Source organism: Squalius cephalus (assembly GCF_949319135.1).
Source record: "Squalius cephalus genome assembly, chromosome: 4".
Classification (NCBI taxonomy): Eukaryota; Metazoa; Chordata; class Actinopteri; order Cypriniformes; family Leuciscidae; genus Squalius; species Squalius cephalus.
In genome coordinates, this window is record NC_137125.1 from 13,472,086 (window position 1) to 13,544,174 (window position 72,089).

Genomic DNA, 72,089 nt, shown 5'->3' on the forward strand with positions numbered 1-72,089 from the left:
GTCATGGCATGCTGTCACAGGATAAATTGCCATTGTCAGCTCCAAATCATCAATATTCACAATCGACAATCAAGCAGAGAGAAAAACCGAACAAGACTCAAAAGCTAAAGGCTTAATATAAAAAAGGTGCAAAGAAATGGTTCAGAGGCAAGGTGTTTATGACAAAAAAACAGGCTGTACGTAAAGTCTTTGATTATAAAAGAAGTAGAGAATACAGGAAAAGACATAACCAAGCCATGAAGAACAAGTATTGGAATAGTATGATTTACAGAGAAGAACACGAAAAACAATTATAAAAATAAGAATGAATACAAAGAGCAAAAAGAGGCTTATGTAATTAGCAAGTACAGAAATATTGAACAATTCAGAAAGAAACAACAGAATTATATAATTCAAAATTACAGGAATGATGCACAATTCAGGGAGAAACAGAAGAATTATATATTGAGAAATTTTAGGAACAATGTTAAATATAAGGAGCAGCATATGCAATATCTCATTGATAGATATTTAAAGGATCCAATTTTTAGGCAAAGGCAAATAGACCATATACAAACCGATGCAAAAATGATCCTAACTTCTATGAAAAAAGGAAGAACATTTTTAAACAACGCTATCACTGTGATGCACATTTTAGGGCTTGTTATAAAAAATATTTTTTTAGAATTTATTCAAATCTAAAAACAAAATATCTGCACCCAAGGTACTTCACACAGTACACTGTGCACAAGACATACAGCGCAAATACAAAAAAAGGGGTGCGAGGGATTAAAGTAATGTCAAAAATGGAAACACTAAAAACCTCATATATTCTAAAAATGTAATTATACACCATTTATTTCTATATAAAATTATACAAATATCAGAACTAAACCCATTTTCTTCTTCTTCTTTTTTCAATTTAATAATTGTTTAAGTTTAAAAACAGCCAGAATGTTTTTTTTAGTCCAAAAAATGCATAAATCATGTCATTCATAGGGCTATACTGCCCTCTTGTGTTCAAAATCAGGTAGGCCTATTGTATCTATATAAAAATATACTAGGTATGTGACGGTGAGAATATTTTAACACCGGTTAATCAACGTGTGACACCGCTGGGGGCTTTTGAATCGCTAGCTTAAAAAACAAAAGTAAAATTTGTCCGTCCGCATTGACACTGATAATGGTGCGGAGCAGAGCGAGCGTTTTCAATGAATTCCTATGGAAGTAGGAATGAACAAAAAAAACGTTGACTCTGTTCTGCTCGTTCCTCGCCGTGGACGCGCACCATTATGAATGCCCGTTCAGCCGTGAGCATTTTAGTTTAATTTTAAAATTAGCGCCTTTCGGGGGGTGGATTGCTTGAAATGATTTAACAAAAGCACAATGTTGTGTTTTATTGTGACTGTTGTAACACCTGCTTTGCAGAACTTGTGATAAACTAGATCAATGGGCCAATCAGAAGACACAGGAGTCGAAGGAGGCAGAGGTACACACACATGGACTTTTTTCCTTTTATATCAAAAATGAAAGTATCAACAACTATAAAAAAATGAATTTGAATCAACAATGTTTTAAAAGAAAATAAATTGTACACAATTCAAAAGTGAATTTACCTTAGTTGCAGATGAAAACAATTACCCAAATTAAATACAAGAAAATATCAACCAAAAGAAATGTAACAAACGTTTAGTTCCTTTCTTTTCCCTTTTTAGCTAGTTGATTTCTATTTTGAGTTTCCTTATAATCTAGAATTTATTTTATTGCCTTTTTACCTAATTTAGTTACACCTAATTGGCAGATTTATTAGTTATTTACTAGTTTAGATGTATCTCTTTCATTTCCTAATTTCAGTGTAATTTTTGTGAAACAATCTTTTCACAATCAAAATGAAATGACAATTTCTCAACAAAATGTTCACCAACAAAATCAATTTACAATTCTGTTTTGTTACCCACAATAATAATGAAAGAAAATATGTAGGGGATATAGATTTCTTATCAGATCAAACGATTATTTTCAGTTCAAAGATTCTCAGTCCAAACAACACAAAAAATTAGAAATTTCCCCTTTAGTTCTCAGAAAATGTCAGTTCCAAAAGGACATAAAAGATACCTCAATCCTTAAAGTCAAAAAAGAGAAGAACTCCTACAGATGGTCGAACTGCAGGAATGACGCATATCCAAGGAAAGATGAGAAAAGTAGATCCAAGTTCGGGTTTCACGGGTGGCTCGCCATCTATTTCCTTCACTCGTCACGCGTCTCGATGCATCCACACCAAAGAACGCAGTCCACAATACGAAAATCCAACTTCAAAACACATACATGCAAAATCTGGCCTGCACACAACAGGACAATGTCCTTAGTGATTTCTCTTTACATTAGCATCATTTAGCACATTTCTGAACAACAATTGACATTGTAATCACTCATTACACATAGTGAATCATCATAGTTTTTACTGTTTAGTCTCATATTAATACTGTACATAAACACTGTTAACAATATTTATCAAAATAAACATCCAACTCACCGATTCCTCTGTAAATTAACTGTTTTTTGTTTGTTTGTCTCTCTTTCCAGGTTTCACCAGATGAACCACGTTAGTTTCGTTAGTGTTAGCTTGGCCTAACATCTACAGAATCAACAGGAACTCTACTCAGGTAAGTATCTAAACAAACGCTTCTCAATCAGTGTAGTTGTAACAATAAACTGATTCTCAATGAAATTCTAGGTTTTCTTTCAGGTATTTCACCATTAATTCTCCTAATCACTGTTTCTCCTCTCTGTATTGTTTCCAGTGGCAGGTTCTAGACCATTTCAACTGGGGGGGCCAAGCTGGGGCCAGTTGTAGTATTAGAGGGGCCAGTTACATTTAGACCTTATTGTTGTCATATCATTTTCTGCACTGCACTGCCAGGCATTAACAGGCAAAAGACCATGTTTACAATCATTCAACAATGTATTTGCATTTCCATTATATTTTTACATTTGCATTACATATTCAGTATTAGCAGTGGTTAAAGTGGGATTTGGCAGGTGGGGGAACCCTCAAATTTTGTGTAGGTGCAACAGGGAAAAATGACTCACGTGGGACAACATATTGAGTATTGTGGTATATTAATACTCTTTGGGACAAGAGTGTCACTGTGGCACAATACTTATTTAATACTTATTTTAATGTTTTTATTTTGGTCCACCTACATCTACACTGATATGATGAAGATATGGAACACAACCTTTTTTTTCACAATGTAAATGTAAAGATAAAAATGGGAAGTCAAAACTGACTCAAATGTGAGTTAGGGCGGTTCGGTGGCATACTCCCCCGAGAAAATTTGGATTTCTCTGACCTACAAATGTGCAATTTGGGGATTTTGAAGGCCAAAAAAAAAAAACCTTGATAAGAAATAGCTTTAAAATTTTGTCAGATATTTGTCAACAACTGCTCTCTCCTCATCTTCATCTTTCTTTTTCTCTCAGTCTTCTTATCCTGCCCTATTTCTTCCCCTCCTAAAGCTGAACTTTGACTGATAGTCTTTTCATTTTCGTCTGTGTCAGTGAAGAAAGTAAACATAGGCTCAACTGATATTTATATGTTTTATGAATCATTTTCTGTTAAGTTAATCAGGAGTTAACCAGGAAAGCTGTAGCCTAAGTCAGTATTGCCAATAGGAACCTTCTACAAGCTGTGGAATTTGAAATCGTCTGTTTTTATGTTAAAAGTAATTTTAAATAATACAAATTATAGTCTACGTTTAACGCAGTTGGTGTAATTGGCAGACGTTCCATTAGGCCGTGTGTCCACCAAAGCGTTTTTTGCCAGCTGAAAACGCTAGGCGGTCTGCTAAAAACGCTCAGCTGTGGGCGCTTGAGAGCGTTTTGGCAGCGCAGCGTTTTTTCAGTTGAGACGGTTGAGACCGAGACACTTTGCTTGTTATGATACGGAATATCCGCGAAAGTCTTACTAGTATCTCATTTCACACATATTTTGTTTCTGTGTTGATTCTATATTAAAATGTCAATACAATGTAGCCTAATGTATTTTCTCTGGCTCTTGATTTTGTTCCGTTATTATGCTTGTTGTCATATCTGTTGACGTTGTACAAGCAGAATCATGTGGCGGACGCGGTTGGTCGGTGTGGTATTAGTCCCGCCCCTCCTCCACTGTGATTGTGACTCCTCCAAGTGACAGTGATGAGCGCTGCGTTTTACCAAAAGTTGAACATTCTTCAACTCTCAGCGACCAGTAAAAAACGCCGAACGCTCAGCGCTTCAGCGTGAAAAAGACGCTCAGCGCCTCGTGCTCATGGCGTTTTAAAAACGCGGCGCTCCCATTGAAAACAATTGAAAAAACACGCCAGCCGCGAGTAAAAACGCTTTGGTGGACACACGGCCTTAGGCATCAAGCGCTGTGGAAACGCGTCAAAGCATTCTCATATAATAAATATATATAATAAAATAATAAATAATAAAATATATTACAAGGGGAAATCTGTTATCTGACACTGTGGACCTGTGATATAGGTTTTCACCAGCTTTAGTGCATATACAACATACAATTAAATTATGCTTATTTTAAATGTATTGTGCAGACTAGGTATAAAAAATATAGGAAAAACCATGATAATACGAAACGCTTCAAAACAGAGCGCACAAAGCGCGTATGCGCATCGCGGGTGCAGAATGATGTGCTCAAAGCAACATGGAGTCACAGTGTGCAGCGCTGCGCTGCACAAGTGCGCATTTAAAAGTTCACGGCACAGAGTGAAAAAATGTCGAGCGCACAAATCCTAGTGTATATCTGTCCAACAGTTTATTGATAATTTGTTTCTTCACAGTTTTAAATTCCAGTTATTGTGCGTTTGATGCCGATTCATCATCAGTCTTTGTGATCTAACAGGCACACAGCGAGTCATTTAAAAACAACAACAAACATAAAATACAAATAGCCTACATAAAATAAAGTCATTGTATGCAAATCCACAGCCTTGTATCTACAGATCAAGCATTATAATGTGAATATATCATATTGGAGAGAGTTTTACCGTGCATCCTGCTGTAACCGGATGAGGCGCGCGCGCTGTTTGAATAGGCTACCGAATGGAGATGATCGAATGATTGACAGCCGCAGAGGAGGGAAAAGGAGTTTAACGTTAAACTTCTGTAATGCGTTTAATAAAAATACAACATATTTTACTCACCATATTTCCTTCTTTGCTTGAACTATAATAATCGCGCAAAATGTCCACCAACTTCTGAATAGAAAACAAGTAATAAAAACTCAGTGAGTGTTTTAGCGCAATTTTCTCACCTCATGGGATCACAACACTAAGAGATAGTAAATCATTTCCTGGATTTTTTTTGTGCGTTCCCAAGATTAGACCTTCCTTAACATAATGCCGAAAACCCGAAGTCTCTAGGTGGTCTGGTTGAGGAGTAGATAGAAGTGCAAGATTGGTGCGCACAGACGCACAGAACAGAAATCATGAGTTAACAATCGCAATTTGTCCGGTGGAAAATTGCGCTAAAAAGATCTAGGAAAAATGAATAACATCTATTTTTTGGCCCAAGTTATAAGAGAAAAAAGAAATAAATACAAGAGAAAAAAATGCATGATAAACGTAGTACTAAATGTGCCTATATTTTAGAAAACCACATAAAGATGTGTATATAAAATAAATGTGTGAGTTACTGTTGCTAATAGCACATACCCTATCCAGGCTGTCGACAGCTCCTTTGCACCGGTTGTAGTCCATTATCATCACAGGCTTCTGGTGCTCCTCTCCACTCACAGCGCACAGAAACATCATTTTAGATCATTAAGCCATTAAAATGCTTCATAACACAGTCAATAGTGCCCCTAGTGGAAACCAGAAAAATAATGTGCATTTCCCCCCATAGGGGAATACCTTTGTAGTGATGTCATCTGGTGGAATACACTATATAATGCAAATATAATGCTTTTGCTTCAAAATGAAAGGATGTTTCAAAATAAGTCATGATTCATGTATTAATGACGGCCCCGGTTTTAAACAACGTTTTAATGGGTTTCAATGGGCCATTTTTGGTCATTATGTTCCTATTTGATCTACACAGTGTGTGTTATACATATGCAACATGGGATCAAAATTTTAAAATTTATCCAAAAAGTCACAATTTTGCCAAATTACATACCATTTGCATTAAAACAGCCAAAATGGTCAAAGAAATTGTAGCGTTTATATGCCCACGTATAAATATAATTAATTATTATGCATAACGGATTATGATCAATAATTAATATTTTAATTATTTTCAGAATTTACTGTAGCAGAATCAATAGTATGATCATTTTATCGGTTCATCCAATGAACAGAAAGCATAAACAATTATTAACTCTAGGAAATATAATATCTTCCTGGCCAAGAAAGAATAATCCCCAGCTAACAATAAATTACGAAGTAAATTAAGGGTAAAAGCATAGGTAACTTAAATCGAAGTTCAAGACAATAAATTCGTAAGCAGATAACACAAGTAATCTCTTTTCAAATACAAACAATACTTTATTGATTATATACTAACACATAAAGCTAATATCTAACACAAACACACACATTCATACGAGTTGCAGAAGGAAAAAGAGTAAGGAAAGATTAAGTTTTAAGAGTGAGTTTAAGAGTGAGATGATGAAATCCCAAGTTTCTATATGCACTTATAAGACATGACCTGGAACGAACCATCAATCATTAATTTAACCCTTCTATCGTTTCTTAGACAGGTTATTAAATTTATTTCAATACACCAGTTCAGCTTTTAGTCTGGAGGTACTTGCTTGTCTTTGCGTTCCTTTTTGGGAATTCCCTTCGTTGCATACAAGGGGGTTTCCCCGGGTTCCTTGGCTGGTCTCCTTGTGCCTGATGTCTGGGGCGGTCAGTCACGTTGTATGCTGGCGGAATGAAAGTCTTTGTTTGAAGCTGGCTTTGCAGAAGAAACGTGGACCGAAAATTTGCCGCAAAACTTAACTTAGAACTGAGACTCACAACGGAAAATAAAGGAAACTTAGAAAAGAAAAGAAAATTTAGACGAGAGTAGTAAGATGGCTTGAATAAAGCTGTTGAACCCGTTCTTCTGATCTTAATTTGGGTTCCTTCGTCTGCGCGTTTGTTACATGGTTACTGGTCTGATTTAGATCTTCATCTTTTTCTGCCCATCTCTCTTGAGAGTGATAGCAGAGCGTTTCTTGAGGGTGAACACAGAGAGCGAGAGCACAGAGAGAGAAGAGCACAGAGAGTAGAGAGAGAGCTTTGTTTCGGGTCTAAGTTCGGGTCAAACTCAAAGTTTGTCCTCTCTCCTGAAGAGATCGGACCAATTAGACACTGGCTTTGTTTGTCTCATCGTAAATCATGCATTATCGGGGACCTCCTTACTCTAAGCTCTAATAGAGAGTACAGAGGCCACAGTTTAGACATCATTACTATTATAAGAATACGAAACATTTCACACAGATTTCAATCAAGCCATCTTTTGAATCACGAGCATACGATCATACTGATATGAAACACGACACTTTCATTCAAGCATCTAATAGTTATTACATGAATTATATGGGATCAAAGCATATTATCTTATTCAAATATGCATATAAGTGGTAGAGACAACACAGGATTATGTAGTTGCATGATTGTTTGATCATGAGTTCATTGAAAATTGTTCTTGAATGGTTTTATGTATTTTGATACGTAAAGTCTTTTTGGTGTGGAAAGTTTAGACATTCCAATCTGAGGTCATGGATAGTTCCTGCTGAAAAGAGGTTTTGTTCATCTCTCATGGGACCCTGGGTCCTTAAGAGAGATGGGGTCTGGTAGTCGCAGGGGTCAGCAGTACCATCTCTGAACCGATCCGTCTTGCAAAACTATCAAATGTTGACCAGTTCTTCCGTTAGTTTTGGCCATTAGAAGGGTCTTTTGCAGACTCTCTGGCGCCGGGATGGGTGATTTATTGGTTGGTTTGTGATTTGAGTCTGGGATGTGAAGACTCTTTGTGGGATTATGTATGAACAAAATCACCTAAAAGCTTTGTCATATATTCACGAGGCAAAACCAAATGCTATCAAAACATATTTTACTGGTGTTCAGGTCACACGCAGATTACATCACATCATCGCACGTGCACATCACATCACGTGACTTAAATACCCTCTCCCAAGCATAGGAACCAATGAATACACATCATGCAAATATACACATTATCCCAATACACCACATTACCTCCCCCATAAAAACCAATACATCACATTATATCAATTCAAAAACACCACATTAGTTCAATTCTCAATTTCTAAAACGCTGTGGTAATTTAATAGTCCGTTTAGAGCGACGCAGACCCACTGGACTTGGAACCAGAGGTTCCGTTGATTCGAGAGTTTCCGTTGATTCGAAAGGTACCTCAGAGTCAAATGTACCTGCTGACGTTCCAGTAAATCCAGCACCTTGATCATTGAATTCAGCATATTGAGCAGTCTCCTTTTCATTCTGTGGCATTGGATTCTCTGAGGACAAAGTGTGTGGTCTCAGTTGATCACCATGCCGTCTATACACAGTATCCGATATCGGATCACGTACCTTGTACGAAACAGGTCCTGTCTGTTGTGTAATCACTCCAGATAGCCACTTCGGATCTCCTCCCACTGTACTTCGCAGGAAAACAGAATCATCCACAGCAAAGGATCTCTCTCTTGCCCGATAGTCATGTTGATTTTTCTGCAAATACTGTTTTCTGCGAACAGTTTCATGAATGTTTGGTTTCAGGAAGTCCAACCTGGTGCGAATGTGTCTCTTTAGAAATAAATCAGATGGTGACTGACCTGTGGTACAATTAGGAGTTGTGCGATATCGCAACAAAAATAAAGATAGTCTATCATCAATGCACATTTGTTCATTAGTCAATTTCTTCATACCCATCTTAAACGTCTGGACATATCTTTCTGCCAATCCATTGGTTGCTGGGTGTTTTGGTGCACTCCTGGTATGCATAATACCATTCTGCTTCACAAATCTTTGGAATTCATCAGAAGTAAAAGTAGTTGCATTGTCAGTCACTATTTGTTCAGGTAATCCATATGCAGAAAACAATCTCTTCAATCTGGTAATTGTAGCTTGAGAAGTAATCTGTGGCATACGAAAAACTTCTAACCACTTAGAATGAGCATCAACAACGATCATAAACATGTTGTTCAGGAAAGGACCAGCAAAATCAACATGCAACCTTTTCCAACACTCACCCGGGAATTCCCATGGATGAAGAGGGACGTGACTTGGCATTCTTTGTTCTTGTTGACAGATTTGACACTCCTTGCAAACTCTTTCTATATCTGCATCAATTTTTGGCCACCACACATATTTACGCGTCAGAGTTTTCATTTTAACAATGCCAGGGTGTCCTGAGTGAATTTCATGTAACACGGATTTTCGAAATTTAAATGGTACTATCACTCGTGTGCCCCATAACAAACATCCCTGTTCCACTGACAGTTCATCTCTTTTTGCATAGAATACTTTCAAATCATCTGACACTTCAATTGGCCAACCTTCCATGACATAACGAAAAACTTTAGAAAGTTCTTGATCTGTCCTTGTCATTCTAGCAATCTGTGCTGCATTTAGAGGAGCTTCTTGAAGATGGTTTATCAAAAGAGTGTTGATATTTGCTGAAATGGCTTCTGTTCCTACATCCGTAATTTCGGGTAATGGAATTCGTGACAAGCCATCTGCATTTCCATGACTTTCTGCCTTGCGATACATGATGTGATAATCATATGCCGACAAAATGATAGCCCAGCGCTGAATACGAGCGGCAGCCATCATTGGGAAGTGCTTATGTTCCCCAAACAGAGTCACTAATGGTCTATGATCAGTTATCAAATTGAAGGATCTTCCCCAAAGATACTGATGGAATTTTTTAACTCCATAAATCACACTCAAAGCTTCCTTCTCAATCTGTGAATATTTCTTTTCAGCAGGAGACAAAGTACGTGAAGCATATGCAATGGGATGTTCTTCACCATTTGGCATGATGTGCTGAAGCACTGCACCAATTCCATAAGCTGAGGCATCACATGCTAAAGTCAAAGGCAATTGTGGATCATAATGTACTAACACTTTGTCACTGGTGAGCAGTTCTTTACACCTGTTGAAAGCACCCTGTTCCTTTTTCTCCCAGCACCAAGCAACTTGTTCTTTTAACAGTCTATACAGTGGTGCCAACACTGTGCTCTGATTTGGTACAAAACGTCCATAATAATTTACCAGGCCTAAAAAGGCAGTTCCTTCACATTTGAGGGTGCTGGTGCATCCCGAATAGCTCTTACTTTGTCTTTTGTTGGATAGACCCCTTTTTCATCGATCACATGGCCCAGGTATTCAATTCGTGTTTGTCCCCACTCACACTTACATTTCTTTACTCTTAAGCCTGAGTCTTGAAGACGCTGTAAGACTTTGCAAAGGTTTGTTAGATGTTCTTGCTCATCTTGACCTGTGATCAACAAATCGTCCAAATACACAATCACTTTCAGATCTTTCATCAAATTTTCCATTATACGTTGAAAAATGGAAGGGGCTGAACTAATGCCAAAAGCAAGACGATTATACACATATAATCCCTTGTGGGTGTTGATTGTCGTATACTTCTTAGAATCATTATCCAGTAAGACCTGTTGATATGCCTGTGCCAAGTCAATCTTGACTTCCCTCCACTCAAAGTGGCTAACACTTCCTCAATCCGTGGCAAGGGATACACTTCAGTATTGGCAGCTTGATTAACAGTGACTTTGTAGTCTCCGCATAAGCGAATTGTGGAATCTTTTTTTATCACAGGAACAACTGGAGCAGCCCACTCACTGTACTTTACTGGAGATATAACATTGGCTTTTTCTAGTCTATCAATTTCCTTCTCCACACGTTCTTTCATAGCAAAAGGAAGAGGACGATTTTTAAAAAACTTGGGCGGAACATCTGGTTTCACTGAAATAGTAGCTTTAATGTCCTTTAGAGTGCCCAGCTCATCCTTAAAGACTTCACTATACTTGTCCAGCACTTCTTGAATAGACCCAGGCTGCTTAGCTTGACTCACATATCGAATCATTTTCCAATTCAATTTTACTTTCTGGAGCCAGTTCCTACCACACAGATTTGGACCATTCCCTTTTACTACAATTAGTGGTAACTCATTCACTTGATCCTCATATTGTACAGTAGTTGTGAATTGACCCAATACTGGAATGCATTCACCGGTGTAGGTTTTTAACTTTACTCTAGCTCCCTCCAGTGGCAAATGGGCAAACAATTGTGTATACACTTGTTGTGAAATGATGCTTACAGCCGCTCCTGTATCAATTTCCATCAATAAATCCTGCTGATTCACAGTAAAATTCACTCGGAAAGGCTGTTTCTCAGTATCACTTAACATGGAAAACATTTCCAGCTCTGGCTCTTCAGCATACAAATAAGCTGTTACTTTATGCTTGTTCTGTTGTTCAGCAGATTTACTGTTGAGATGTGACTTCACTTTACAAGCTCTCTTTATATGCCCAATCTGTCCACAATCGTGACACTTAGAATTTTTAAAATAACATTCCTGAGCATTATGGTTTTTGCCTTTACAACGATAGCACAATTGTCTCTGGTTATAAACAGTCTTTTCATTCACCTTATGCACTGTTGCCGCTGAATCCTCTGTCCTCCTCAGTTGTTGCGTATCTCGATCTGCAGTTTCCATGCTGAGAGAAATTTCAAGTGCCCGTGCAAAAGTGAGTGTGTCTTCCGAAAGCAATCTTCGTTGACATGCTTCACTTCGGATTCCGCTAACAAAACGATCACGTAGAGACTCATCCAAACTTGCACCAAAGTCACATTTAGATGCACATTGTTTCAGTTCAGCAACATACTGGGACACAGTTTCATGGGGTTTTTGAACACAGCGCTGAAATCGGAAGCGTTCAGCTATTATTAACGGCTTTGGTTCAAAATGGGCCTTAAGAATATTCACCACTTCTTCAAACGTTTTATCCTTTGGCTTTGCAGGCTGAACCAGATTCCGTAGTAATCCATATGTGGACGCTCCCACAGCACTAAGCAAAGTCGCCACCTGCTTCGTATCATCCACGTCATTCGCAATCATGAACAATTCCGCTCGTTCAATGTACGCAGACCAGGACTCATCTTCTGGTTTATACTCATCTAATCTTCCGATTTGCGCCATGTCCTCTCACATTCTTTATCCTCGTCGCCAATTTATGTCATATATTCACGAGGCAAAACCAAATGCTATCAAAACATATTTTACTGGTGTTCAGGTCACACGCAGATTACATCACATCATCGCACGTGCACATCACATCACGTGACTTAAATACCCTCTCCCAAGCATAGGAACCAATGAATACACATCATGCAAATATACACATTATCCCAATACACCACAAGCTTCAATTGTGTTTGGTTCATTCTCGTAGTCGTTACAAAATTAAACTGAAAACGACTAAAAATGCAGCAAGAAGGTTAAACACCTTTTTAATTTTAGAATTAAAATGTTTTAATTATTCTCAGGTTAGTAAGCAAGTCAAATCTGTCCTATAATAAGCATTTGAATTTCCATACTTATAATATTTAGATCACAGAAGACTTCTGCGTGGTCAGTTCAGCTCAATCTTTTGTTAAACCGAGACTTATGGCAGGCGAGTTTCTTAATTTCAATTATATATATTTTTTTTCAATTAAATACAGGTTAACTAGCTTACATAAAAGGTACTACTATATAAAACAAAAATAAAAGTAAATCAAAACTAAATTGTTTACAAGCTTTAACTGCAGGAGACTCAATGGCAAGGCATATAACACCGGAGACGTCCTTTACGAATCAGCGTCTGCCTTCATCTTCTCCTTTCAGCCTTATATAGACCATCTGTCATAAGTTCTGGAGATTCCTTTCGGACCTGTTTATATAAAGCCTTTCGCCTCTTTGTCCTCCTTCTTCTGACCTTTTCTTTGTTGCATTCTGTGCCTCGTCTGCAACACATACGACAGTAATGCTTGCATTTTTCTTCTTTCTTTAGCAAAGCTCTTTCATGTTTTGTTCCTCACTATTCTTTTTGATAAATGCTTAAAACATTAAAGGAGAACTCCCGTCAATTTTAACATTGAGCTCATTTATTTGTAAATTTGGAGTGCTGTCAGTACAGAGAACAACGACAGAAATCGGTGTTGCCTACACCTACTTTTCGGTCGAAGTCCACAGTAGTCGATTGTCGAACTCATACGATCCAATATTCACGCGCGTGAACTCGACAATCGACTACTGTGGACTTCGACCGAAAACAGGATGTAAATACAGGTATGTGCGCTGGCTGAATTAACATCACTTTTATTCATATCTTTCACATCTACTGCAGTCAGATTCACCGTGTTCACTCTGAAGGAATCACTCACATGGCTGTGCACTTGTAATGACACATCAAGGATGTTAAGAGGCTAAAAGCAGGTTTAAAACTTGCCCCATTGAAGTCAACAGGGTGCAAATTTTAAAAAGAGGATAACACGGTGTAGGCAACACCGATTTTTGTCGTTGTTCTCTGTACTGACAGCACTCCAAATTTACAAAAAAAATGAGTTAATTAAAATTAAAATTAAGTGTGGTATGTTTTTCCTTATAAACCACTTTCTCAATAAACCATTTTCTTAATAAATCGCTTTACAACAACAATTTACAGTGTTTTTCTTCACAACTCCCTTTATTCATATATGGTTACAATGATTATTACAATTGATCGTTTAACAACAACTTCTGGTGTCTTGCTTTATAAAAACACTTTCTTTATATAAGGTTACAATTATGGTTGACTACAATACATAAGTGCTTCATACACAAAAAGGCATAATTATAATAGAATAATTACATATTCTATAACACTTTAAAGAGAAAAAGAGATGATTAGGCAGCATTGTTGATGTAAAGACAATTGCGAAGCAGTATCTTGAATAGTAGTTTTTTACTCACAAGTGTCTGTACTCACAAATCTGTTTTTACTGTTTGATCCAGTGATTCCTTTCACTAAAAAAAGGACACGAATGTAAAGCAGAGATAAAGGACAGTAAGGGTACATCTAAATTAATCCGGATAGGTTTAAAAATGCTCTCCATCCACACTAGCGGTTTCTTTTGAAAAACTCCTGAAAACGCTGAATACACCTTACAGCGCATGCGTAAAAAAAGCTCACTGAGATGATACAGATGGAAAAGTAAATAAAAAAGTTATTGCGCAATTCTTCTGACAGGATTATTTTATTTAGCAAAGTATCTCAGCATTCACTGATGCGTCAGGTCGCACTATAATCACTATTATATGTCTAAAGCGAGACTGCTCTCATGTTTTACTGAAGGACAGCAAATGCGAGTGAATTTTCTGTCATCTTTGCTGGACTGTGATATGAAGAGTGTGCAAAGTTACATATTTTAGCAACAGTGTGAAAGTGAATTGTATAACAGGCACAATAATGGTATAAACATGAATATCTATTGGTACAATTTGCACCACATGACTAAACTTTTTTAAACGTTTTTAAAAACCTCAGTTTTGACAGTCCACACCACAACGCGAAAACGGCGTTTTCAAATTTATCCACTTTGGAGAACGCTTTCAAAATGCTTTGTTTTCATTAATAAAAATGCGTCTCAGTGTGGACAGAAGGACAAAACGGAGAGAAAGATACTTTTAAAAAAATAATAATTTTTTAACAACAATTTTATTTATCAAAAATAATAGGTCAGGGCCACAGCTCTGTCCACTTTTTAAGATTCATATTTAGTATCAGCACATTCACTGTATTGTGGGGGAACATCTGCAGGATCATGATTCACGGAAGAGTTGCTCACCAGAGGTACCTGCAAGAAAAACAGGTATGCAATCAGCTTTAATGCTAATTTATTGATAATTCTAATAAATTCTTGAACACACACACACACACACACATAATATATATATATATATATATCAAAGTCCCATTAGACTGGTGCTACTAGCTTCTCTTACCTCTGATGGATTGGGTCTAAAGGCATAGGACTGTGGAATAACAGCTTGGTGAACATTCAGCACCTTCGGAAAAATACATGTTGCGTTTTATACCTTCTTACTGCAATGTAATTTTAATAACATGGGATGACGGTTCTAGTATTACAGGTTATTTCAAATGGAAAAAGGAAAAGACAAAAAATCCTGCTGAAATATTTTGGTATCGAAATTACAGATTATTTTAAAACAATAGAAATTGAAAAACTACCCGTCTTTCTGTCAATCTGAAAAATGTCCTAGCAACCACCCAGGAAACCCTAGCAACTGCTTAGCAACCATAGCGGCCACTCAGCTTCTAGCCCTGAACGCATCACTCACCTGTGGAGAACAGCAGCAGGCGTTGGCTTTACAGGCAAATGCTGACAGAACGATGGAGATGATAAACTCAAGGATAGTGAATACCAAGGACACACCACGGATCCCCCGGAAGAGGGTCTGAGAAAACACTCATCATTAGCACAAATATTAATAAAATAAATGATAGTTACTCACTCATACGTAAGTTGTAAGTTACAAGTCACTCAGAATTTTCACAGGCTACAAATTTTTACCAATACCATTAGGAAAAACTGCCATATAGATATTTGTAATACTATCTCATAATTTGGCAGCAGGCAGCTACAGTCAAACCAAATATTTATTCAGACACCAGAAATAATTGTTGGTTATTTTTTTTTATTTTTTTTACTAGTGGGTGCAACTACACTATAGTTAATGTATGTAAGTGAGGATAGCAAAATAAAGTAAACTGTGACATTCTTCATCCAAAAATTCTTCATACAGTGACTACCAAATTATTCAGACACTTTGACCTGACCATGTTTTGCTTTAGTGTTTTTTCTTAATTTGCTAATGCGACCTTTTTACACCACAGACTTAAGCATTGCTTAGTAATTGCTTGATCTAAATTGGTATTATGTAATTAAATTTATCAGCTGACAGCTATTCAACCTAATTCATTTGTTAAAAATGTGTTAAAAAATTCATTTGTTAAAAAAATTTCTGGAGCAAATGAAATGAGTGAGGAGAGTCGGGTTTGTGTGTAACGCTATTTTTGACCAATACATTGCACTTAGTTTATTATTTCAGATGCCCTTTTAAAAAGACTACAATTGAAAATTGTATATGAAATTCAGTCTGCCGAAGCGGCTAGTAGGAGTGACTGTAACACGCCACTGCTGAAATACACACGCATTTGGCGGGTGTTAATGTCAAGCTGTGATTCATGTAAATGATCAGTGACATTAAGAGGTCTATTAAATTATTCTATTAAATGCAAAAAAAATGTGACTAGAAAAGTTGTTAACATACCTGGTAATTATAACATTCATATCCATAGCAGTAAGGGATATATCCTATAGACAAATCTAATGAAAGGATAATAATGGAAATGCCTGCAGTTATAGCACTTGAGATGTTCATTCCAAGTGAACCTTTCACCTATAGGCAGAAAACACAGAAAAAAACAAGTTAATAAGTTAGAAAGCACTTTACCCAGAGTGTTAAAGCGGATCATGAAACAATATATGGAGCACTATAAAAATAAATAATAAAGTTGCAATTATTGGGTCCAAGAACAAATGACTCATGAAGACAATACAATTATATAATGGCAATATCTCTCTTCAAATATAATAAAAGTCTTATAATTTCAAATATAATATGGGTGTCTGTGTGTGAAACTATTCTTCTATGTACTATTTTACAATAGACAAATAATATTGTCTCTTAATTTTAATAGAATAGCAATACATTAATTTATGTCTGGCAACTTGACATGTTTTCTGTATCATGTAAAACTAAAGGTAATTTGGAGATCACTGATTTCTTTGCAAACTGATTAGATTTTGATTAGACTTCATTGATCATTCTAAACTGCCACCTTACCGTGGTGGAGGGGTTTGAGTACCCGAATGACCCTAGGTAGGAGCTATGTTGTCTGGGGCAGAGGTCGGCAACCCAAAATGTTGAAAGAGCCATATTGGACCAAAAAAAAAAATCTGTCTGGAGCCGCAAAAAATTAAAAGCCTTATAATGAAGGCAACACATGCTGTAAGTGTCTATATTAGCTATATTAGCCCCTAGTATCAAAATGATAAGTAGGCTACAATGAGCATTCATGATTAAATGTTCGTTGACAGAAATGTTGAAATTAAATATTTATTATACACATTTTTACAACGTTGAAAAACTTCACACGTAAGTTTAAAATATTCTGGCTGACCCCCCAGCGTGAGTTTTTCAAGGCCACCGTTATTTAGAATGTGTCACTTTATGGTTTCCATGGTGACGCGTCATTGCGTGTCACGTGACAAACCGCAGCAACAACAGAGCTGAATGAATGATGATCTGCTTTTATGTCATTTTTCCTTTTTTATTCAAAATATTCACAAATTTGTTAGATATGGCATGAAATATCTGATATTCCGATTGTCAAATATATGCAAGTGGAAGTGTTTTGTTGTTTAAACACCTTTATAACGACCGAGTTATTTGCCGCAGATGCAGTTCAGAGAATTGGATCTGTTGGATTTACAACACGTGAATTTATCCACTTCTCCCGAAATACATAAAAGTAAGTGGCTGGTGAACTGGGAGAAGAATAGAGTAAACTTTAAAGTTACTTACACAATGTGTATCTGATATGAATAAAACGTGTCTAATTATAATGGAAAGGATTATTATTGCCTCTTCCTTTAACATCAGTGTGTATTTTACAAACTCTAAATGTATTGTTTTTTTAGTACTTATATGTCTGAAACCTAAAATAAACATTATGTGGTTGAAAACACTGAAAAGTTGTGATATATGACAGCTCTGAGTGCGCCTTTCTCTGGCTCAGCGCCAGCCAACGCGCAAGAGCACATTTGAATTTAGCAGTTGATCACGTCATGCACTGACCGTTCTAATCACACCGATGTGATCGTACGTGCGAAAGGGTTTTAAGAATGTTTGTCATGTTTTTCCTCCTACAGAAATTATATTAAAACAAAAAATATTTTTTCCATTTTCATATTTTTGAAAAGCTCAAGGGAGCCACTAGGGCGGAGCTTAAGAGCCGAATGTGGCTCTAGAGCCGCGGGTTGCCGACCCCCGGTCTGGGGCTATATGCCCCTGGTAGGGTCTCCCAAGGCAAACAGGTCCTAGGTGACGGGTCAAACTAAGAGCGGTTCTAAAACCCTTTATGATGCCAATAAATTCGAGGACCGTGACGTCGCCCGGCATGGCGCAGCCGGGGCCCCACCCTGGAGCCAGGCCCGGGGTTGGGGCTCGTATGCGAGCGTCTGGTGGTCGGGCCTCCCCCCATGGGGTCCGGCTGGACTCAGCCCGAAGGAGCGACGTGGGGCCGCCCTCCCGTGTACCCACCACCTGCAGGAGGGACCGTAAGGGGCCGGTGCTTAGTGGATCAGGCAGCAGTCGAAGGCGGGGGCCGCGACAACCCGATCCCTGGACACGGAATCTAGCTCTAGGGACATGGAACGTCACCTCTCTGGCGGGGAAGGAGCCTGAGATTGTGCGTGAGGTTCAGAGATTCCGACTAGAGATAGTTGGGATCACCTCCACGCACGACTTGGGCTCTGGAACCACACTCCTTGAGAGAGGATGGACTCTTCACCACTCTGGAGTTGCCCATGGTGAGAGGCGGCGGGCTGGTGTGGCAAGAGAGTCGCTTCCCTGCGCCTTCAGGTCGGGGATAGGTCTCTCACTGTCGTGATCTGAACCTGTGTGGTGTTCTGTTATTGGACTTCTGTGCTAGTTACAACTTGCCCATAACGAACACCATGTTCAAGCATAAGGGTGTCCATCAGTGCACATGGCACCAGGACACCCTAGGCCGGAGGTCAATGATCGACTTTGTGGTCGTTTCATCTGACCTCCGGCCGTATGTCTTGGACACTCGGGTGAAGAGAGGGGTGGAGCTGTCAACTGATCACCACCTGGTGGTGAGTTGGATCCGATGGCGGGGGAGGAAGCTGGACAGACTCGGCAGACCGAAACGTATTGTGAGGGTCTGTTGGGAACGTTTGGCCGAATCCTCTGTCAGAGAAACCTTCAACTTCCACCTCCGGCAGAGCTTCGACCGGATCCCGAGGGAGTCTGGAGATATTGAGTCCGAGTCCGAGTCGAGGCGGCAATCCCCGAACCCGGTGGTGGACACCGGAAGTAAGGGATGTCGTAAAGCTGAAGAAGGAGTCCTATCGGGCCTGGTTGGCTTGTGGGACTCCTGAGGCAGCTGACGGTACTGACAGGCCAAGCAGACTGCAGGCCGGGTGGTTGTGGAGGCAAAAAATTGGGCTTGGGAGGAGTTCGGTGAGGCCAAGGAGAAGGACTACCGGTCAGCCTCGAAGAGATTCTGGCAAACTGTCCGGCGCCTCAGGAGGGGGAAGCAGTGCCCTACCAACGCTGTTTACAGTGGAGTTGGGCAGCTGTTGACCTTGACTGGGGATGTCATTGGACGGTGGAAAGAATACTTTGAGGATCTCCTCAATCCTACCGTCACGTCTTCCATTGAGGAAGCAGAGGCTGAGGTCTCGGAGGTGGACTCGTCCATCACTCGCACGGTAGTCAAGAAACTCCTCGGTGGCAAGGAACCAGGGGTGGATGAGATCCGTCCCGAGTACCTCAAGTCTCTGGATGTTGTGGGGCTGTCTTGGCTGACACGCCTCTGCAGCATCGCGGGACAGTACCTTTGGACTGGCAGACCGAGGTGGTAGTCCCTCTTTTTAAGAAGGGGGACCGGAGGGTGTGCTCCAACTATAGGGGGATCACACTTCTCAGCCTCCCCGGGAAAGTCTATGCCAGGGTACTGGAGAGAAGAATACGGCCGATAGTAGAACCTCGGATTCAGGAGGAACAGTGCAGTTTTCGTCCCGGTCGTGGAACACTGGACTAGCTCTATACCCTCTCCAGGGTACTGGAGGGTTCATGGGAGTTTGCCCAACCAATCCACGTGCTTTGTGGATTTGGAGAAGGTATGTGTCCCTCGCGGCATCTCGTGGAGAGTGCTCTGGTTGTATGGGGTTCGGGGCCCTTTGCTATGGGCTATCCGGTCCCTGTACGACCGGAGCAGGAGCTTGGTTCGCATTGCCGGATGTAAGTCAGACTTGTTCCCGGACCTTCAGCATGCACTGGGACGGTTTGCAGCCGAGTGTGAAGCGGCTGGGATGAGAATCAGCACCTCCAAATCCGAGGCCATGGTTCTCAGTCGGAAAAGGGTGGTTTGCCCGCTTCAGGTTGGTGGAGAGCTCCTGCCTCAAGTGGAGGAGTTTAAGTATCTTGGGGTCTTGTTCACGAGTGAGGGAAGGATGGAACGGGAGATTGACAGATGGATCAGTGCAGCTTCTGCAGTAATGCGGTCGATGTACCGGTCTCTCGTGGTGAAGAAGGAGCTGAGCCGCAAGGCGAAGCTCTCGATTTACCGGTCAATCTACGTTCCTACTCTCACCTATGGTCATGAGCTGTGGGTCATGACCGAAACGACAAGATCCCGGATACAGGCGGCCGAAATTAGCTTTCTCCGCAGGGTGGCTGGGCGATCCCTTAGAGATAGGGTGAGAAGCTCGGTCACTCGGGAGGAGCTCAGAGTAGAGCCGCTGCTCCTCCATATCGAGAGGGGCCAGCTGAGGTGGCTCGGGCATCTTTTCTGGATGCCTCCTGGACGCCTTCCCGGGAAGGTGTTCCGGGCATGTCCCACCGGGAGGAGACCCCGGGGAAGACCTAGGACACGCTGGAGGGACTATGTCTCCCGGCTGGCCAGGGAACGCCTCGGTGTCCCCCCGGAAGAGCTGGAGGAAGTGTCTAGGGAGAGGGAAGTCTGGGCATCTCTGCTTAGACTGCTGCCCCCGCGACCCGGCCCCGGATAAGCGGAAGAAGATGGATGGATGGATGGATGATCATTCTGAAAATATAATGAATTTTATGCATAGTCAATCAAATTAACCATTTACAGAGCATCCGGTAAGTATCCATAGCGCTTCACTTTCCACATTTTGTTGTTATAGGCTTAATCCAAAATGGATCTGAGCCTCGACACAATCCTGTCTCAGAGGTGTACAGACACTTCATGGCTTGGTTTGTGCTCTGACATGCACTGTTAACTGTGGGACCTTATATAGGCAGGTGTGTGCCTTTCCAAATCATGTCCAATCAATTGAATTTACCACAGTTGGACTCCAAGCAAGTTGTAGAAACACCTCAAGGGTGATCAGTGAAAACAGGATTGCACCTGTGCTCAATTTTGAGTGTCATGGCAAAGGCTGTGAATACTTATGTACATGGGATTTTTTGTTTGTTTTTATTTTTCATAAAATTGCAACGATTTCAAACAAACTTCATTCAATGACGTTGTCATTATGGGGTATTACTAGTAGAATTTTTAGGAAAATAATGAATTTAATCCATTTTGGAATAAGGCTGTTACATAACAAAATGTGGAAAAAGTGAAGTGTTGTGAGTGTTTGTTGGAGTTTTCATATTATCCGCATATATATATATATTTATACTACAGGGCCGTTGAATGCTTGAATCTGATTGGTTGACGAACGTTCTAAGGTGTGCATTATTTTCAGGGAAACGAACGGCTAAAGTAGTTCCAGGCAGGTCTTGACCGCATTACAGTTCCATATCACTTCGCGTAGTTAACTGTAATAACGGAAAATAGGATACAATTCATAACAAGAAAAAGCATTTAGCCCCATGCGCTTGATCTGCAATTTTCAATGTCTAGCTTTACAATCAATGGAAACATGCAGTTTAATTTTAATAAATAAAGTATATAGTCCTATCTATATTATAATCAATAGAAAATTAAACTGAATATAGGCTAAATAAATGGATAGTCCTGCAGTACGGATTTTTATTGCAGATAATAACAAATAAATAATTATTGATAGGCCTTACTTGTTAAAAGGGCTTTGTGTTTAATTTATTTGGCTATAGTCTACTGTCATCTGTCAATGAAAAAAAAAAAAAAAGAACGAATTAATTAAAACGAATTAAATTAATAAATAAATAATAATATTGACGCACATGCTTTTCTGTCTCATTATTGCAACATCTCTCTCTAATAACTGCATTAATAACTGGGGACACACTTTAAGGCCGGTTATGAATGTAATTGGATACTTATGACTGATCATGTCCAAACGCGTGTTCAGCGCGTTCAGTCTGTGTTCAAAGTCGGTGTTTAAAATCTGCTGCGATGAAAACAGTCAGAGAATGTGTCAGCTAGTCGTGTGTCCCCAGCATTAGTGTGCTATCAGTGGCTCAAACCTCCGTTACTAACTCTAAAATGACGTTTTGGAATTAGCAACGGAGGCACTGGATTAGATGCGTAAGAAATTAGTCCTACATACAAGAGCGTTTTAAATGACAAAAACTTTACGAACGTCTTGAAATACATAACCTGAACAATGTTTCGAGGTGTGGTAACTGTAGTATAAGCGGAATAATTGACTTCAGGCCGTTGAATTATTAGAAAAATAATGCACACCGAGGTGTAACGCCACTCCGCTTCGCGTCGTGACCGCATTACCACCTCGGGTGTGCATTATTTTTCTAATAATTCAACGGCCTGTCGTCAATTATTCCTTATATATATATATATATATATATATATATATATATATATATATATATTATCAGGCAAAAGTTTGGAAACATTACTACTTTTAATGTTTTAGAAAGATATATCTTATGCTCATCAGGCCTGCATGTATTTGCTCAAAAATACAGTAATACTGTGAAATATTATTACAATTTAAAATGATAGTTTTCTATTTGAATATACAGGGTGGGCCATTTATATGGATACACCGTAATAACATGGGAATGGTTGGTGATATTAAAGTCCTGTTTGTGGCACATTAGTATATGTGAGGGGGCAAACTCCTCAAGATGGGTTTGCCCCCTCACATATACTAATGTGCCACAAACAGGACTTTAATATCACCAACCATTCCCATGTTATTACGGTGTATCCATATAAATGGCCCACCCTGTACTTGAAAATATAATCATTTCTGTGATGCAAAGCTGAATTTTCAGCACCATTACTCAGTCTTCAGTGTCACATGATCCTTCAGAAATCATTCAGAAATCACATGATCCTTCAGAAATCAAAAACTTTTGAACTACCGTTCAAAGGTTTTGGGTTCAGTAATATTTTATTTTCTTTCTTTCTTTTTTTTTAAAGAAATTATTATTTTACTTTCATCCAGTTTTGGGCAGTTTGTTTAGTCTTACATTAAATAAAGTTTGTGCTTGGACCCCTGAAAATAACAAGTAATGTGCGCATACCAAACACAAACTGGAGGAGGCTTTGCCATGGAGTTTTTTTTCTGCAGCAATGCAGAGTGATCCTGTGATAATGTACTGAGAGGAGAGAGAAAGGATTCTTCTGTTAGAATATTTAGCTTGCGTTAGAAAGACAGAAATGCACTTAAATTGTATATTGTTTGCTTACGATGAGAGATCCCCAATAAGGAATACCACTGAAGACAAAGATGGAATCTGGATTGACTGTAGACACGATTCCCAACAGGAGAATCAGCAGACCGATCATTATCTGGACAATCTGAGGAAGACCAGAAAACAGTTTCTTATTGCAGGGGAATAGTGACTCACAGTTATTAGCTGAGCAGGATTGCCAGATCTGCACAACAGTTTGTTAATGTTTGTAGTACTGCTTTTTTGGATTTTTTTTTCCATACCTTTCCTCCTTCACACGTATAAAAATGAATTATTGAAATATTTCTCACCCCGAGTGCTTTTGGTTGTCCTTTCAGGAAAGCCTGAAGTCCTTGAGGAGCTGAAGCTGTCTGTGGCACATAAACAGTCACTGGAGCCGTTTGTTCTGGGGCCTGAAACTGGATGATCAGCGTCGACGAGTTTGTGGGAATGACTGTACTAGACATTCTTCTTTCTGAATCTGAAATTGATCTGTACAAAATCAAGACATGTAAAAACATGTGATGAATAAGAATATAAAATAATTTTCATAAATAATCTTACCAGTGTATTTATTAAAATATTATATGTTCATAGTTATTATTATAAACAATCTGTGGTCTTCAAATTCTGGAAAAACATATGAACGCAGTCATGTCACAGAATGATTGGTAACTAGAATAACTCTTCACAGAAATTATATTACAAACATCTCATGTTTAAACTGATCTACAGCTGTCACCATCTCACAGGTGGGACATTTGCCAGTATATATTTAAAACAATAATATCTTTGTAAAAACCTAAAGTAACATTGACAAACTATTTGAAAGTTTACAATCTTTAGTTTTCATATTTGTTGAATTTTTAAAAAAATAAATTACAGATGAGCAGTAATTTATAAATTTGCAACAAGAATTTTTCATTCTCATTAGGCGTGTTCAGGCCTTTATTTTGAAATAGCGATGAACATGAAAAATCATGGAAGATTAGTAGAAACCTCAGTTTGTTTTCATGGCAAGAGTTCAAAAGATACCACCAATTCAATTTTATGAGAAAAAAAGATCTGAATATGTTTTAAATATACAGAAAAAAATGATAGATTCTCAATTTGGTATGCAGTGTTGAGCTATAATGCACATACATGTTTTTTATTGCTTTACTTATAGGTTGAATACAAACCAAATACTGCCAAACCGCCCATATTACTTCTGGATAGGATGACTACTTCATACATTTTATGAAAATTATGGAAATATATAGTTCAGATCACTCAAACCATATATGGAAATGGAGGTGCCTTTATATGGTCAGTAATGGAGCTTGTCTGTCATCTAGTAAAAAAGTGTGGTACTGCGCCAAACAAACTTACTGAAAGCTATTTTTTGAGATCTCAACCTAAAATTTGGATCACAACTTGTTCAGATTTGCGGCTTTGATTTTCTCGCTATTTTAGAGTAAAACTTATTTTGTAAAACAAAAGTCTTACGGGGTTGGAACAACATGAGGGTGAGTAATTACTGGCAGAAGTTTCATTTTTGGGTGAAGTAACCCTTTAACAAAAGTGCCCTACTGCCGTTATAAATCAAAACATTACTAAATAAAGTAATAAACTACTCATTAATAAAAAAAATTGTCTTAAAAAACAACAAAAAGGGAGACATAATGCAAAGATAATAAATTGTATAAAAGTAGTCAGATGAGATCTAATTTGTTTTACCAGGGGGAAAAAAATGCACTCTTCAGTTGGTTTTTCGCACTTTGCTGTGTGTTCTTATAGTTCACTCCTCTGAGATAACGCATTCTGTGGTTTCCCAGAATGAAAGTTAAAGTGGGGGGAGCTCAGATGGTTAGGAGGGGTGGCAAAGCTACACACTGTTTCCAGGAAATCAAGTCTGACGCACTACTGTAATATAATCTCTTTTCACAATAACAAGAAGATTAAATTAAATCTTACTTAATTTGTCTTTGTTGTATTTTATATAATCTGCATGCTGGTTTGGAAACAGACTTGTTAATATTGTACAAAACATGTGGGATAACAATGATCAGCACAGTAAAAAACATTTATCTTACCTTATTTGGAACAGATTTGGCCCAATAATCAGTAGTTCAAGTCTTCTAAAAATTAGAGAACGAATTGACTTGCTTGTTTTTGCATTGTAAAAAACAACAACAAATTTTGCATCATACTGTATCATTTGTGTTAATTATGGGCATATAAGCAAGATTCATTACCTTTAGTATGCTGTTAAAAACGAAGTGAGGAAGCTGGATCTTCCAGACAAAAGAAAACACAGGGCTAAAAAAACACGACTAGACCAGGGAAAACAAGGAGCACTTGGGGAAAATGAGGGTGGGGAAACAGTAGAAGAACTACAAAGACCAAGTAAAAGACTACAAAAGGACAGGAAAATCATAAAAGATACAAAATACAAGACACTAAACAAAAGACCTAACACTAGTGCATCACAGACTCAAACTCATCATAAGGTATCCCTGAGAGTTAAACATCTGACAATCTAAAACCATACTATCACACACAAGCAGGAGATGAGACAGATATTCACTGAGCTGAGTCCTCATTTATAAAACTTTCCATAGATTTCATACTAAAAGTCTGCGTACGCACAAAAAGTTTTTAGATTTACAGTATAAAACCATGCGTATGCCAGAACCTGCTCAAAAATCCCAGTCAGCGGAAGATTGTTTGTACATGCATCTCAATCCCCGTCCCCTCCCCGAAATAACCATACATGGAGCTTACAGTGCCTAGTTTCACTATGCGTAAAATCATCTGCATATCATTTCCATCCACATTATACCATGTTTAACACCATCAAAGGTACAAGACATTGGAAAATATTAGATACGGAATATAAATGGCATTTGTGCCATTTACATTACATTGCTAAAAATCATCCAATAATATCCTTGCTATGTTTTAGAATAAATGCCTCATACATAATATCGACCAATGAGTGTTTTTCAACAACGGAAAGAGGTCAATAAAACTGCAGGAGAACAATTATGTCTCAGAACGTTACATTTACCCCAGGAAAGCCATTTAATTGTTATTATAATGAAAACTGCATTATATTTGATTTAAAAAATTTTTTTAACCTTTAATAAAACCAGCTGATAGAGCTATCTGTATGTTTACAGCATTATGTGAGATATATTTTTTCTTGAGAAAAATTAACATGTAGTCTGTCTACTGTAGCCTACCTAATATTTATCCAAAGAGTCAATACTGAATCTAGATTGAAATCAAATCCCAAGAATTGAAATGTGAATTGTGAAAATTGTGTTAAGCAATCATACAAACAGTAGCCTACCAGTCATTGTACCATATAAACATTGTAACATGTTGTCACTAAACTTAATACAATTTTGTTCAGTTACCAAATGTTTTTGACAATCATCAATTACACCTATTGTGATGCAAGTTGTTGTTTTTTACACCACATTTAACCTTTTCAGAAGAGAGGTAGAGGCAGTTCTATAAATGACATCACCAAAATCTAATATTGGTAAGACCAGCGTATGTTTGGCAGCATAAGTGAAAGAGACTTTGTTTCTGAATAAGAAGCCAATTCTAGATTTAATTCTGGTTTGAAGCTCATTAATGTGGAACTGAAAGGAAAGTGAATTATCTAACCAGATACCTAGGTATTTGTAGGTGTTCACATAATCTAGTCTAGATCCATCCAGAGTCAAAATACTAGTCAAGTTGTATTTTGCGGGTACGGGCAGTGTGCGATTGAACAGCATGCATTTAGTTTTGCTGGAATTTAGGAGCATCTTAAGTCCCCAGAATGCATTCTGAATGGCACTGAAGCTTTTTTTGGAGATTGGCTAGCACAGTGTCCAATGTAGGACCAGATGTGTATAAAATGGTGTCATCTGCGTAGAGGTGGATCTGAGTGATACCAGCGGCAAGAGCAACATCATTGATATACACAGAGAATAGTATCGAGAAATCAATAGGTCCAGACATCAGACCCTCAGATTTAACATGTTGAACCCTGTCAGAGAAGTAGTTGGTGAACCAATCGAGGCAGTTTTTCAATAAACCAAGGCTACCAAGTCTGCCAATGAGGATGCGATGGTCGACCGAGTCGAAAGCCTGGGCCAGGTCAATAAAAACGGCTGCACAGTAATGTCTTTTATCAATGTCAGTTGTAATGTCATTTAAGACCTTGAGTGCAGCAGAGGTGCAGCCATGACCAGCTCGGAAACCTGATTGCATGGCAGAAAGTGTATTGTGGGATTCAAAATGTTTGATCACCTGCTTGTTGATCTGGCTTTCGAAAACTTTGGAGAGACAGGGCAAGATGGATATCGGTCTATAACAGTTAGGGTCCAGTGTGTCACTCCCTTTAAAGAGGGGGATGACTGCTGCTGTTTTCCAATCTTAAGGGATCTCTGAGGATACAATGGAAAGGTTGAACAGACTAGTAATAGGAGTTGCAATGATTGCTGCTGAGAGTTTCAGGAAGGTCGGATCCAGATGATCTAGTCCATCTGATTTATAAGGGTCAAGCATTTGCAAATCTTTCATGACATCTGCTGGTTAAATTTGTGTGAAGGAAAAATTATAGGGACTGTGGTGCAGGGGGTGAAGAGCTTATGGCCATATGGGTAGCCAAATTGAACACATGGCCAGCCATAGCAAAATGCTTATTGAGATTTTCAACTATAGCAATTTTGTCAGTGGTGATGGTGTCGTCTAGCCGCAGCGCAATAGGCAGTTGGGAGGAGGTGTTCTTATTCTCCATTGTCTTCACAGTGTCCCAGACCTTTTTTGAGTTGGTACTACAGGCCGCAAATTTCTGTTTAAAGAAACTACTCTTGGCGTTCCTGACTGCCTGTGTGTACCGGTTCCTTACTTCTCTGAAGAGTTGCATGTCGTATGGATTTCTTGAGGCTAGAGCAGTACGCCACAGGGTGTTTTTGTGCTGGGCTAGGGCGGTCAGATCTTGAGTGTACCAAGGACTATATCTATTTTTGGTTCTGAACTTTTTGAGAGGAGCATGTTTGTTCAAAACAGAGAGGAAAGCATTTTTTTAAAAATTACCATGCATCCTCAACTGTCGGTATAAGGTCAATGTTTTTCCAAGGTACCCGGGCTAAGTCAATTAGGAAGGCTTGTTCACTAAAGTGCTTCAGTGAGCGTTTCACTCTAATGAGTGGGGGTGGTTTGATTACTGACCCATTACGGATGATTACTGACCCATTACGGATGCATGCAATGAGGCAATGGGCACTGAGATCCTGACTGAAAACAGCAGAGGTATATCTTGAGGGCATATCAGTTAAAATAATGTCAATAAGGGTTCCCTTGGACACATTTTTCAGGTTGTACCGCGTTGGTTCATTGACAATTTGTGTGAGGTTAAGGGCATCTAATTTAGATTAGATGTTAAGTTGGAGTTTGCATTGACTGGGATCACAGACTGGGGGAGTTCACACCTTATTGAGGAACAGGAGGTCATTTGATTTGGAGACCCTAGGAAAGGACACACAAGCCCCTTTCACACAGAGATTCCGGAAAATACACGGATAAAGTGACCCGGGATTTGACCCGGGTTCGTTTGATTTTGGTTCATTCACACTGCCAGTGATTTTCCGGAATCAGAGAGCGCGTTCACACACAACCCGTGTATGTCCCGGAAAGACACGTGACATCGATGTGACTTGTAATGTCTCAGCAGCGTCTTCAGTTTGCTTATGAGCTGCGATTTCTCTCTCGAGAAACCACGCTTGTGCATTTATTTCTCTGATTCGATCATAAACTTGCGCATTACGTACCGCTTCACAGCTGGCGAACGATCCCGCGCTTCAGCGTCATCACTCCGACACGGCATTATTACGGCTTTTGTTCACACAGCGCGCGTTCCGGGACTGAACACGGCAATGTTACTAGGTCCCCAACCCGGCATCGATCCCGGCATCAATCCCGGGTCGTGTTTGCGTTCACACAGAAAGCGTTCCGGCAATTTGCCGGCAATTTCCCGGGTTCAATGCGCTGTGTGAAAGGGGCTACACAAACACACACACACACACAAATTAGAAACAGCATCTCTAAACTCTCACACTTCTTTTACATTTTGTTCTGTTTCTCTGGAGACGAGAGCATTGTACCAGTCGCACTGAGACATTTAAAATGATACCAGACATGTAAAGATCATTATATTCTGCTATGATCACTCACAGTGAACTGAGTGAAGGGGAGAATGAGTAAAGGCACTGAAGTGGGAGAAGGAACAAATGAGAGGGAAGGACCGGAGGGAAAAAGCTTTCCTGCATCTTCACTCTGTGGGCTGTGAAACAGAAGCCTGTGTGTGTTTGTGTTGTCCGTATACACAAACTGTAGCATTTGACTGTATTCATCAACCCTGTTACTAAAGTTACTGTAAGAAGAATAATCTCTGGAACTATGAATAACTTCTATTTATGAGAAATGCAACTTCAACAGTAACTATAAATCAGATTTAAACTGAATCTAATGATGATCTAATCATTTTATTGCAATTAATGCAGCTTTGAGAAAATCAAACAATGTTTAGATTCATATGGACATATAATGGTGTAGTTATTTACCATGAGTGTCATTCATGTTTTTGTATTATTGATGTTTTATCCATGTCATATTGTGAGAAATAACAGTATTGTCTTTCAATATAGCTGTTTTACAGGGTTTTATAATCTATCCTGACTCATATAATGTGTTTCTATCAGCAAACACTCAGAATAAAGTGAGATGATCTGCTGATGATCCTGAATGGCTTGTTGAACGAGTGTTGATAGTCTGAAGGCCTGTTCACACCGGGACGAATTTCACGCGCGATATTCGCCGACATTTAACGCCTTGTGACTAAACAAAGGGCGCCAATGTGAGTGTGCACACCGACGCGAAAAACGGCACGCGTAAAAGCGTAATTTTTTTTAAAAACGCCTCGGGTTCGTTATTTTGGTTTGACGCGCCACCTCATGCTTCCATGAGGTGAACGCATTTAGGAGTTTAGTGGAACAGCTCGACCTGCGACCGGCTGATCTGACGTGCCTGAACCCGTTTGTTTTGTGAATAGCTTATTCTCATTTCAGGCAGGATCACGGTCCCCCTGAAGTCAGCACACACGAGTATGTTTACAATTGAGTTATTTTATCCATCATTTTTTATCAAATAAAACATACAACCAACTTTTCTGTAGAATATAGCTGCTAGAGTACTATTGACTATGCTGGTAACTCTACTAGTGAGTTCCTCTTATGATGTCACGCCCCATCTAGTTGAAGGGAGCGGATAAAACCACTGTTAAAAGTGCCAACTTTTCATATTATATTCAGCATTTTGGTATAAAAAACAAAGGTGGGCGGTTCTTATCTTTATGTTTAATAAACACATTGCATTATCTTCGTGAAAAATTCAACCTGCAATTTACACTTTAAGTGAGAAGAGATTAAGAAAGGACATTTTGGTACAACCATGTTGTTTGCATTTTCTTCTTTGAAAACAAAATAGCAGTGGAATTTCAATGAACTGAAAGCATTTTTACCTTCTACTAGCAACAGTAGCTACTTTTACATGGACACAATCTGAATGAAATCAATACAATTGATGAATCCGAACAAGGTGTTTACATGAATGATAAATAAAGTAATCGGGTTGATGTGCGCGTTTATGTCACAAGTGTCAAATCGGATCCGATGTTTTGACATGCGCACACTGCACGAATATACAGAGTTTCCCGCTTTTCGCGCATAAATCCTCTATTGGTTCTTTATTTGTTTTAAACAGCAGACGTAATATTAATTCGTCTCTGGTCATAATTTAGAGCATATTAACCGTTTTGCCGTGCTGCTTATTGATAACGCAGTAAAAATGCCCCTCCCCGCGGCCAAAACCAGACGTCTGTGGATGAGAATCCAAAACAAGGACTGGTGGGACGTTCTCCTGCTCCACTTCAGACGCGCGAGTGAAATGAGAATTTTAGAATGACGGGAAACTTTTTAATATGACACTTTATTCAACAGGAAGCACAGCTCGTTCCGCGCGTCATACGTCATTACGCTATTTAACGTCATTGCACATGCGCAGTCCTTTCAGTTTCGGTTTTTAATCCGATCAAGTGTTTACATGTTCTCTCGATCGGATTACAAAAGGGATAAACCACCCCTTTCAATCCGATCGAAATTTCATTCGGATCGAGCTCAGTCGGATCGATTAAGGTGTTTACATGAAGGTTTTTTAGTCCGATTGAGCCGTCAATCTGATTATAAGTGTCCATGTAAACGCAGCTAGTGATTCGATCTGCATCTGAGGAGATTGTAGACAGCTGTTATTTGCGCATGTACCAGCGGGTGGCACACGCGAGTCATTACTGGCAACAGAACTAGGAACTACTGTATAATCAAGCCACGCTTAATATATTGATATTATGCCAAAATACTGATTTTTTTAGTTTTAAATTAAACCATTGTAATCCTGAAAGTATTCCCCCTTTTTTCAAAATGTAACTATAATCTGATTACAACGTTTTTTGACGTAACTGTAACAAATTACAGTTACTGGATTTTTGTATCCTGATTACATAACGCCGTTACATGTATTCCGTTACTCCCCAACCCTGCTGAACACACACATGTGGCTTTTCTCAAGTGTGGATTCTCATGTGATTCTTAAGGGATGTTGATTGTGTGAAACTCTTCCCGCACTGATCACATGTGAACGGCTTCTCTCCAGTGTGGATCCTCATGTGTTCGTTCAGATTTGTTTTTTTGTGTGAATCTCTTCCCACACTGATCACATGTGAACGACTTCTCTCCAGTGTGGATCCTCTCATGTGTTTTCAGATTTGCTGACAGACTGAATCTCTTGTCACAGTGAACACAAGGTTTTTCTCCAGTGTGAATTCTCTGGTGCCGTTTTAATGGTTCAGCTGAAATAAAAGTCTTCCCACACTCAAAGCACACGTACTCTCTCACACCAGTGTGTATTTTCTCATGTTTATGTAAATATGTCAGCAGTGAAAAACTCTTTCCACACACAGAACATGAATGCGGCTTCTCCTTCATATGAACTGTCAGGTGTCTCTTCAGGCTTGATGCAGTAAAAAATGTTTTTCCACATTGATCACATGTGAACGGTCTCTCTCCGGTGTGAAATCTCATGTGAACATCAAGATGTTGTTTTAATGTGAAACTGTTTCCACACTGAACACACATATGTGGCTTTTCTCTAGTGTGGATTCTCATGTGTTTATTAAGAGATGTTGATTCTGTGAAACTCTTCCCGCACTGATCACATGTGAACGGCTTCTCTCCAGTGTGGATCCTCATGTGATTCTTAAGGGATGTTGATTGTGTGAAACTCTTCCCACACTGATCACATGTGTGTGGTTTCTCTCCAGTGTGGATCCTCATGTGACGATCAAGATCACGTTTGTTTAAGAAACTCTTTCCACACTGAGTGCAGGTGAATGATTTCTTGGCTCTTCTTTTCTTTAAAAATAACTTTTTAGTCTTTGAGCGACTCAAAGGTTTGACATGATGTTCCTCCTTCACTTCACTCAGTTCTTCACTCTCCTCCTTCACTTCCATCAGGTCTGACATAAAAGAAAAAGGTTTAGTTTAGTAATAGTAGAAAGTACTAGTAGACGACTGCTATAAAATATGATAATTCTGGTGTTATTTTCATAAATGAATGAGGTACATTGATATTTCAATTATTATTTTCAAGACATTTTAGACACAAATCACATTTCTGAAGTGAGAAATATGAAATATATTTGATTAATGACAATTATTTAATGTGATACAATAGTGCCAAGGGGTGTGCAATATTGAAATACAATTGTCTCTCGATATTTGTTAGGAATTTTCCGATAACAATAATTAAAAACTATTTTGCTGAGTCTGTTTTGTTCGGTACAGGCCTGTCATGAATAAATAAATATGACAATTAAACCACCACTAGGTGGCGGCAAGTCCATGTCTTATAAGATAGAAATATGAAGATAAAGGATGTAAAAATGAGCCCGATATAATAGCAGAAAGTAGACAAACATTTTTTAATTGCAAGGTCAAACCAATTGTCCCAACGTCTGAATCCAATGGTGTGGTAGAAGGTTTCCTGCATGCTGTCTTTTCGGTGCACAAAGTAATTTAATTCCAATTAGGTATTTATCCGACCAATTTTCCACATCCTCGAATTTAGGTTGGAACGCCAATAATTTAGGTAAACATTTGATTATTCTGTTTAAATGTTTTTATTTCACTCATTCAAGCGGATGTCATTGTCACTTAGAGTTTCCCACCGGCCACTAACGTTGATCTCCCGGTAACAAATGCCCAGTGTTGGGTAAAGTTACTTGTAAATGTAATGCATTACAATATCTTATTAGCCCTTATACTCCATCGCATTCTCTCCGTTCTGCAAATTCCCTCTTATTACATCAGCCTTTGTGTAAGCTCAAGACCATGGGGGAAAGAGCTTTTTCCTGTAAAGCCCCTAAGCTATGGAATCTACTTCCTTCTACAATCAAAAGTGTGCCAACGTTGGGACAATTCAAAGGGTTGATTAAGACACATTTGTTCAAGGCTGCTTTTTCTTAATTGTTTTTATTGCTCTTGCTGTATTTGTTTATTTTACTGTATGCGCTTTGGGTCTGAGAAAAGCGCACTATAAATAAAATCTATTATTTTATATATATATATATATATATATATATATATATAGTTTTATGGTGTGTCCTTTAACCTTTACACCTTTTACCTATTTATTTATTATTCTCAGGTAGGTAAGGAAAGTCGAATCTGGACAAAACTATAAGCATTCAAAAATACTTACAATTAGTTCAGCAGACTTCCCTGTGGTCAGTTCTTGCTTAAGGCTCTTAAATTATAACTCAGGTAGACAATCTCTTGCCAATAATATAAGTTTTATTAAAGTTAACAAAAGTTATATCAAAGTTACAGTTAGGTTACAATAATAAGTTTCAACAATCAGCTGGTTACAGGCGTCGAGGGACACTGCGCTATTCAGTCTCCACTAGTTCAGTCTCTCTCTCAGTCTTTTATACGCAGACTTCGAAATGCAGGTTCCAGACTCTCTTCTGACGTCATCAAATGGAGTTCTGCCAACTCCTTCGACACGGCTCTCAGTTGTTTACGGCGTATCCCTTCACGGAGCCTCCGTCTTCTTTTTCTCTGCTTTCTTCTCTTAATTGTCTGCTAGTACATTTAACTAGTACATTTTTCCATTTATCATAAAAACTATTTCTAATACATAAGTACTTTCTACTCTAAATCAGTCAATACATACATTTCATGCAAGTAAGTAGTTTTCTTAATAACAGTGAAATCACACAATACATATCTTTTTCAGCATCAATAACAGGGTTACATACATCTATTCAAGCAAAAGCATTATTATTACTTAGGTTACATCAATTCAAAGCAAATCAAGCCTTAATCAAGGCAGTATAATTGCAAAATCATCCTCTACATGAACAACATATATATACATACTAAAATAACCATCATGTTTGTTTACAGAGCGCACACAACACCTCCTCTAGGGGCGTAGTTTGTGGGGGTGATGGGGACGCGCGTGAATCACCGCTACTCAGCTAGGGGTTGGGGAAAAAATCGATTCTTAGATGCATCGTGATGTGGACGATTCTGAATCGATTCGCAAATGTCAAAAATCAATTTTCTTAAAAAATAAAAAAATTCTAATAACGTAATATAAACGGAATGCAAAAGGCGGAACTCTAAAGTGGACGTGCAGTGCTCGGACAGTCTGTGGCGCGCACATAACAGAGTCGCGCACATAACAGACGCATGATGGCTGAGCGCCAAATTCGAACGGCACCCTCTTCGTTAAAAGCTAACGTATGTAAAACTGGCAATTTCATTGTTACCTATTTAGTATTTTTGTATGAGAGCTGCTTTCTGTATTGTTTAGTTTTCACATCAATATGCTGTAAACCGATCTGTTATACGTACGTTATACTGCCCTCCACAGTCACAGTGTGTATCAGTGCAATGCCAGTCACAAAAAGTTACATTTTGACTGTGCTCTCTGCAGATGTTCATTCACTTTTTTTGTATAAGCTGTTTTTGATTGTGGTATACAGCAAACATTTCAAGTTATAAATTTATTATTTTGTTGTGTATAAGAGTGGCTTTGTATGTTACTAATTATTCAGAATATGCATAAGTCCACAAGCATTATATGAGAGCTGCTGGTACATAATTTATATTTTTGATCGAAAACTATTTGTGAATTTGCTACAGCAAAATGTTTTTTTTTTTGTCTGAAGGATTATATTGCTCATTGGAAATAAAAGGATGGTTGGATAGAAGTCTATTATTAAATGCTAGAGATTCAGAATATGCTGAAGTTTGTATTAATTTACTACAAGTATGCTGCTAGTACAGGCACACATTTATTTTCCTGTTGGTTCTTTGCAATGTTGGGACAAATGCTGGCAAATGTAACCTTACAGTTGACTTGCCAAATCACTTCCATTTGTTTTATTAATAAAATTAATATAGGAAGATGGAAGTAAGTTCGTTATGGGTCATCATAAAAAAGTACCAAGTCAGTCAAAAAAAAAAAAAGAAATTAATAATCGATAATCGTTAAGGCCCGTTCACACCAAGGACGATAACGATAAAGATATAATTCTAAAAATCGTTCTCCATATTAAAGAATAACAAAGTTCATACCACAGTTATAACGATAAAGATATGAGGAACGATATCGTTGGGATCACTTTCAGAACAATTTTTTTCCAGCTGTCGAACGATAAAACACTGACAGCCAATCAGAATCCATTCTAATTTTAAGGTCTCGCACATTTAAAATGGATCTGGATCATCCGGGTGCGCACGTGCTTAGAATAAAAAGACCGTTATCGGTCGTTGGTGTGGACGCATATATAGTTATCTTTATCGTTATCTTTATAGTTATCGTGCTTGGTGTGAACGGGCCTTTACCCTCGGAATCTACAAAAGCACTACAAAAGTGTGATAAGGTTTGCGTGAGTCGTTCCTATCGCGACGCAAATGATAAAATGTGCTATTTGAATTCTGTTGAGAATTCACCACTTTAAAACACAATGGAGAATGTCAAGCATGATGTGAAACAGCCACATAAACTAAAAAAAACTAATTTAAAGAGGGGAAAACATCCTGCACCAACATAAATTTCCACAAAAATGTGTTCTGCTAATGATGACATGTATTAGCAAAAACATGGCTTTCAGATATTCCAAGAGATGACAGGAAATTAACATTTTCAATATAAGAAAATGTTAAGGTAGTTTGACCTACCATAGCACTTTGATTAAAAAAAATACTTTAAAAAGTCAAGTCACTTTTATTTATATAGTGCTTTTAGCAATAGGTGCATAAATAAAATAAAATGCATTATTATCCTACGTAAACAAGTAAACGCTAACTAGGCTATTACTTTATTGCAGTTACTTTATCAATGCATGTGTGGATGATACCACATGTGTTGATGAACCCTCTGAACAAATAGGCAAACACAAATCAAAATATGCAACTGACACATAATAAACATAGAATTACAAAATATACACAACTTACATTGAGCTGTAGAACCAATAAGGTTCCTCATAATAGGGTTTCTTGCATCCGGCTCAGTTGAGCAAACACTCAAAGCCAAAGCCATGCCAGTACCTCTCTAAAGACTCTTACTCGTCTCTCTTAAAAGGATAGCCCTTCCCGTAGAAACCTCCCTAGATCCCCCTTGAGGCGGGGAGTAGCATTACAGCACAAGAAATGGAACAGCCTTTCAGAACTGTTACAACTGTATGTAAACCAGACACAGATATAAAATAAAGTTGACAATCTATATGAAAGTTTCTCCAACCTCCCTCTACTGAACATTTGTTGAAAATATGTACCCATTTCATAGTTTAACTGTTTATCTAAAAGTGATGAAGTGATTGAATGTTTCTAACATGAATGTTCTTCAGCATCATGAATGAATGAAGAATAAACACCAACCTCTTTGTTCTTGAGGATCTTCAGTGTGTTTCATTCTGCAGGGTTCTGGATCACTATATATTTGCACTATATATATATATAAGCAAATGTGTGTTCAGTGCAAATAAACTTGCTGCCTAGTGTTTTATTAATAAAGTAACAAATTAGGGACCGTTCGGTATTTATGGAAGGGGCCACCGGAGGAAAATAGGGGAGGGTCATGTCTTTTTATTCTTTGTTGAGGGGAGGGTCATCCAACTTTTTTTAGTCTAGGGGGAGGGTCACCCAACTTTTATATTCATGAAAACAGCAACATTTCAAAGTGGCTTGTTTGGTGCTATTTTTTTCCATTTAGCTCCATGTTGATCTCGCGTTATCAGCCCCCCTTCGATATCAGATGGGTCTGACCCAACAAAAATCAGTTTGGCGCTGTTTGACAGTGTGCGCTTCAGTTCGCGCTTAGAAAAAGTGCATCATGTCAGAACAGAATGCCAAAGAAATATTTACCCGGCAAAGCTTTAAAGCACGAGCAAATAATGAACTTTTGTGATTGCGAATAAGTGCACAGTGTCCTGTGAGTGTAACTCTACCGCTGCATTAACATGTGATGTGAACGTACGTCGAGTTTAACAGTATTGGGACTGAGGCGCCAGAACTGCTGATAGAATGTGCGCTGTAGCGCGATACTGCATATTTTAGTTTCCATTCTTATTTTGTTTCCACGATGTGTAAGATGTAGGGCTACCACCAGCCGCGACGCTACCATTGGGCTCGGGTGGGCATTTAGGTCCGGGCCCACCCATTTTCTATAGCCTATGGTTTTGTACGTTTCTTCATTCGGATCTATTTGCGATGATCGATCCAAATTCTAAACAAACAGTTTACATGCTTCGTCCTTATTCATTAAGATAATAATTAATAAATGCACGCATAATTATCAGTGAACTTGATAAATGTTGCAGATATGTTTTACACGCATGCACAAACAAATGCCTTTCAACTTGTGTGTGCAAAATTCAGAATAAAATGAATGTGCAGCAATTTGTACAAATACAGAGTCTGTAGGCCTACTGTGTTGTTACCATTAAATAAGCTCATTTAGTTTCATTTTTGTTAAAATATAATAATGTTATTTTTTCATCAATGTTGATTATGAAAAGTGAACCGCACACACGAGTATACGCAATATCGAGAGACATGGAGCGGGTCAGACATGATTTTGACCACTTAATTAAGTTTTGTTTTGCAGAAAACGATTTTTTTAAGTGAATTTCGTTTTGTATAAATTGTATCTTAATTTTAATTTTTTTTTTATCAACCAATTGCCAAATGCCAAATATAGCAGACAACACAATCATAGAGGCGCCCGCGTGGTCACTTGCACTGCTCGTAAACAGGAGCGCATCTCATCCTAACTTAACGAAACTCAGCATATGCCTCACATACATGAAATATATCTTAAGAAAGCTTGAAATGTCTTTTTAACAATTTAAAACGAAAAGAAATAGGCTACTCTCTGGTTATGTAATGATGTGCATTTGTCTCTATAGGCGTGTTCACTACGGAGATGGCGATCGTCAACTTCATCTTTACAGCTGTTGTTGCTGTTAATAAACTAAAAATAATAGGCTTTTAATTTTATTAAACAATAAATTAAATGAATCCTGTTTATCAATATTGTGTGTGTGTGTGTGTGTGTGTGTGTGTGTGTGTCGAAATAATTTGTCCGCAGCTGCTCAAAAAAAAAAAAAAAAAAAACAGTCAAAAACCCCACTGTCAGTGTTTTGTAAGGAACAGGCAAATATGTTCAATATAGCAGGAGACATTTTAATTGTTTACTAATAAAACAGTTATTTTTTATGTCAGTGTCGGCTAGACAGATGAAGTTGACGACTCGCGATCTTCGCAGCGCTACCACATCTTTAAATCACTATTAGTAGGCTATTATTTAAGTTAACATAAAATACATAGACCTACACCACAAAAACTAGTTGAGGATAAATTCGTTAAAATTGGGCGATTCCAGTGAATGGACGTGACATTTGCAGTCAAAACTTAAAATAAAAATTCTCAGAAAATTCATTTATTTGAAACGTCTGAAAGGAGTCGAGACATTAGAAAAATATCAGTCTACACATGCGTTTTATATTTAATATGAGGGAAATGGGTGGGAGACATGACATGCAATTCTACCCGTCCATGATGTCATAACCTAATAAAAATGGGTATTTGTTAAAAATATATATATTCATGTTGTTCCTCTGACAAGATATTATTACAGCATACCATAGCTGTAGTTGGTGTATAAAGACCTCTACTTCAAATTTTTATCTAAACATCAAAATTGTCATGTGGTGTGACTGTCCGGGATATGTGTGACCTTACTAATATGACAATATATATCAGCAAAGTATAAATAATTGATAGTTTTACAGTTTAAGTAACAGAATTAGGCCATTTCAACAGACACAGAAAGTGTTGATGTCTGTGTATGATTTCAAAGCAAGTTCTGGCCAAATACATTTTGTCCGTAAAATGGGCGTCATATGGTGTGACACTGCAATCTATATTTTGAACGGGCAATAATTTGGACATCATTATGATGAAGAGGTCCACACTCAACCAGGAAGTTGCAGTGCCATCTCTGGGGTGGTTTGCAAGGTCAAGAGTTGAGTTCTGGCTTTTTAATTTTTAATTAAAAAGCTCTGTATCTGATATGCTCACTAGTGGTCAGTGTTTTGTGTCTTATGGTGTGACATTATTTACATAAAAATGAAACACTTTTATACGAATTTTACTTATTAATTCTTAAAAATCATTCCTGCCATGTGGCAATTTATATGCTAAGTATAAGCTAGCTGTTTTTAGTTAACCAAGAGATTATCTTAACTGAACAAAACGTCATATGGTGTGACACTGTATCATATGGTGTGACTGTTTTTCTAAGTCACACCATATGATATATTTGTCACACAATATTACATACACCTTTTTTAATGATAAATAAATAACTATTCAAAACATATTCAATGATAATAGTGAATGTTTAATAGTGAACATTAAATTACCTATACAATTAATGTATTTCTTTTAAATTTTATACTTAATTTAATGTTCTTGACGTGAGATGGTGTTTGATTTACTCATACACTCACCTAAAGGATTATTAGGAACACCATACTAATACTGTGTTTGACCCCCTTTCGCCTTCAGAACTGCCTTCATTCTACGTGGCATTGATTCAACAAGGTGCTGAAAGCATTCTTTAGAAATGTTGGCCCATATTGATAGGATTGCATCTTGCAGTTGATGGAGATTTGTGGGATGCACATCCAGGGCACGAAGCTCCCGTTCCACCACATCCCAAAGATGCTCTATTGGGTTGAGATCTGGTGACTGTGGGGGCCATTTTAGTACAGTGAACTCATTGTCATGTTCAAGAAACCAATTTGAAATGATTCGAGCTTTGTGACATGGTGCATTATCCTGCTGGAAGTAGCCATCAGAGGATGGGTACATGGTGGTCATAAAGGGATGGACATGGTCAGAAACAATGCTCAGGTAGGCCGTGGCATTTAAACGATGCCCAATTGGCACTAAGGGGCCTAAAGTGTGCCAAGAAAACATCCCCCACACCATTACACCACCACCACCAGCCTGCACAGTGGTAACAAGGCATGATGGATCCATGTTCTCATTCTGTTTACGCCAAATTCTGACTCTACCATCTGAATGTCTCAACAGAAATCGAGACTCATCAGACCAGGCAACATTTTTCCAGTCTTCAGCTGTCCAATTTTGGTGAGCTCGTGCAAATTGTAGCCTCTTTTTCCTATTTGTAGTGTAGATGAGTGGTACCCGGTGGGGTCTTCTGCTGTTGTAGCCCATCCGCCTCAAGGTTGTGCGTGTTGTGGCTTCACAAATGCTTTGCTGCATACCTCAGTTGTAACGAGTGGTTATTTCAGTCAAAGTTGCTCTTCTATCAGCTTGAATCAGTCGGCCCATTCTCCTCTGACCTCTAGCATCAACAAGGCATTTTCGCCCACAGGACTGCCGCATACTGGATGTTTTTCCCTTTTCACACCATTCTTTGTAAACCCTAGAAATGGTTGTGCGTGAAAATCCCAGTAACTGAGCAGATTGTGAAATACTCAGACCGGCCCGTCTGGCACCAACAACCATACCACGCTCAAAATTGCTTAAATCACCTTTCTTTCCCATTCTGACATTCAGTTTGGAGTTCAGGAGACTGTCTTGACCAGGACCACACCCCTAAATGCATTGAAGCAACTGCCATGTGATTGGTTGATTAGATAATTGCATTAATGAGAATTTGAACAGGTGTTCCTAATAATCCTTTTGGTGAGTGTATTTATGAGTTTCTTAACGTTTTAAAAGTTTTAAAACAATGTTAGTATGTTTTTTGATTAATGTTAACTGAATTGAATTAATTGAATGTTGAATGCAAATAAAATACAGTTTTTTGCATTGACAAATTGTGGAGTGGTGCAGTTCATCATATAGCGTGACACTATATAATTTGGTGTGACATTCAGAATTGTGCCAGTAAAAATACTTTCTTAATTATAAATCATAAAAAAGTCAACGGAACACAAGAGAAATAGTATCAGCAAGAGTCACAAGCATTTTCATAGATTTATAACCGGGTTTAACATAATTAATCTAAAATATCTGGAAAGGCTGAGGAGAGATGACTTACTTTGCATGATGGTTTAGAAAAACAATACAAAATCTAATGAATCTGCACAAAAGAAATGTTAAATCTTAAGATAGTAATGAAAACAATTTATGTTGAAGTTAGTTACTTAGGGAGAGTATATCCCATTTTCATTTTATATAGAATAATTTTTATGTCACACCATATGACAATTTTAGGCACGAATGCAACAAATTGGTGAATAAATCCAATTTCAAATACAAAATCTAAAAGACCACATATATTGTGGGAAATGCAAGAGTCAGTACAACACAACTCAATATTTTTTATGCCTAATATTTGAAGTAAAAAATAAAAACTTTTTTCAGGCTTATATGTCTCCCACCCAAATACACATGTGACATGACACAAAAAAATCTTTAACTTTTAGGTGGCAAAATATTTTTTAGTAATTCTATAAATTACACTGTGCAAACCAAAATATATAGCCTACCCACCGGATGAATAAAGATCGGCCTCCACAGAAAATTAAATTTTATATATATATTTTTTATTTTTCGTGTTTGCATTTAAGTGAAAAAAAAAAAAAATGTTACGGGCGTGACAGTTCTCCATTACGGACATGACTGCTTTGAAGCGACTTTAAAAATTGCACAGAGACCTCAAACAGAAAGCACAAAGCCTTTCTTTAAAGTGAATTTAATTTTTTTTTTTATTAATTGTATCTTAATTTTAATCAATGTTTCATCTGGATTTAATAAATAAGAAGTAGTCTAAATATAGTAGAAAATAGATAATCATGACACGGAGGCGCGGGCGAGTGAACTGGACTCTTGTCTCATAAATGAACCGAAACTCAGCGTAAGGTATGCTACTTGCCTCACAGACCTGAGAAATATATAGACAGCTTGAAATGTCTACTTTTAAACAGAACAATTCAAAACGAAAGAAAACAGACTGCTTTCTGCTTATGAAATGTGCATTTCTCTCTGGCGCGTTCTGAGAAGATCGCGACGCATCGTCAACTTCATATTTGCAGTCGACACAGAAAACACTTGTTTATTAAAAACAATTAAAATGTCTTGCTATATAGCCTATGACATATTAATAATCATTACTTTTGCCGGTTCTTTGTGACAGCTTTTAGATGCTTTATTCGCAACGCCACCCACATGTTGAACGCGTCACACCGCATCAGCACCGATGATTAGACATTTTTTCAAATCTAAAATAAAATATCGTGATACGAACCGAATCGTAGGTTTGGTCTATCGTTACAGCCAGATGAGAAAGCAAGAGTTTATGGTTTAAAAAAACAAACAAACAATGGCTATCTGAACATCTTTGCCAAGCGCAAACCAGTGAATTAGGCTAATCAATAAATTATCGGGGAGGGTCATGCCTTTTTTCACAATCATTTTGGAGGGTCATAGAAAAAATTATTGCTGGCGAAGGGAGGGTCATGTCTTTTTTGACAACAGATCTCAAAACTCCTCCGGTGGCCCCTTAAATAAATAACGAACAGTCCCTTATGTGTTTTTTTTATTGTTTTTAATTTTTATTTTATAACTGTTGGTCCATTAAGCCTCATTAAGCGTTTTCTTGGGTTTCGAGGAAAAAGTACAATTAAACACGTTGCGTTCATATTCTGTGCTCAATTTTTTTTCTGTATAGGCTATGCTTTATGGTGTTTCCTGTTTGGTCTTTTAATACCACTGTCTCAATTAAACGCGTTGCGTTCATATTCTGTAAAACTATTCCAGTAAAACTAATGATATTTCATAAAAATATTTTCCAAGCGTTTTAAAAAATAGCTGATACATATGCATACAAATGTTTGCATTGTGGCTGGCGTTGTTCATTGGTGAGGCATCGACCAATAAAATGACTTCATTCCGACCCCAGCCCCGCCCCCGACTCTGCTCTCTCAAGTCTGCATTTACAAGTGCACGAGTGAGTTTTGCTACAGGCATATCGCAAAAAGAGTAGCAAAAGTCAAAGCGCTAGGATTTGAAGTTGTACTGCCAGATATGAGAGGTTGTGAGTGCCGACTTGTGGTTGTACAACGAAACTGAACTAAAGCACAAAGATAAATGTGTAGTACACAATTGTGCCTGTCATTTTGTTTATGTAAATGACACTTTACACATTTGTAACTATTAATCTGCAACTTCGAATTCAAAACACAGGTGTTCTGAGTATTGTCTGTGTGTGCAAATCGATAGATGCAGCTTTTCACATCAGAGCTGCAAGTATAAATTTCAACTTACAAATACAAATATTAATTTTACAAGTTTTCACATTCAAATTAGCAAGCTCTCGAGTTTTGCTACTGTTTTACCTTCATAGTTTTTTAACTAAATGACACATCTGTAAAAAAACTGGACATCATGTCTGTCTTGCTCATTCAATTCATAACCCTAATTATTCTCATAATTCTTCTTCTTCTTCATTCAAAAATTGTTGTGGTGTCTGTCACTTCATTAAAAATCAGTCTTGAAGTCTTGGGGTTTTGATGCCAGAAAATAAGCTTTACTATACAATAAATTATTTTATCTCACAAAGTCGAGTGCTTTTGCAAAACCAACTCCAGAGTCCAGTATCGAACATATATACACCTCAAAGGTAATCAATACATTCCATATACTTGTGTTTTAACATCCTGCTGTGAAGTTCTGGAGAGGACCAACTCCGAAAGCTCTTATTAAAAGTCTTCACGCACTTAACATCGTAGCTTTATGAGCCATGTGATTCAATAATCTATACAGCTAACTCTCGTCTCTCTCATTTTTTTTATTGAAAAATAATAAAAAGACAAGTCATATCTGTTGAGGGGATCTCCAGGACGGGGTCTGCAACAGATTTGATGTTTTATTATTATTATTTTTTTATTCAATATACTCATTATTAACATTCTTGTAAAGTCATGGATATATATATATTTTTAAAGATAATCTTTATTATAAGTATTCTTAAGTATTTTGTGTACTTTTCTCTTCTACCTCTAGATGGCAACACAGAGCCCAAACACTCGCCCAGCACCAATCCGCTGCAAATGTGTTACAAACAGAACAACTTGCAGAGCGGTCACATTTTCATCAGATGGCAAACAAATTAAAATAGCATCACTTAAGGCCAGCTCAACTAGCGCCTTAAGCAATGGGAAAAACATTTTTTTTATGAGACTCCTATTTCGAGGAGGGCGCGAGTTACCATCGGGGTTAAGTTTGGGCGACAAAATTTATATTTTGGCCGGGCGTCCACTAAATTCAGGGCAGCACCAATAATGATCAGCGAGGAGGAGGAAAAGGCTGCCAAAGATGCCCTATGTCCTCCATCACTGCCAATCACAGGAGAAGAAGACGACATCTTTTCTCGGGCAGACTACCTAACTCTTCAAGGGCAGGTGGAAAGAGTGAGTTATTCTAATGCCATTACTGAATATCTAGAAATAAGTTCTTCTGCATTCCTCTGATGCTTAAATGAAGATGAAAATAAAGATTCATGTTTATTTACTCATGAAGTTGCAAGCATAAAAGCATATGACATATTCATATATTTTTAAAGGTATCACATTTAAGTTGAAAATTCCAGTAACGTGACAACATTAATCAGGATAACTGAGAATCTTTACAAAAAGGTATAATTTTTCCATGGGCTAGAAACAATATTAAATTAGTAAAAAATATATATATTTAAAAAAAATACAGCTTAACCATAAGAATATTACTCACACGACTATCTAGACAACTCAAACACGGTCTCTTAGCTGTATATTTTGAATGAGGGTCATTTGACCTGAATTACTTTACCATAACACAACGTAACCATTGGGCTATTCTGCAGATACAAGCGCTGAGGATGGCAGAAGTCCAGGGAAGCCCGGTCCCCGTCCTGGATGGGTCCATTAGGTGTGGCCAGAAGCTCCTGGATGTTTCCTTATGGAGGGATGAAGCCTTGTGTGAGCTCTTCCTAGGAGATCAGGTACAAGAGCTCACACACCTCAAGGTTTTTTTTAAACATATGCATTTAAAAATCACAGTAATAAAAACAGCTGTGGAGCACATGCTAGCTTTAGCACCAAAATCTTCAGCCGTTCACAAAAGAGGAAACAAAAGCCCTTGTTTATGTTCTGTATATTTTTCAATCAACATTCATAAATATTACCTGTATTTTATTTCACTCTTACCCTCAGGATGGCAACCAAACAATGTCATTCTTGTAGGCTATGACAAGAACCATTTATGAATTAATTGCTTTTTACGCATAAGAAAATCCAGACATTGTTATTTTATTTTATGAAAAGAAAAAAAAAAGGATTATAAATGAATATCTTTCTTACATCGAATCTACACGTTTCCTCAAGCGAATTGGCAGAATCCAGTCAGTGTGTGTGTGTGTGTGTGTGTGACTGACTGAGGTGAGCAGCACTGGCGTGAACGCAACTAAAAACTCACGCGAACCCGCAGTTTGTTTCTTCATTGGTGAACTAATCTGGTTATTGCATTATGAGCTAAACAGAGATGTGTGTGATTGGTGGTTGATTGGTTACTCAACGCTGATTTTTTTTTTTTTAAAAGTAATCTTGCATGCCACATATTCATCTTTGACTGTAATGCCGCAACACTTTCCTTTATTTTCACATATCACTTCAATAGTGACAGTCGTAATAGATGCGTTTTAATTGTATGGAGTAATTTTTTTAACCCTTGTCGAATATGCAGTTTTGTCCATTTTGGAGGGAGCAACTGTAAGGAGCCCCTGAAGGGACCTTTGCAAAAAAAAATATATAGAGAGACTTCCGCGTGCGCACGCATTAGAATTTCCGGTTTGCGTTATAGTGTCATTATACTACAAATGTGGGAATAGGGATGAGATGAGAGTGTGCTTGGAGCATGTCTCCTGAGATGTGTCTTATTATAGGGAGATGAGAGGGTGTCTCTTAGCATCAGAGAAAGCGTTCTGCTACCTGGATCACACGAGGCACCTCAGCCATATGTAATGGCAGTGACGTCAGTGCACTCAGTTCAATGTTTTATGACAGTCAGTTTCTTGTGGAATATTAGCGCGTTGGTCTTGTGAATAAATTTGGTGTTATATCGCTAGTAAAGGTACAGTAGGACTGCCGTTTACTGTAGAAAAAAAAGAAGCATGAATATCTCTATTAGCTGCAAAGTACTAGTCATTGCAGGCCACAAAAAACTACATCTACAGTGCCCTCCACAATTATTGAACCCCCTGGTAAATATGATCAAAATTGGCTGTAAAAAATAAATCTGCATCGATTATCCTTGTGATCTTTCATTCAAAAAATGTGCAAAATTCTAACCTTTCATTGAAGTAAAAGAATTGAAAGTGGGGGGAAAATCACATTATGAAATAAATGTTTTTCTCCAAAACACGTTGGCCACAATTATTGAAACCCTTTTATTAAATACTTTTTGCAATCTCCTTTTGCCAAGATAACAGCTCTGAGTCTTCTCCTATAATGCCTGATGAGTTTGGAGAACACCTGACAAGAGATCAGAGACCATTCCTCCACACAGAATCTCTCCAGATCCTTCAGATTCCCAGATCCATGTTGGTGCTTCTCCTCTTCAGTTCAGCCCACTCATCAGGTCAGGGGACTGGGACGGTCATGGCAGAAGCTTCATTTTGTGCTCCACAACAAATTTTTGTTTTGATTTTGATGTTTGTTTTGGACCGTTGTCCTGATGGAAGATCCAACCACGGCATATTATAAGATTTCTAGCAGAAGGCGTCAGGTTTTGATTTTTTATCTGTTGATATTTGATAGAATCCACAATGCCATGTATCTGAACAAGAAGTCCAGGACCTCCAGCAGAAAAATATGCCCACAACATTAAAGATCCAATGGTATATTAAATTGTACACATGGGGTACTTTTTATCCTTGTGTTCACCAAACCCATCTAGTGTGTTTGCTGCCAAAAAGCTCTGTTTTAGTCTCATCTGACCACAGAACCCTGTGTTGTTTGAAGATCCAGTCGTGTCTGACAATTAAATTTGCTGGAATTTGTTTTTGGATGAGCGAGGAGGTTTTTTTTAAAACCCTCCCAAACAACATGTGGGGATGTAGGGGTTGTTTGATATTTTTTTTTTTAGGCTTTCTGACCCTAAGACTCAACTAATCTCTGCAATTCTCCATCTGTGATCCTTGGAGAGTCTTTGGCCACTCAAACTTTCATACTCGCCGTGCATTAAGACAGTATAGACACACGTCCTTTTCCTGGCAGATTCATAACATCTTTAGTTGGTTATAACTTCTTAATTATTGCCCTGATGGTCAAAATGGGGATTTTCAATTCTTTAGCTATTGTCTTACAGCCACTTTCTAGTTTGTGATGCTCAACAATCTTTTGCTACGCATCAGAACTGTATTCTGTGGTTTTACTCATTGTGATGGATGATTAAGGGGATTTGGCCTTTGTGTTTCCTCATATTTAAACTCCTGTGAAACACGAAGTCATAGCTGGACAGTTTCATGTTCCTAGTCACCCTGGTGTACTAAAAAAGGTAAATATTAATGGGAATATACTTCAGAGATATTTTACTCGTAAAAAATTCTTGGGGTTTCAATAATTGTGGCCAACGTGTTTTGGAGAAAAACATTTATTTCATAATGTGATTTCCCCCCACTTTCAATTCTTTTACTTCAATGAAAGGTTAGAATTTTGCACATTTTTTGAATGAAAGATCACAAGGATAATCGATGCAGATTTATTTTTTACAGCCAATTTTGATCATATTTACCAGGGGGTTCAATAATTGTGGAGGGCACTGTAAGATTACACTAAAAACTTAATTGTAATTTAATACATATTTAACTCATTAAAGATATTTTTATACCATCATCCATGACAAAGCATTATATCATCATCATTAAGCACACAGAAGTTGACACAACACCTAATGTTTTATTTTAATTAAACAGCATACAAATATTTATAATTGTTTTTATTTATTAAAATGCATAAGCGTCATATGCATTTATACAGTTACAATTCAAGTCTTATCAAAACTGGTAAAACCTGAAAGTCAAAGAAAGAAAACATCTGTATTTTATACTTTCTTTAGACCATATACAATATCACTCAATATTACTATTAAATAGGGTAAGTGTACCCATTAAGCCCACCAAAATCTAAGTTTAGGTTTTTTTCATAGATATTGACATAGTATATAAGAAATATAATTTGGTAAAATGCAAGATTAATCTCTCATTTGAAATTATATTAATTAGTGGATGTACATTTTTGAATATAAAATTAAGATAATTTAGGAATAAAGTCAGAAGTCTGGCATGGGCTTAATTGGGACTTTAAGCCCGCATGTGTTCCAAATAAGCCCACATCATCATTGATTCACAAAATATAAAAAAAATTAAATGATTTTAAAGAAGTAAAACATCAATATATTTATTCAGTGACAGGGGAGTATTAAAAAAAATCCTTTTGCTAATGTTTGATTAGAGCCCTGGGTGGGATGGGTTGGTGTTAGTGGCCGGTGGTCGGGAGCCTTAAGTCGGCTTGACTGGAGTCAAGCTGGAAGTTTGACCAGGTGTATCTCGGGAGCCAAGCTGAGTTAGGGCTCCATACTCTGGCCTCCTAGTGGGCCCCCCTAACAGTCCCAGGGGCTCAGGACTGTGGGGAATGTAGGGTCCATCTGGGAGCTCTCCATGTCCGGAATCACAAGCCTTAAAGGGGACCTATTATGCAAAATTCACTTTTGTATGGTGTTTGGACATAAATGTGTGTTGGCAGTGTGTGTACACAACCACCCTACAGTGATAAAAATCCACTCACTCCTTTTTTTTTAATCTCCATAAATCAAAAGCAGTCTCTCCAAACGACCCGTTTTCAGAATGTGGCTTTAGTGACATCACTAAAGCCACAGGCCCCGCCCACAAGTGTTGACTGACATACCGTTATAACTTAGACCCGCCCTGATCGAGTTCACTGCGAGGTGTACACATCAGCCATTGCTGCAGCAATGCACTCACGAGAAGCGTCGAAGCATCTCCCAAGCGTTGAAGGTGTTGTAGCTGGATGTATTCATTCACATAGCTCTCTCTATTTACTCTTGAAATCTGCCAGCCAGTGAAGACGAGGTGGATTCATTTTGTTTTCAAAGAAAATCCTCCCTCAACTCAACAGAAATTTATGTAAGTTACTTATGCACTTCTTATACTGTTTACTCAGCTCTAACAGTGATTTTCTGAAGAAAAACTGATGCTTCATCTTTTGTGTGACATACAGTAAACTTTATTAAACTCATCAGTATATTTTGTGTCATCATTCAGACAATTAGATCGTCAGACGGAGTCCTACAGCAGGCTTGCATTAATAGTGTATACAAGCAATGCCAAATAGGTTATAATCGTAATTAAACTAAACTATACCTTTTCTAACTCCATACAGCATATATTCTCTGACTCTGTAGGCATTTTTATGGTCGAAATGAACACCATTACTGTGACTGTCTGTTTTATTATTATCATCTTTACTGTTCTCTGGCTCTGATCGCGGCTGCTTAGGCTCCGCCCCCTGTCCCGTGAACCAGCAGCTCATTAGCATTTAAAGGAGAAGCACTAAAACAGTGCGTTTTTCACAGACCCAAAAAATGATGATTTAAACGTGCTGTAAATAAAATTCTGTTGGGTATTTTGAGCTAAAACTTCACATACACACTCTGGGGACATCAGAGACTTATTTTACATCTTGTGAAAAGGGGCATAATAGGTCCCCTTTAACTCAGCTTGACTCCCGAATTATGCCCGGTTATACATAAAGGACTTTAGGACAAAACAGGCTCTATCTCATTTGAATGAATGTGTAATTTGTGTGTAAGTAAGGTAAGGGTAAAAGCACACAAAGACATGTTATCATTAAACACTTTCAGAAAATGTATCAAAGTTTGCAAATAGAGGGATTCCTCATTGAAACACATAAGGTGGGCTTAAATGGTTCCACAGTGAGTAATGGTGAAAAAAGTCAATGTTTTCCTTTAAAAATGTAAGATATGTTTACAAATACATGCATGGAGCTTAAATATACTGTGGACTAGTATCATAGTATTTTTCATTGAGAAATGTTAAGTTTTTTTCATTCAAGGTTAGCTTGTGTTGGCTATAGTTTGCATGCGTTTTGTGGCACTGTACCATTTAAGCCCATCTTAAAAAAAGTTAATTTATAAAAATAATCTTCTCTACAAAAGTGCTTTACAGAAGAACAACATTAAACTATATAGCATGCATTAAAAAATAAAAAAAGATATAACATGCATTATAAAATAAAACAAAAATAAGAGCAACATAGCTGAGTAACCATAAAACAAAAGAACCAGAACAGAAATCAGAACTCAGATATAAATTAATAAAACCAACCAAAGAAAATAAACAATATACTAAATAAAATAGGTAGGTTTTTAAAGAATTAAAACGTAGGTAGAGAAGGGGCTGCTCTAATAGGCAAATGCTAGGCAAATGCACACTTACATCTACGCTTGGGTAGAATACCGTACCATAATTCTAATGAACTCAGGGGTTTCCACCACGAGCAATACCCCCAAGCCGTTCAGGGGCATAATGAAGCCATTTTTGTACCGAAACAGAAAAAATAAACTCTGAGGCCTCCTTTTTCTCTGCTTTTGCCTGCTGTTGTAAGGCATCTTAACAAAACAAAACAAAAAAAAAAATTAGAAAATATTTGGAAATGTGACTGATTATAAATTACAAAATGTACTCAGAGGTGTCAAGTAACGAAGTACAAATACTTCGTTACATTACTTAAGTAGAAATTTTGGGTATCTATACTTTACTGGAGTAATTATTTTTCAGACGACTTTTTACTTCTACTCCTTACATTTTCACGCAATTATCTGTACTTTCTACTCCTTACATTTTAAAAATAGCCCCGTTACTCCTAGTTAATTTCGGCTTGTTTTCATTCCGGCTTGTCGTCGTTAAAAAACAAAATTAGCCAATTACACAAACGGTTAATAGATCTGAGTCCCGCCTCCTGAACACACATCGCTAAACTGATTGGCTTTGTGTTTTCTTTTCTTTCTATCTTGTGTGAGAGGCTGTAGTCACATTTGGTTGTGCGAAGCGCCAAAACTCCTCCGAGTCCCTAAGGAAACCTAGATGCGGTAAGCGAGGGAGAAATCAACAGTTCTGTGCTCGAGAATACGGGGCAAATCGCGTCAAATATTGATTTGGGGACAGACGTTTTTACAATATAATGACAATCGTAACATAACACTAACATAATCGTGTGTGTGTGTGTGTGTGTGTGTGTGTGTGTGTGTGTGTGTGAGTGAGAGAGAGAGAGAGAGAGAGAGAGAGAGAGAGAGAGAGAGAGAGAGTGTGTGTGTGTGTGTGTGTGTGAGCGAGAGAGAGAGAGAGAGAGAGAGAGAGAGAGAGAGAGAGAGAGAGTGTGTGTGTGTGTGTGCGCGCAACTCTACATTATAGGGTCAAAATATCCCCACAAAGATGTCAATATCTGAAATCCTTGTCCTTTTGGGGATTTTTTTTTCTTTTCTTTTCAGAAAACAGCTTATAAATCAGACTTTTGTTTTTTGAAAATGTAAAAATGCAGACAGTTTTCTGTGATAGGTAAGGTTAGTCTATGGGGAGTTGAATACACAGTTTGTTTGTACAGTATAAAAATCATTATGTCTATGGAAAGTCCCCATAAAACATGAAAAAATAACATTACTTGGTCTGTTGAAGGCTGCTCTTGTTGAAATGAGAGGCCTGTTGACCAAATCATCCCAGTCTCATCAGCTGGACTGAAAGAAGTTTCAGTGCTCTTAGGACACTGAAAACATGGCTCAGAGCAATGGTCACAAGTGACACTTGACAGTATTGCTGTGTGTCCAACAGAACAAACTAGACAGTATTGATGTGAAACATATGCCAACAGTTAATTTCTGTTAAATGATTAGTTCACTTAATTAAAAATGAAAATTCTGTCATCATTTACTCACTCTCAAGTTGTTTCAAACCAGTTTCTTTCTTCTGCTGAACACAAAAGAAGATATTTTGAAGAATGTCGATAACCAGACAGTTGATGGTAGCCATTGACTTCCATAGTATTTTTTTTTCCCTACTATGGAAGTCAATGGGGTCCATCCACTGTCTGGTTATCAACATTCTTCAAAATATGTTCTTTTGTGTTCATCAGAAGAAAGAAATTCATACAGGATTGAAACAGTTTGAGGGTGAGTAAATGATTTTCATCTATATCCCTTTAATGAAAGATGCAGACATGTGTTTGGCTTCTTCAAAAAGCAAGGAACAAGACAGTATTGCACTATTGCATTACACTATGAGCGGAGTAAAGTTAAGTCTCTGTTAAACTGCCACCATGTCTTTATTAGTTATTTGTAACATTACAGAATTAATTAATTTACGTATTGTTAAGGTCAATATAGACTAAAAACCTTAATACATTATCCTATTAATTTCCTGATTCCTCCGCTTATTTAGCTTATTTATTTAGAAAATTAATTTTCTATGGGCATATATACGGCTGAAACGGGTAGCCTAGTGCATCATCCCAAATTTTTCAACATCAACATTTTAATATAATTATAGTCCAATATGGCCTTTAGAAAAATGTGTTTTTTTGAGGAGCTGGGGTAGTGCACTATACAGGCCCCTGTGGCGCGGCCTTAGCTTTTGTCCTTAATGGCATTTTTTTCCTTACATTACTTTTACTTTTATACTTTAAGTAGTTTTGAAACCAATACTTTTATACTTTTACTTGAGTAAAAAGCTTGAGTTGATACTTCAACTTCTACAGAAGTCTTTTTAAACCCTAGTATCTATACTTCTACTTGAGTAATGAATGTGAATACTTTTGACACCTCTGAATGTACTACAAAATTAAGTGAAACTTGAAATTTTGAAAAACACGCTGAATTCAAAATCAAGACTATTTAATGAATTTTAGTATAGACATTTAGCTTTAAAATGCATAATATCAGCGTCATATGCATACATGCAGTTACAATTCAAGTCTTATCATAACTGGTAAAACCTGAAAGTCAAAGAAAGAAAACATCTGTATTTTATACTTTCTTTAGACCATATACAATATCACTCAATATTACTATTAAATACTATGCTAATGTCGCAAACGGATCCTGTCGCGACATTCCCTTCTTTGCATTCTCTCATAAAATAACCTTTTTATCATAGTAAAATCTACATAGCTGTTACAGAGCGGGCTCCCGCACCGCCTCCTCTCCACCACCAGAGGGAGCCTTCACCGGAATACTAGTTCTCTCGGGAACTCTAATCCCCATAATGCTTCATACCTGGGACTGATTGCGCGTGCACACCTGCACCTCATTCAGACTCTCTATTTAAACCTCCTGGGAAGTTTGTACGTACGAGGTGGGAAGTCGTGCTTATAACGGCATGTGCGTTCAAGTCACTTTCGTCGGAGCAAAATGGCGGAGTACTTTCTCTTAATAATTACACAAAAATACAGTAAGTTTCTTAAACTCTTGTTCTAGAAAATGAAGAACAAAGAAATGTACAACAGGTGTACTTTGTATTTTTATGTTTTTAATTAATTTATGAAGCCACTGCCAACACATCGTTACATGTTGCATTGTTATATTATAATACTATCATATTCTGTGTTGGCGATTAGCTAACTGAGCTGTTAATAGAAAAGCCTGACAATATCACAGCTAAATACCTTTACGTATTGTGTATTCCGCCATGTTAATCACTGACACGCCCCCAACTCGTAAAGATCGGAGCTTAGAGAAAATCCCCAGCTCCCCACTGGTATTTACGACATTGTGGTGGCGTTCAACTCGTAAATACGATCTATACGAGATGACTTGAACGCACCATCAAATAGAAGATCAGTGTGAAGTATTGCATTGCCACGGCCTGTAATTTCTGAGCGTTTACCCTATCCTACTGATCTAGTTGCCGACCTCGGATTGTTATCTCACTTCTGCCTGCTTGCTGCCTGTCTTGACTTGGATTGCCTTTGGATTATTGTCTCTCGCTGCCTGCCCCGATCTTCTGCCTGTTACCTGACTACTCTCTCTGTGTTGATCTCTGATTTCCCTGTTTGCTGTTCTCTGATGTTCCTTCAATAAAGCTGCAAATGGATCCTTCTCAATCTCCTGTATCATTACAATAGCCTATCATTCCCAACAAAAGTATTGTTTAGCTAAAAACGTGTTGAAGATTAGTGGACAGGCAGTCGATTCATTAAAGTGTAAATTGCAGGTTACATTTTTCATGAAGATAATGCAATGTGTTTATTAAACATAAAGATAAAAACCGCCCACCATTGTTTTTTTATACCAAAATGCTGAATATAATATGAAAAGTTGGCACTTTTAACAGTTGTTTTAACCGCTTCCGCTCCCTTCCACTAGATGGGGCGTGACGTCATAAGAGGAGCTCACTAGTAGAGTTACCGGCATAATCCATAGTACGCTAGCAAAATGGTAAACCGTTGTGTTTGTGCGGGATGTACAAATTCGTCAAAAACAGGGCACAGGGTCCACAATTTCCCCAAGGACAAAAGGTTGATTCGTGCCTGAGTGAGGTTTGTGGCTACCAAGCGGGCGGATTTTACTGCTGCCTCTGTGACCAAGTCAGCCGTCGTATGCAGCGAGCACTTCACTGACGATGACTATGACCCTGGAGACATGCGTCGGCTTAACATGGGGTTTAAATGCCGGGTTAAACTCATTTCGGATGCCATTCCCTCTTCAGTGTTCTATTTCTTTGAAAGCTATAGATGCCTTACATAACTACAGAAAAGTTGGTTGTATGTTTTATGATAAAATTATGGATAAAATAATTCAATTGTAAACATACTCGTGTGTGCTGACTTCAAGGGGACCGTGATCCTGCCTGAAATGAGAATAAGCTATTCACAAAACAAACGGGTTCAGGCACCGGCTTCAGGCACGTCAGATCAGCCGGTCGCGGGTCGAGCTGTTCCACTAAACTCCTAAACGCGTTCACCTCACGTTAGCACATACTCTCCACTGCTGATTCAATTGAGTGGCATAGCCCACACTAACACAGTGATGGGGATATCAATCTCTCTTTTTCTTTTCAGACAATAAACATCGCTAATTAAATCGTGAGAAATTGATAAAGCGTGAATTGAGGAAGGGTATTACATGACGTTTGAGGCGTCGATGAGTAGCGATTGGTGCCTGTGCAGTGTGTGCATCTCTACAGGTCTGATTTGGACTGACTTACTGTAAGTAAATAATGTCTTCAGTCATGGGCCCTCCTTGCTATTCTACATGACGGCTGTGGTCCATAAAGAATTTTAATGGTTTCCCACATCCTCAGTCGTTCTCCAAATAGCCACAATACAGTAAGAATCTAGCAGAGTTCCTCTTATGACGTCATCACCCAGTTAACGTAAAAAAACACGCTACCTTTGAAGAAACCCCAATAAATGTTATTTTAATGCATTTTAAGACAGAAATAACTACATATATACCCAGCAAACATTGGTCCGACGGCGACGTCCTGTCCCTGGCCAAAAATAGTCGCGGTAGGAGGACGACAATATGCAAAAAATTGTAACAAAAAATATTTCTTAAAAATGCATTCAAATACGTTTGTACATGTCTACAATTCTCTGTGGTTGCATGTAAAGTTGTTTCTTTGACTTTTAGCTGCGTGTAGTTCAAAATATACCCTGTTGTGATTCAGTTGTGAAAGGACGTCCAGCAGGTGACGTCTTCTACACATGCATTTATAGTCCATCGTCAACCTCTTTAAAATCCTTATGAAATATGCAAAAGCCATTGTGCTTACACATTCACATACTACAGTAATTTATTTAAGTGCCCAATTATTTTTTTTAAGAGGTTGTTAATAGTCGTCCACTGACGTCCTTTAAACGTTTAGTAAGACCCAAACAAACCAGCACGGAAATCTTTATAAAAAAAAACCCTCAGTTTGTTTTACATCTTTTTTTATGTCAAATTCTATTCACAAAGTGCCCCTGTAGTTAAGTAATTGTGAAATCACTGCATTTACTCATTATTCCACCAGTTTCCCATACATTACAATATGATTTCATTATTTTGTTTATATAATTATTAAATATATATAGGCTATATCCATAAGTTATTCATACATTATTCATAAAGTCACAATTTAAAGTCTGAGCTGGATGCAAAAACTGCTGCCAAGATGTTGTAACAAATATCGCGATATGATATCCCTATAGCAGATAATCTCGCGATATGACAGTTTGTATACTCAACATTCCAGATCAGTAGGTGGCGGTAATGCATCTTTTTATGCTGGTTTGGCAAAACCGCCAAAAACACCAGAAGAAGAGTGAGCAGACATTCTCTGGCGGTAACGTATTTCTATCTACAACACGAGGAGAGTTTTTTTGCGTTTACGAATCATTAAAAATTTACTGGTGGGTAAGTACATTTTGAGGTATTTTATTAATGTATTTTAGTTTTACTTGTTTTACTCGGAACAAAAATCCAAAAGCAAGTATAAGCACACTGTCAAGTTAAATTAAATTTGGCTGAAGTTAGCTAGTATGCTAAAAGGTAATGTATAATGCTAAGGCCTTTTTTAACCCTAAAAACAAACTCATCTGTGGCAAAATAAAACGTTTATGGAACTTAAAAATTGAAGTAACCACCTTTCGAATATTTTCACAGAATGTTAAAGTGTGTTTGTGTTATGAGATACATAAATAATGATATATTCAGTATAGCACACACACACACACACACACACACACACACACACGCGTGTATATATATATATATATATATATATCTTTATAATTAGGGAAACTTCTTGAGAAAAATGTGGGATTACTTTGCTTAAGCAAACCTCTTGGTGGTAAATTGATTCAGTAAAGACAAAAAATTGGATAAAAGGAAAAAACAGTAGTAAAATGGATATTTACTTTGATATCAAAGACATGCAGCACACAAGAGCACATTGGTTAATTAAACATGTTTAAAGATTAAAATAAAAAGTGCTACTCAGATGTAGCATTCTGACAGTTTTTTTCTGAAAATAAATTAAATGAAAGGCACTGCAATGTTAAAACTGTAGGAGGAGCTGATGAATAATTCACTGAAATCTGTAAATTAATTCGAACATGGCTGACTTCAATAAGTGCTTTAAAAGTATTTTGTCATTTTAGATTTGCTAAACATGTCCTCTGACTATCAAAGAAAGTGGAGACGTCGAAGGGCAAGAGTTGACTGCCATTCTTGACCCTGGAAAGTCGTCATCATCGTTTACGAGACTAGAGTCTGAAAGTGACCTGAAATCCTTTGAAGAGTGCATGAAAGATGACCAAAAGAAGTGGATCTGTGCAAGTTTAAAATGTGATGAGGATTTTGGGTATATTTCCAGATATACATAAATGCATATGTACGTGCACACACAGATAAGTGTTATTTAAATATCATATTACATTTCTTTTGATTGTGGTGTCACTTTTAGGTTCAGCAACTGTCCAGAGTTGGCGGAATGTCAGTCAGAGACTGTGTAAACAAAGTCATGAACAGGTATGTATTTACCTAGCATTGTTTGTGTGTTTAGCTGTGTCATTTCAGAAAAAATGACAATAATAACAGTAGCTATAATGACCTCAACCTTTGATAATACTATAATTCTGTCACGCATTATATCTACTTATATAATTGCCAGTTTTTGTGTCAAATAAGTTTTAATGTCTGTGCTAAATCAGGCTGTTCGTAGGACTTTAAACAAGATATAAAAACCATAATGTTAGTGTAAGAAATGAATGAGTTATTACGTGTCACAAAAACTTTGGATAGGGACAGAGGCAGAGCACTTATTACATGATAGACTAGTGGTTGTGAAAGTGTATGTTTTAACACTGCATACACTGCATGCAACTGTCAAGCTGCACAGTACTGCTAATTTGCAATGCATTTTAATATTATGAAGTACATCCTGAATTGTTTATTTCTCAGAATCATGTCAAATGCCTTAATGGCAAAATTCAACATGAGGGGTGGTGACCAGCTGGAAAAGAAGGCATTCAAGGCTACACCTTTATATAATATAATACAAGGTAATGTGTGACACACATTGTATGTTCCTTGTGTCTTATTTATTTAAAAGACCTATTTTTATCAGAAATGTCCAAACGCATAATAAACATGTTTTTAGTCCCAGTGTACTCATATGTGGACATGTATGAAATCAACATCCTGTGTCATGAATTAAATCTTCATTTTAAATTTTGAAGTCTTGTTCGACTGCATTGTACAATTAGTTTGATAAACAAAAACACTTTCTAAATAAGTGCTTGTTTAACTTCTTGCTTTTTACATTCATATTCTCTTCCCTCAGATGCTGTGAAGAGGTGGAGCCCAAATGCTACTGACTTGGAAATTGACGTAGCAATTATGGCGGAACACTTGAAACATGCTCCAGGAAGAGCTGGGGGTGGGGGTTATAAGAAGTAAATGGTGGTAAACCCAATGGCAAAGTTACTGAATCAGTGTTTAACCTGTTTATTGTTATACTTTATAAATAAATATACATACACACAAAATATGCAATTATGTTGTGGAGCACTAAAATAAAATAGATTTTTTTTTGGAAAAGAATGGTGTGTTTATACTTATATCCTGTGTTTTTGTTATGTTGTTTGATTAAAAACTACACATTAATTTAAAAATACTGAAAACACAATTACCGCAGATTTAGTTAACTAAATTGCAATACTTGTAGAGTCTTGTTTGAATGTTTAATAACTGGAAGATATTATTAAAAAATGTTAAGTTCATGTTATCTTGTGGTAAAGTAAAATATTTAAGCTCACAAATAATGTGTTATTGGTTGTAAAGTACACGTGGGAAAAACAGTTTATAGACGTCCAGGTCGGACTGGACCGCTTTTGGACCTTTTTGGAACCTTAGTCAAGTTCAGCAAATGTGTAAACCTCGAGACATAATGCATTTCACGATGTTAGACAATATGGTATGTTTATTTTATATTTTAATGTACACACGTAAATTATGCAGCAGTACATCTTATTATAAACATCCAGAAGATGACCTATTTAGACGTCCGTGGACGTCCAGAAAAGACGTGCATTTCACGGCCAGAAGACGTCAAAGACGTCGGTTCAACTTTCATTTCGGAACTATTTTTCAACCATAACGGGACGTGACGAAGGGACGTCTTTTCAACGGTCTGTACACGTCTCAATGTTTGCTGGGTACATATAGAGCACTTTAATTTACACATTAATTGGTTGTGGTGGTTAACCTGCAACTTACACTTTAAATAAGCTATTTCCTCACAAAACCGGTTCTGTGAAGCCTCTTCTCCTTCTCCATTGATATCCATTAAAAAAAAACAGACTAGCAACAGTTAACGGTTGAGATGCTAGCGGACTTTTCCCTAAGACACTAAATAATTTCTATAAAGTAAATATTCAACGGAAGCGTGTTATTTACATGAAAGAATGTGTCAGAAGCATTTGTATGTACTATTTGTGTAAGTTTGGGGACTAAACTTACCTGAAAGTAGTGAAAACAACAGTGAGAGACGGAGTTTCTGCTTTGTGTCAGTTGAGCTGCCGTCCCGTTTCCATGGTAACGCCCTCCAGTTCAAATGCAACTCGAATGTTCAGTGCGCGCGCCCATTAAAACACGTAAAACTCAAGCAGCATTTACATAAAAGTAGAATTGATGGAGGGAATTATTTGATAATCAGGTAAAATATATTGAAAACTTTGGTGTGTTCCTGTTTTAATAAAACCGGTTTAATTATAACCTCAGTGAACTGAGTACATGGCTAATGACATTGTCTTAATGACATAGTTTCTTTATTTGTATTATTTTGTCCAGATTTTCATTGTATTTTATAACTCTCTGTCTGTACCCTTCTAAGACATGATACAGATGATATGCTGCGTTTGGTCCCTGATGTGCCGTTCAGTGACAGGGCAGTATGTGGTAACAAGTCTTACAATTGATTCCAGTCAATTATGCAAAACAGTAACTTAAATTAAAACTGTAAATTATTTTTAGGTTATTCAAAAAATAACTTTCCAGCAAGTTCTGGGAATGTTGTTTTATGGTTGCAAAATAATAACTTAAAAAAGAAGATATTTTGAAAAATTTATTTTTTCTGCTGAACACAAAAGATGATATTTTGAAAAATGTCTGTAACCAAACAGTTGATGGACCCCATTGACTTCCATAGTATTTTTTTTTCCTACTATGGAAGTCATTGGGGTCCATCAACTGTTTGGTTACAGACATTTTTCAAAATATCATCTTTTGTGTTCAGCAGAAAAAATAAATTCTTACAGGTTTGAAACAACTTGAGGGTGAGTAAATGATGACAGAATTTTCATTTTTGGGTGAACTATCCCTTTAAGTAAATCCTATATACTAATTTTTTACTTGTAAATATTAGACATCCAACAGACAAGTAAAATTGACTTCTGACTCTCTGGCATATTTACATGCATTAATTAAGTACTTGAAGCAAATTTAAGAAAATCAAGTAAAATTTAGTCCTTGAAGAAAGGAATCTGCGCATGCGCGGAAAGAAGAAAACACGCATGACTGAGGGATTTCCAATCTCCACTCCAACTGCTCTCGACAGGTAAGCAACAGTAAAAAACTGCATTATATTACAGATTTTTTTATTAATTCAACGATTGTCTTGTCATCACTTCATTCTATACATTTGAAAAGTTTAGTGTTCTTAAGTTTAGAGACGTGCTCCAGGAAAAAAAGTTCACGGAGACGGAGAGGCAGAAAGCACCCTGTTTATTTTCTTTCTTTTACAAAAAGCACAATGTTTTATTTCAATTGAAAGTGGAAAAAGTAGACATTTAACAGTTTATTTTTTTTATATTTCTTAAGTCTGTAATCTTTGACCAAAAATGACGGAGTATTATAAGTCTATTTTGCTGCTATGTGGAAAAAAAAAAATCGAGCAAAACGCGCTGGCGTGTTTGCCGACCCAAGAGGGTTAATGATGAGGTAGCTTTGTAAGACGTTAGCCATATTTTTTTTCTCAGTTTTAAACTTTACGTTTTACACGATTTATCAGTAATCACGCCTGAAAACTATGAATATGTTACTTAAATCATGATCTTTTTGTTTAATATTTGTTATTTTGTGTGCAAATTTTCTTTATAGATGACAAATATTGGCCACGAATTAACAATAGGCCTAAGTGAGAAGGTTCTCGTTCCCTCGTCGTGCACAATATAATTCATTCCCTCATTCATTTGCTAAATCGTGCATACTATCTATTAAATGGTCCCTGATTTTACTAAATCGTGACCACGTCAAAACTTAAGAAAACAAAACCTAATCAAAATAAAAATAAAAGTCAATGTTCATGACACAAACAAATTTTAATCCTCATTCTGTGTTTTCACCATCCATGGATTCTGCTACCTCAGTTGGATCCAGGGATCTGCCACCTCAATTAGGTCCAGGGATTCTGCCACCTCAACTGGATCCACGATCTGAACTTGCTCCAGGTGTTGTAGTCTCAGCACGACGATTAACGTGCTGGACTTTTAATGTAATCGGAAGCTGCTGTACCAAGTCATTAATATTGCCAGAGTAAAATTGACTTAGTACAGTGAAGTCTTCCAACTCACTGTCCAAAAGGATGAGCATGCCGTCATCTTCTGACACTCCAATAATCGTCAACACTGCCTCGAGGGTCTGGCACTCAAAACAATTCCACACTTAGGATACACATAAAGGCACAGTCATACAAAAAAATATTGTCATATACTATATATATATATATATACACACACAGTGTATGTGTATATATTTTTTATGTCTTAACAATTAATGTAAATATTTAGAAGAAATCTCAAATTTATGCTGATTGTAACTATCGATGTAAGTTTTTTTTTTCTCCTTTTTGGCTTAATTTAGTTCACCCTTGGGGCTGGGTATCAACAGAGATGTTCCCGATTCGATTACGAAGATCTCAATGCTTGCAGTTTAATTAGTTGTTCTTATTTTTTATTAATGATTGTTTACTTGTCTTTCATAATCTTTGAAATTTATATTTGTTTACCTTGACAGTTGTGTAGTTGGAGGAGTCAAATTTTTCCTTTTCCATTCGGCCGAATATTGGCTCTTAGGTGGGTGACCTCCACCTTATGGCCGACATACAGCTCCACCAACGCCTTGTCTCTCCATAATGAGATGTCGAAGAGTTTACTGGTAGTTCCACATCTCACATAAAGGTCCAGGATGGGAAACTGGGCCCGAGTCATCCTGGCCACTTGCACCTGGAAAATAACAGCACAGTGTCACAGATGAGTGTTTCTCAGTCCTGGTCCAGGTATCCCCAACACGGAATATTTGCTATACATTTCCAATCAAGGTTAATTCACCTAAATGTGTATATCAAAAAAGAGTGTTAGGGTACTCTAGGACTGTGATTGAGAAACACAAGTATAATAGCTTACATTTACCAAGGTTAAGTATAACAGGATAATGTACTAGATATTCAATTGTGCTTTTAAATTAACTTACAATCTCAATATTTCCCCGCAGACTCAGGTACCCAGGGCTTTGGAAGATCTCCTGTTCTTCCCCAGTTACACATGGGGAAGGAGGACAGAGGACCTCCTTAGCAGCTCTCTCTGCCTCCTCAGTTATGGCCAAAATGGGGAGGTTTTGAATTTCCTGATTAAGCGGTTTATAAAAATACATGGCCGGCCATATTTTCTTTGAGAAGGTGAAATTTTTAACAACATACGGCCCACCCTCTTCAAACTCTGGGTCACTTCCGTTTCTTATTGTGATGTAACATGTCTGTCCATCTGTTAGGACTGATTGTGTGGTAACCCTGTATGCTCCAACATCAACAATTGCATTGTTGGAGACAAAAGTTAAAGCCTTTTGGCTCCTGCGGTTACCCACACACTTCAGTTTGAGTGGTGCTTGCCAACTGTAGGGGGTTGCCATCCTAAGAATAATAGAAGAAGAAAAAGGTATGGTTATAACTTTCATAATGTTTTCAATTACTTTCTAAAACATGAAAATATCATGACAGAAATGACTTGTATATATACTTATAACATTATTACTATTGATATATTTTTCTTTCTATATTTCTATTACTGTACTTTATTGCATAATATTTTTTTGTTTTCTTTGCAAATGTTAATAATTTTTTTTTTTGTTTAATAAATATTTACGTCCCAAGAAATGTTAAACAACAACTTCCAATTAATACATTAATTGCTTAAATACATTTCTTGTGAAGTAAAAAACTACCTCAGAAAATTACATTTCCTGCCAGGAAGTGGAAAAAGAGCAGCCTCTGACAGGATTAATTTTTTAAACTTCATACTCTGACAGGATTTCTCTCTTTTTTTACTTTATATTTCACAGGAATTTATTTATTTATTCATGTAGTTGATTTATATATTGAAACTCATTGATACAATTTCTAATGAAGTAAAGTTTTATCTCAGAAAATGAACTCAACCTTAGCCATAACCCTATAGACGGCCCCTTTTCCAATCCCTGACAGATTTTTTGTTTGTTTGTTTGTTTAATAAATATTTATGTCACAAGAAATGTTAAACTTCCAATTAATAAATTCATTACGTGAATACATTTCTTGTGAAGTAAAAATTTACCTCAGAAAATTACATTTCCTGCCAGGAAGTGGAAAAAGAGCAGCCTCTGATAGGATACATTTTTTAAACTTCATACTCTGACAGGATGTCTCTCTTTTTTTATTTTATATTTCACAGGAATTTATTTATTCATATAGTTGCTTTATATATTGAAAGTCATTGATAAAATTTCTAATGAAGTAAAGATTTACCTCAGAAAATAAACTTTCCTGTCAGCTAGTTTCTGACTTTTTTTTTATTCTTTTTTTTTATTCTTATTTATCTATTTATTTATTTATTTTTAAATTAACATTTCTAAATACATAGTGTTTCAAATACATCATTACATGTTATATCTTCCGTCTCACTTTTAAATCCAGCAGGGGAACAATAGCGCCTTCTCTGCTAAGCGGTGGAGAACTGCTGCGCACGTGCATGTTATTAATAATTTTAACTGATAAGGAATTTTATTTATATTCTTTGTGATTTTATGATATTCTATATTATTAGCATCTCCTGCGCTGTCTGTGGGCGTGTTTTTAATTAAATATTTTTTAACTTGTAAATATTTTTATGTATTGTAATAAATATTTTTAACTTGAAATTAATTTTATTTAAAGGTCCCGTTCTGCGTGATCCCATGTTTCAAACTTTAGTTAGTGTGTAATGTTGCTGTTAGAGCATAAATAATATCTGTAAAATTATAAAGCTCAAAGTTCAATGCCAAGCGAGATATTTTATTTAACAGAAGTTGACTACAAAAAACGGCTCGATTGGACTACACCCCTCTACATCCTGCTTTAATGATGTCACTAGAACCATAGATATCATATAAAGGCTAGATGTCTTAAGGCGGAGTCACTTCCGGCATCACCGGCGGCCATCTTAGGACAGGGCTCTGTGAATTAAAGGGTTACTTCAGGATTTAGCATTAAGCTTTGTATTAGTAGAAAACCTGTAGTATTTTCGAATTACCATGCTTTCCACCCTCATATCCCCCTGAGACAAGAGATTTATGTATTTTTTGTCTGGAAAAAATCCTCCGATGACGCAAAAATCGTCATTTTGCGTCATCGGAGGATTTTCTGGCCAGAGGCTAAAGACTACAGCCAGTAGATGGCGTTGTTCCGCATGTTTTCAGCCCGCCCATAGGAGGTGGGATCTCACTCACAGAATGTACACAGTGTCAGCCATCTTTCTTTGGAAGCTAAGCTAGCAGGCTCTTCTTCTGTGGAGAAAGCTGAATAGTAGGAGAAAGCTGAGTAAGTAACCATCCTCCTTTTCCCGGACTTGTTCGGCTGGCGAGATCGTTCAAAATGTACGGGATTCAGCTTTTGCTTTCTGCGGTCGCTATTCCTTGTTTACATGCACACCTTTTGTTTCAATCTAACTGAATTCATTCCGATTGGTGAATCTGAATGTAGTGTTTACATGAACGCTAAACAAGTGATCGGTTGATGTGCGTTTTACCATTGCTAAGAAAAATTCCCGCTCCTCCGTGAGATATGCGAGACCCGGCGCGTCTCAGTAATCATGCCACCGGCCTCGCGCTGTTCTCCCGCGGCCGTCAGCCTCGTCCTGCTCGCCACCGTAAACATGATGAATGAATGGCGACTGTAGAACGCAAAAGCCGAATCCCGGACATTTTGGACGATCTCTAAATCCCTCTCAAACTCATCACGTAGGCTAGCTTTGTTGTTTTAAACTGCGCACTCTTACCGGTAGGCGTGGCCTCCTGAGACAGCGAAGCAAGTGCATTCTGGGAGTTGTTGTCTTTCATCCACATAAGCCAAAAATACATTTTCTGGCTTTTCTCAGTCTAGAAAGCTCCAAATTAAAAAATGTCTTCACATTTCTTCTACTTAAATGACCTATTTTAAATACACATTCATCTTCCCAGAGGTGAAGTATCCCTTTAAGGTGAGTGAGCAGCACGCACACAAATCCTCTTATCTCGCTGAAATCTGGACGGATTTACAAACGGTTTGGTTTCTTACAAACGTTATTAACGTGGCTATAATTCTGAATGCTTAAACATTTTGAACATAATTATTCATATGTATGCAGTATAATAGCTACATCTCTGACGTTTATAACAAACCAAACCGTTTGAAAATCGGTAGAAAATTGAGCAAGTTATGGTTATTTAAAAGTACATGCACCATGTTATGAGTGAGCGAGCACCCTGTCGTAAGATGGCCGCCGTGTGCGGATGTCGAGCTCCATTGGCCAGCAGCACCGGTAAGCTATCTAGCCTTTATATGATATCTATGACTAGAACCGTTTCTTGACTAACCTCTGCCCACAGGAATGCTCCCTCAACTCTACTGGCTACTTGCACACTTCTTATAACTTAGCCTACTGTGTTTACTCAGCTCTTACGGTGATTTTCTGAAGTAAAACTGACGCTTCATCTTTTGTGTGATGTACAATAAACTTTATTAAACTCATCAGTACATGTTTGATCATCATTCAGACAGCAGACTTGTAGGCTATTAATAAATAATGGATACATAGCCTACAAGCAGATGACAAATACGTTATAATAACCGTAATTAAACTACTAAACCATACCTGTTTCATCTCTATTCAGCACTCTGACTCTGTAGGCATTATTGTCCGACTCGAAATGAACGCCGTTACTGAGAGTTTCTGATATTATCATCATTCCGTGAGATTAATTTTTCCTGACAGACTGAGCGCGAGCTCATGAAGCTCCGCCCCCTGTGCCGTGCAGCCGCAGCTCATTTGCATTTAAAGGGCACACACTGGAACAGCTCGTTTTTCTGAGCCCCCAAAAATGTCAATTTAAACATGCTGTAAAAAATGATCTGTTGGGTATTTTGAGCTCAAACTTCACATACACACTCTGGGGACATCAGAGACTTATTTTACATCTTGTGAAAAGGGGCATATAACGGGACCTTTAATATTCTCTGGTGGATCTCCTGCTCTCTGTGTGTGAGCTCGCTTTGATAAATTGGATAACTGACAGCAGTGTACGTCCTGAAGTCTCCCTGAACTGCTGTGAGCTTGAACGTGATGTACAACCATCTGCCTCTTTTGAGAACAAAGCTCTGTCAACGATGAACAATGCAGGTCTGCTAATGTCTCGCAACAGTGTGTCCAAGATCCAGTTCAACAACCATCTGAGACTACCGTTAATGGAGCCACATCAACTAATGATCAAGCCCACTTGACTTGTAAAGATAAAGTGGACGTTCTAACTACCGTCACTCAGACTCAAGGCCGATATAAAAATGTGTCATTCAGAGAACTTTCTCATGGCATGCTGTCACAGGATCAATTGCCATTGTCAGCTCCAAATCATCAATATTCACAATCGACAATCAAGCAGACAGAAAAACTGAACAAGACTCAAAAGCTAAAGGCTTAATATAAAAAAGGTGCAAAGAAATGGTTCAGAGGCAAGGTGTTTATGACAAAAAAAAAACAGGCTGTACGTAAAGTCTATGATTATAAAGTAGTGAATACAGGCAAAGACATAACCAAGCCATGAAGAACAAGTATTGGAATAATATGATTTACAGAGAAGAACACAAACAAGCAATGAAAAACAATTATAAAAATATTAATGAATACAGAGAGCGAAAAAAGGCTTATGTAATTAGCAAGTACAGAAATATTGAACAATTCATGGAGAAACAAAATAATTATATATTAAAGAGCACCTATCATGGAATTTTGAAATTTACCTTTCATGTAGTGTGTAACATAGATCTAAGTGAACAAAAACATCCTGCAAAGTTTGAAACATGAATGTGCACCGGTTATTAAAGTTATTGTCTTTCAAAAGTAAGAGTCGACTCTGAGTCATTTTTATGAATCGTTAGAAGACCGAAGCTTTTTCTCTGACTAGATGACATCAATTTGTCAAGTTATTTGAATACGATACGCCCACTTATTGCGCTCCAAGGCCAGGGAAAACTTGAAAACATCATGGCGACGAGACGCTGTGTTCTGAAGTGCGACTCAAAAGCAAACTTTTTTCATCTGCCCAAGGAGGAGCATTTGAAGACTAAGTGGCTACAATTCATTTATACAACTATACCACAGAAGTATAGTCCGAGCCTTGTGCTTTGTTCGCGCCATTTTGAAGACGATTGCAATCAAACTTTTGAAATACTTGCAACCCCACTTTTGAAATATCCCCAGAAATGGCTTACCCAAACTGAAACAGATACAGTTCATGATCCCTTGGTATTAAAAGCACAATGATTATGGCACTTCTTCATGTGTTCCATATATGGACTTTACTGTGCATATAGCACCCTCAGGCTGCTGGTATGGATCGAAAACACAGTACATCAGAGTACCAGCGCTCATAATTATTACATCGACGCATTTGGATATAAACATGGGCGTAGATTACGCGGGGGATGCGGAGGACGTGTCCCCCCCCCCCACTTTTTATAAAATGTAAATTCGTCCCCCGCACTTTTTCATAGGGCAAGTGTGTCCACAATAACCTGAGGTTTTCGCGGGTGTGTGTAGCCTACATCGAGATTTAAAATCCAAAGAGTCAAGGATAGTCTATCTACATACGTGACTTTCACGTTTCCATGGTAATCAGTCACTCGCGCATAACGACACGCCTATCCGCGGCCAATCCATTTTTTTTCATAGAGGTCGTCCCAGTGAGTTCAAAACGGCAAAAAAACTCTTCACTCCTTTTTCACGAAAAAGTCAAGCACTGTAAGTAAGTTGTCATGTGGTATCCGAATTGGGCTGCACAATGATGAATAACTCTGTCTATTTCTCTTGTTGAATAATTAACAAGTTTACTACTAAAAATATTCACTACCCGCGAAACGTGCACTTATTTTCAATCTTTTTTATTCGTAATGTCTTTTATTTTCACAGATGTTTTTCACTAATGCACTATTTCACTAGTGCACAATTTTCACTAATGCAAGGATGATTCTGATTTAATTTAATTTAATGTTAAGTGGTGATTGATTGCCTGTAGTTGATAATACACTGACGGTAACAAAGTTTCGCTGTTTTAGTTTGAAATGAAAGATGGAGCATAGGCTACATTTATTAAAATTAAGGAAAAAATGCCCTTTTAAAGGTAAAAAATGTATTCTGATAAGAGTGTTTTCCAAAAGTGATGTAATGAAACATTGACAATTTAAGTTTGAAGGGAGCCTCTGTTTAGTCTATAGGAAATGTAATTTTATTTTAAATAAATGTTATTTTTAAAGCAGCCTATTTCAGTGTGACATTTTACCATATTATCATGCTTAACACTGAGAATTTGAATAATTGTAATTGTGATGATCAAATATCATAGGTTTGGGAGGTTGGCGGTTGGATTTTTTATTTTTAACAGCAGATTCGGGTGACTCAAAGTGCACCAGATTAATGAATTTATCTTTAAAATGTAAAAATTTTCTTCCGGAGGACCATGCCCCCGGACCCCCCTAGAGGTACCGAGCTCCACCCACAAACACAGTAGGCTATATAATGGTCTATGAAAAATACTAATTTTATTATCTTATTATTAAAATACATGATCAGGATTTTACCACCTCCGCCTAGTTTGGAGCCAGGAAAAACCCTGCATGTGCGATATAAAGTACTGAACATCTTTGTTTCTTTCGTTCTTTCTTTCTGTTTTATTGCTTTAAAAATAAATAGCATATTAAGCCAATTAAGCAAAAACCTGTCAACAAAAGTCTGAATAAAAAACTGGTATTACACTTGACATTCTGTCCCCCTCACTTTTGAAATGATGGCTACGCCCCTGGATATAAATTCCATAAATATTATTCCTGTCTATAGGAATCTGATGTAAACCTATGAGAATCTATCAATATTTCTCCAAATCTACACATTTTTTTAGCTAAAGCCCTGAGGGACGTTGTTTTGTGAATCGCTGTCATGACGACAGCACAGAGTTTTTTATGAATGGGAGCGGCTGACAGTCATAATTCATATTAAAGGTATCGACTCATTTTTTCATTTTATAACTTTTAACACAAATTAAGACATAACTGTCACTATAAGTTTTTCAGAATACAATAGTGGTCAAATACTGAAACTTGAGTCTTATATCTTTTTAATGATGTATAGTTTGTCAAGGTATAACATTAAATCTGATAGTAACTTTGAACTATTAAAAAAAAAAAAAAACGCTTTTTGCAATACCTTGTTGATAGATATTTAAAGGATCCAATTTTTAGGCAAAGGCAATTAGACCATTATACAAACCGATGCAAAAATGATCCTAACTTCTATGAAAAAAGGAAGAACATCTTTAAACAACATTATCACTGTGATGCACATTTTAGGGCTCGTCAGAAAGAATATAATTTATTCAAATCTAAAAACAAAATATCTGCACTCAAGGTACTTAACAGTACAGTGTGCACAAGACACACAGCGCAAAAAAAAAACATGAATCTGATGCGCCAGCAGAGAGACACGTTACAAAATAACCAGCCTGATGTAGTACAAGATCAGACTGTGTTAAGAGCCTTAAATGTTTTCAGAGATGTAAACAGGGGCCAACTTAGCCTATGTCTGCACATGCTGTGCCAGAGCGCTCTTCTCAAATCAAGTCAAATCATGTGATCGTGAGCGCTATCAGAAGACCCATGACTCGTGCAGCATCATTGTGTACAATATTGTAAACGAAAACCGTGAGAAATATGAAAAACATAACGAGGCTTTAGAAAAGGCAACTGAGGATTTTGAACAGAATGGTCCAGTTGAAGATGCATGGACTACATTGGCTCCAGCAAATGAACTGATCTGATTGGAGAGCATATCAGAACGTGAACCCACTTATCCGAATGATGTGAACGAGGCTTCCATGCATACAAGAGCATACTGACATTTCCAAGCCAACCGTTCTTTTAACAGCATTCACAGGAACTGCAGTCTTTAACATCTCAGGTAAAACACTGCACTGCCTTTTGAAACTCCCAAGAAGCTTGAAGCCTCCATACCAAGGCCTGGGAAACAGCTTGGATGAAATCAGGGCAGACCTTTCTAATGCACACATTTTAATTATCGATGAAATATCAATGGTGTCAAAACAGTTGTTTGCCTATGTGAACTGGAGACTGCAACAGATTAAAGGAAACCAGAAACCTTTTGGTGGATTACAGGGTTCTCAAGTCTCACGCATTGGCCGTGAGACACACAC

At 37.6% G+C, this 72,089-nt stretch overlaps 2 protein-coding genes and 1 long non-coding RNA gene across 5 annotated transcripts; all 3 read right to left on the reverse strand.

The window, feature by feature from the left end:
* Window positions 1-14,079: 14,079 nt before the first annotated feature.
* LOC307157407 (membrane-spanning 4-domains subfamily A member 4A-like) lies at window positions 14,080-25,907 on the reverse strand. 2 transcript variants are annotated; one of them, XM_079869338.1, is made up of 9 exons: window positions 25,767-25,907; window positions 25,605-25,649; window positions 23,841-24,021; window positions 23,546-23,656; window positions 23,380-23,454; window positions 16,393-16,521; window positions 15,400-15,516; window positions 15,043-15,105; window positions 14,080-14,894 (listed from the first exon to the last, which is right to left on the reverse strand). In XM_079869338.1, the coding sequence occupies exons 3-9, from the start codon at window positions 23,994-23,996 to the stop codon at window positions 14,802-14,804; spliced, it is 744 nt and encodes a 247-aa protein (XP_079725464.1). In that variant the 5' UTR covers window positions 23,997-24,021; window positions 25,605-25,649; window positions 25,767-25,907; the 3' UTR covers window positions 14,080-14,801. The 2 variants fall into 2 exon arrangements, with proteins under 2 accessions (XP_079725464.1, XP_079725465.1); XM_079869339.1 differs by lacking the exon at window positions 25,605-25,649.
* A 5,457-nt stretch (window positions 25,908-31,364) lies between these two features.
* LOC307158080 (uncharacterized protein) lies at window positions 31,365-37,626 on the reverse strand. 2 transcript variants are annotated; one of them, XM_079870297.1, is made up of 2 exons: window positions 37,578-37,626; window positions 31,365-33,139 (listed from the first exon to the last, which is right to left on the reverse strand). In XM_079870297.1, the coding sequence occupies exons 1-2, from the start codon at window positions 37,609-37,611 to the stop codon at window positions 32,253-32,255; spliced, it is 921 nt and encodes a 306-aa protein (XP_079726423.1). In that variant the 5' UTR covers window positions 37,612-37,626; the 3' UTR covers window positions 31,365-32,252. The 2 variants fall into 2 exon arrangements, with proteins under 2 accessions (XP_079726423.1, XP_079726422.1); XM_079870296.1 differs by lacking the exon at window positions 37,578-37,626 and adding an exon at window positions 37,155-37,274.
* Window positions 37,627-61,930: 24,304 nt separating this feature from the next.
* Window positions 61,931-67,645, reverse strand: LOC307157837. The gene is made up of 4 exons (XR_013821097.1): window positions 67,487-67,645; window positions 63,819-64,254; window positions 63,355-63,571; window positions 61,931-63,010 (listed from the first exon to the last, which is right to left on the reverse strand). It is a non-coding gene; the product is annotated as an uncharacterized lncRNA (long non-coding RNA).
* Between the last annotated feature and the right edge of the window lie 4,444 nt (window positions 67,646-72,089).

Excerpts from the sequence above, each read along its gene's own strand:
- LOC307157407 (XM_079869339.1), bottom strand. The coding sequence starts at position 23,996 with ATGTCTAGTACAGTCATTCCCACAAACTCGTCGACGCTGATCATCCAG. Across the intron at positions 23,455-23,545 it reads CTTATTGGGGATCTCTCATC|TACATTATCACAGGATCACT; the intron begins GTAAGCAAACAA and ends CTCTCCTCTCAG. Across the intron at positions 14,895-15,042 it reads TTAGACCCAATCCATCAGAG|GTACCTCTGGTGAGCAACTC; the intron begins GTAAGAGAAGCT and ends TTTTTCTTGCAG.
- LOC307158080 (XM_079870296.1), bottom strand. The coding sequence starts at position 37,239 with ATGGCTTTGGCTTTGAGTGTTTGCTCAACTGAGCCGGATGCAAGAAAC. Across the intron at positions 33,140-37,154 it reads TATTGGTTCTACAGCTCAAT|ACCTGATGGAAGTGAAGGAG; the intron begins GTAAGTTGTGTA and ends CTTTTATGTCAG.